The sequence below is a fragment of the Planococcus citri genome, chromosome 3 (assembly GCF_950023065.1).
Source record: "Planococcus citri chromosome 3, ihPlaCitr1.1, whole genome shotgun sequence".
Taxonomy (NCBI): Eukaryota; Metazoa; Arthropoda; class Insecta; order Hemiptera; family Pseudococcidae; genus Planococcus; species Planococcus citri.
Genome location: NC_088679.1, coordinates 70,388,131 through 70,460,219, shown reverse-complemented (window position 1 = coordinate 70,460,219; position 72,089 = coordinate 70,388,131). Strand labels below are relative to the sequence as shown.

General features: G+C 34.0%; 5 protein-coding genes across 5 annotated transcripts; 4 read left to right on the top strand and 1 right to left on the bottom strand.

Annotated features, from left to right (window-relative positions):
- The first annotated feature begins 3,487 nt into the window (after positions 1-3,487).
- On the top strand, positions 3,488-4,765 carry LOC135840653 (uncharacterized). Its single transcript, XM_065357278.1, has one exon. The coding sequence runs from the start codon at positions 3,488-3,490 to the stop codon at positions 4,763-4,765; it is 1,278 nt and encodes a 425-aa protein (XP_065213350.1).
- A 62-nt stretch (positions 4,766-4,827) lies between these two features.
- Positions 4,828-11,992, bottom strand: LOC135838751 (uncharacterized). The gene is made up of 3 exons (XM_065354506.1): positions 10,284-11,992; positions 10,013-10,198; positions 4,828-9,891 (listed from the first exon to the last, which is right to left on the bottom strand). The coding sequence occupies exons 1-3, from the start codon at positions 10,497-10,499 to the stop codon at positions 9,160-9,162; spliced, it is 1,134 nt and encodes a 377-aa protein (XP_065210578.1). The 5' UTR covers positions 10,500-11,992; the 3' UTR covers positions 4,828-9,159.
- A 17,991-nt stretch (positions 11,993-29,983) lies between these two features.
- Positions 29,984-34,856, top strand: LOC135838738 (uncharacterized MFS-type transporter C09D4.1-like). Its single transcript, XM_065354487.1, has 7 exons — positions 29,984-30,447; positions 32,867-33,091; positions 33,188-33,326; positions 33,435-33,637; positions 33,760-33,863; positions 33,947-34,057; positions 34,125-34,856. Exons 1-7 carry the CDS (start codon positions 30,208-30,210, stop codon positions 34,441-34,443), a joined length of 1,341 nt encoding a protein of 446 aa, XP_065210559.1. The 5' UTR covers positions 29,984-30,207; the 3' UTR covers positions 34,444-34,856.
- A 52-nt stretch (positions 34,857-34,908) lies between these two features.
- Positions 34,909-42,568, top strand: LOC135838737 (uncharacterized MFS-type transporter C09D4.1-like). Its single transcript, XM_065354486.1, has 7 exons — positions 34,909-35,282; positions 40,893-41,117; positions 41,199-41,337; positions 41,426-41,628; positions 41,704-41,813; positions 41,897-42,007; positions 42,086-42,568. Exons 1-7 carry the CDS (start codon positions 35,043-35,045, stop codon positions 42,420-42,422), a joined length of 1,365 nt encoding a protein of 454 aa, XP_065210558.1. The 5' UTR covers positions 34,909-35,042; the 3' UTR covers positions 42,423-42,568.
- Positions 42,569-43,710: 1,142 nt separating this feature from the next.
- LOC135838736 (heme transporter FLVCR2-like) lies at positions 43,711-49,753 on the top strand. Its single transcript, XM_065354485.1, has 7 exons — positions 43,711-44,180; positions 48,033-48,257; positions 48,346-48,484; positions 48,568-48,770; positions 48,847-48,956; positions 49,039-49,149; positions 49,233-49,753. Exons 1-7 carry the CDS (start codon positions 43,941-43,943, stop codon positions 49,570-49,572), a joined length of 1,368 nt encoding a protein of 455 aa, XP_065210557.1. The 5' UTR covers positions 43,711-43,940; the 3' UTR covers positions 49,573-49,753.
- The last annotated feature ends 22,336 nt before the right edge of the window (positions 49,754-72,089 follow it).

The following is a 72,089-nucleotide window of genomic DNA, read 5'->3' as shown; positions in this document are numbered from 1 at the left end:
CATAGCAAAGTGTATACATAGATTCGTGTTGAATAAGTTGCGTAATGTGGAGAAAAGAAGACAGAGATGTGGAAGTGTGATAAATTTTGAATGAATAAAAACACACACACAAATAATATTTAACAAGATTTATTGAGTTGAAACAAAAAAAAAAAAAAAATTGAAAAAAGTACAACAGTTGAAATGATTAGGTGAATTGCTTAATGATTTGAGATAGTTCACCCTTGTTAGTAGTGAGCTTGATTAAAAACTTCAAACACATATGTCCACAGTTCACTGAGTTGATCTTTTGAGTTGGATTGTGATTATAGACCACTTTATTGTTTCGAAAATAATGCAATACTTCCATGGGAGGAGGAACATTTCCAATTGGATCATGCCATATAATTACATTTCTTTGTTTGTAGTAAGCACACCAATGAGTACCTTCATTATCATAATCATCCAAGTTAACGATAGCACATTCGATTATATTTGATTTTTTAGGTAATTGATTGCGAGAAAAAATACCTCGGAAATGTTTGATTTTATATTTTTTTATAAAGTACAGTAATTGCTTAGAATTCAATGGTCCTGTGTCCATGTACAGTAATTGTGGGAATGGAAGGTCAGGATAAATTTGAGGTATTTTTTCATAATAAAATTCGTACATATAATTTCTAGATAATTCTAAAGTTGTAATTCCCAAATAAATTGGTTTATTCAGTGTAATGACATTTTTATGGAAATGTACACCAACAAGATTTTCAGAAAAAATTGTTGAGCTTTTGAATGTAGCTCTAGCAATTGATCTTGACAACTTTGTTTCATCACAAATCAATTTAAAATTCAAATAATTTCTCTGATTCTCAATAGTTTTCCCAAAAGTTGAATTTGAAATTAACTTGAACAAAGATTTTTGAAATTTGTTTTTTGATTGTTTTCTTAACTCAGTATTGATCTTGATGAAGGGTTCAAAAAAATTTTCTTGTTTAAATGTCAAAATCTTATGCACTTTTTTCAATTCAAGACCATGTTTCAAAGCTAATTTCAAATTTCTATAATGACAAACATAATGTTGTTTATTTTCAAGGGTACACAATAGTTTAGCCACTTTTGATTTAGGAGTAGTCGTATTCACTGAAATGGTAAATCATTTCCTGAAGAAAAATCTGAAAAATTTCACAGTGTCCTCACCTACAGCAATTACTGAAGAAGACTTACCCAACCTTCAACCAGAGAATACCAGTCTGTTTAAAAATTTAGACAGTATTGTTTGTAAAATGATTTTCAAAGAAATCAAAACATCTGTTAATGAATGAGTATATAAAGAAGTGAATTTGGTGAAAAATTTCTATTCTAACAGTTGGTGCAGTGGTGACTACTTCATTACATTTACATAGTTTGCTTACAACAGTTGGTGTTACATCATGAAGCCTTCAAATAGTGATCGTATTCTTTTCATTGATGTCAGCTATTATTATGGACTCAACAGATCGTTGGTATGCAAAGAAATTGCCTGCATAAGCCTAGATGGACAATTCAGTTTGCATGAAATTCTGTTACCTCCATATAGTCATGAACTTGTTGAGCCGAAAAATCATACAGCCAATGAATGGTGTGCAAAAAATTTGGGAAACATTCCATGGAATTGTGGATTGAAACCATATGATGTAACCATCAAGGACGTAGCCAAGAAAATCAACCAGTATGATGCAACACTCATCTACACCAAAGGAACAGAAAAATCTAAATTTATTCGGAATTTATTACGTAATGATGATAATGCTGATACGCATCTGAATTATTGTTTGACTCATGACAAAATTTCAATAATTAGAGAAATTCAAGCAGATTTCCCAGATGTTCCCACTCTTAAAGATTTAAAACGAAAATATCCTGCGGTGAATCATCTGTGTGGACCTTGTTATTTCCATACAGACGTGTGTGCTTTGTTAAATCTAAAATTATTACTTTTTTGGTTCTTGTTAAATGTACAGTATCATAATTATAAATAAGAAGGCCATTTAAAAATTCATTTTTCATTTTTTTTTTGTGAATTTTGACAGGTATCAAGGTTTTAAAATGTAAATTTAAGATTAGTATAAATATCCTTGTAACTGTTATGAATTTTTATTATTCAATTACATAACTTGATAGCTACAACGTGTGTTTTTTTATTATGCTCTGGTTGTAAAGTTGAAAAGAACAAAGAAAAATATTGTAATATGAAAGCATCACATCGGTTTGTACTCAATTACCAGTCACCTTCAATTGAAACTCGTATTGATCCACCCATTCATTTACATCCTCAAAAGTTGTACGAAATTGCTCTCATTTCATTCACATTTGTTGATAATTTTGGAAATCAAAACAGTACAGAGACAATTTTTCCTACACCTCCCTCATCACCGCGACAACGACAAAATAATGATACCAGCAATGATGGAAACAATAATACCAGAACTGGTGGAAATAATGATACTGGTATTAACAATCGTGGGTCTATCCTTAATCCGCAAGCAAACGATCCTGCTGCTTTACCACCTAATACCACTACTACAAATACAACTACTACATCTAATACGGCACCCACTTACACCAGTACTTCAAGTAGTAATTCTGCTTCTGGCAATTCTGCAAATCTACCTGAAACGGCAAATCGGATACCTCCGCCGCCGCCACCACCGCCGCCACAATCACCAGCACTAGTACCAGAACCTGCATCATTTAAAAAAATCATCACGGGTTCAGAGCACAAGGAGGAAACATTTTATCCAAGTCTGGAAGCATTGAAAGCAGCTGAAGCAGCTGAGGCAGCCAAGAAGAAAGATGCTGCTAAAAAAGGCACTGGTAAGGAAGATGAGGAGGAGGAGGAGGAAGAAGAAGAGGATGAACACAAAAACCCTAAAAGACGTAAAAAAAGACAAGCTGGTACAATACTGCCTCCTCCTGCAACAACAAGGTCAGTGATAAAAGCTATAAATATAACCTGCGACCTAATTTCTCCCAATTGCTATGTTAACAGCAAGCCATCACGTATACTGTATTCACTTGTGGCTGAGAGCAGAAATTCCAACAGATTGATTAAAGAAGAACCTAAACATCCTGTCTATCTACCCCTAGCATCAAATAATCAAAGATCTGACAGAGATATCATCATATCTGAAATAAATCTAACAATTAGAGACGAACAGAGACATCTGATCAATTTCAATCAACACAATTTCATCATTGTTTTGCATTTACGTGAAATTTAATTAAATGAATGATTATCCATAACGGTGGTAGTGTTGTAAATTTTTCTTCAACTCCTCCAAATTTTCCTTCTACAACTAAAATATCTGAAATACTTCCAGCTGCAATTAAACCAGTGAAAAAAAAGAAGAAAAAACGTCCAGCTGCATCCTCCTCCTCCACAAATAATAGTATTAAAATCACAAAATCTAACTTGGAATTTTTAAAATCCATCGGATTAAAAGTAAGACGATAAAAATAACGCCACAACATGATTGACGAAAACAATTTAGATATTTTGCAGCCAGTGGCTTTTGATAATTCGATTGAAAGTTTCAATTTTCTCACTTTTAAACCATACAATAATGCTGGATTGGGATACAGCGATGAAATCCGGATACCTGTACACAATCGAGACCTTATCACCGCACCTTATGCTTCATACATATACATTGCTGGCACTGTCACTCGCAACAGCACCATTCATGTTCATCGAATGACATATAATGCTCTCATGCATTTATTTACGAACATAACATTGGAAGTGAATGGAACCCCTGTGGATAAGGTGGTCAATGCAGGAATGACTACTACCATTAAATCATACTTATCAAAAACAATGGCTGAAAGCAAATGCTACGAATCATGTGGATTTCATCATGCAACAAATCCCTATTCAACCACTTACAAACTAACTAGTGCTGGTACTTTTCAAGTATACATCCCAGCTCGTTATGTGATGGGTATTTTTGAGGACTATCGCCATCCATTTTTCAACTGTTCACTAGAACTGATTTTATCAAGAGCTGCAGATGATAGAAACATTTTCATTTACCCAGGAAGGGAACCAGCAACTGCTGCAGATGATCATGTTACTGCAGCCAATCCTGTCATCACACTTAGTGAAGTATCCTGGAAATTACCTGTACTAAAATTGGCAGATGCGTCTAGACTTAACTTGTTGAAAATAATAAAAGATAACCGATCCATACCGGTTGCATATAGATCATGGGAATTGTTGGAAAATCCAACTTTACAACAAACTACCATTCATACGTGGAATATTAGACAAAGTCACGCATTAATTAAACCAAGGTATGTGATTGTTGCCTTTCAAACAAATAGGAGAAATGTATACTCTTCAGATGTATCACTCTTCGATGAGATCAATTTGCAATCGTTTCAATTGTGTTTGAATGATGAAAGGCATCCATATGAATTACCCAACTTGGATAGAACCAATAGTCAACGAGAATTGCTGTATAATTTATTCTCGAGATTTCAACCATCCTATTATCGAAAACCATACACTGAAACAAGCATTTCAGCTACAGACTTTTTCAGTAACAATTCTCCCATGCCTATGATTGTGATTGATTGTAGTAAACAAAAAGAACAAGAAACTAATAACCCTGGTCCATTAAATGTACGTTTAGACTTTACTACTTCTTCAAATGTCCCTGCAAACACCACTGCTTATTGTTTGATTATATATGATAGACTATTCACTTACTCATCCTTTGATGGTACAATTAAGCAATTATTGTAATAATAAATGTACAAATAAATAAATAATACACCTTTTTTTTCAAATTTGTGCAATTTTTTATTTCATTAAAATACAATACAGATTTAAAATAGGTACATATCAATGATAAGCTATTGATCTTTACTTGTGGAAATACCTCCAATTATTTTATCAACAATTTTATTTAACCAAACCAAAAATTCTCCCACTTTACGCTCTTCATCGTCACTCCGTGAGAGATCCGTTAAAATTTGTTCTGCTTTCTTCAAGTTGACAAACTTGTACTTGGTGTACAAGCATTTTTTGAGTGTAGGAACAACTTCATATTCAATGTAATCCCAACTGTATACACCTGATACATATATATCTTCAATGGCACATCGGCAAAATGGCAGCAAATGACCAATAATATTTGTTTTCAAGTATATTACATTACGTTTAGAATCATGAAAAATATTCACTCGAAATTGTTTAGATGAATTATGACATGAAACATCTTCTTGATTAGTAAATTTATATGTTTTCACGATATGCATACTGATAGTTTTTTTTAAAAACAACAAACTGACTGTTACAACCAGTGATGTATACTTATTCGAGTCAACTAAAAATAATTTCAACAATTGCGGGTATTTATTTCATTCCTTCAAGGTGATCAAACACATACCAATGAATAAACACAGTGTTGCTTTTATGAATGCTTTTATTTATTGAAGTTACAAATTGTGTAATATTATGAAATATGTGCAAATAGTTATTGAATTAATTTTAATATCTAACCTAGTCAAGGTATTTTTTTTTCTTGTAGTAACCTTTTAGTGATGGAGTTTTATTAACATAAGTACCATCATTAATTTTTTTCACAATTTCATGCAACCATGTTAAAAATTCCTTCACTTTACGTTTTTCCTCATCGGTCTCGGCTAACTCCTCCAAGATTGAGTCAACATGATTCAAGGTTGCAAATTTGTACTTGGTATACTTGCGTATATCAATTGTTGGAGTGCTGACGTCCTTCTTAATGTCTTTCCAAGTGTGTAATGTAAACAGCTCTTCCAGGTAACAACGACATATTGACACCAAATGTGTAATAATGTTCACTTTGAAATACATTTCATTGCTACTATTGCTACAAAAAATATTTACGTTAAATTTTTTAGCATAATTATGACACGAAACATCTTTTGGATTCGGAAAATGATATGTTTCCATAACATACATCGCGATTATTTTTTTTGACCACAATTTTTTCAAACAAACTTGACTGATACAACCAGCAAATTACAATCGTTGAAATCAACTGAATTTTGTGAGAACTGTTACCAGTATTTATATGTTTTGTTCCATCAAGATACTAACACTCACACACATAAATAATTGAACACAGTGTTGCGTTTATGAATGCTTTTATTTATGGAAATTACAAAATAAAATTTTATCAAATAGGTGCAAATAAACAATTAATTTTATTTTACATTCTTATCATTAAGGTTAGTATTCAAACATTATAAATAATTTTTTTATTCAAGAACATCTTCATCATCTTCAACAATATCATTTTCATTTTCCCTTAAATTATAATCAGACATTTTATAATGACCATAAGCTATACTATTAATATTATCGTAAAAATAACGCTTATCAGAAAAATTAACCAAAGCTTTTTTAGGTTGTTTCACTGTGAAAATTTGGTGATTGACAGATCTAAAAAGTATTTGTTCTTTTGCACATTCAACATTTTCGAAAAGACATTTATAAAAATCCTCAAATTTAAGCTCCTTTTTTATTATTGTTCTTTTAAGACCTTTTACTTTTTTAATGTCTGCTTTATCTTGTAAATCTAAACTGTACACTTTTGGACAAAGTGAAATGAATCGTTTGCACTGATGAGGGTACAGCTCATCTTTGAAATATCCCAAAGCCGTATCATTCACATTTGAGTAACAAGGATGGTCTGTTGGATAAGTGCTGGTGTCAAAATAATCTAAACCCTTTCTAGCAATGTATGGATACACATCATCAGTAGCAACAGACAAAATAAATGAATCTGTGTCCATGTACAGTAATTGTGGGAATGGAAGGTCAGGAAAAATTTGAGGTATTTTTTCATAATAAAATTCGTACATATAATTTCTAGATAATTCTAAAGTTGTAATTCCCAAATAAATTGGTTTATTCAGTGTAATGACATTTTTATGGAAATGTACACCAACAAGATTTTCAGAAAAAATTGTTGAGCTTTTGAATGTAGCTCTAGCAATTGATCTTGACAACTTTGTTTCATCACAAATCAATTTAAAATTCAAATAATTTCTCTGATTCTCAATAGTTTTCCCAAAAGTTGAATTTGAAATTAACTTGAACAAAGATTTTTGAAATTTGTTTTTTGATTGTTTTCTTAACTCAGTATTGATCTTGATGAAGGGTTCAAAAAAATTTTCTTGTTTAAATGTCAAAATCTTATGCACTTTTTTCAATTCAAGACCATGTTTCAAAGCTAATTTCAAATTTCTATAATGACAAACATAATGTTGTTTATTTTCAAGGGTACACAATAGTTTAGCCACTTTTGATTTAGGAGTAGGTTTCTTTATCGGAAGAAATGGAAAACTGTTGTGAGAATCATGCAACCTTTCTGGATAGTTGATGTCAACTTCCAAATAATACCCTATATCAGCTTCATTATCCAAATTCAAAATAAAATTAGTATCAAACTTTTCAATGTCTGTTCGACTCACCCATGAAAAATCACAAACTGGAAATTTATTGTACCCCATTATGAATGCATAAAGACCATTCACATCCCAGTAGACTATTGAATTTAGTTTTTGATTAATTGGATCATATTGAGTAGGAACATACTTGTTATTGGCCTCAGAGTACCTAGTCACAGCTTCACTTATACCTCCCCTCATTGCTTTTTCTAAAAATAAATATTGATCTATATCCATTAATAAATCTAACTTAACATTAGTAATCTTAAGCATAGCCTCGAAGGCATAGCCTGGCAAAGAATAAAAATAACACGGATCTAGTTTATAGTTATCAATACATAATTTCCTAAAAGATAAGAATACATCGGCTAGTAATAAGACGTCTGAGATCACATAAATCACTAAATAATCCTCTAAATTTCGGCATTTGAATGTTTTCCAAACTTTTTGTACAAATTTATAGTCATCTTCACTAATTTCCTCATCATTTAATTGATTATAAAAATCTTCCCTCGATGGAAGTTCCCTTACTTGTAATTTTTCAATTTTGTCTAAATAATCATAACAAAAGAATCCTTTTTTAGTGATTAAATCAAAATAATTGGGATCAGAAAAGTATTTTTGTGTATGTATAAGTTCAGTCACTGGTAAGGATTCAACCAAAGTACGTAAGCTTGATGATAGAAAACGGTATGAGTCTACAAAACGGATCCAAAAATGTTTATTTATTTTTTTAGAAAAACTTATATAATTTTCTTCAGTAGATGGTATCACCTCCATATCCAATGCTCCCTTTTTATAACCATGCAAAATTAAATGGCTATCATATTTGGATAAATTGTGAAAATAAACCGGAAGAAATGTTGGAGTACGAGCTACCAAATTGCATTTTGAATGAGCCGGTCCAAGAAATAAATTTGTGATGTGGGAATGATGACGTACTCGTTTATCACCAACTTTAAAATCATCCCTACAAATTACACATTTTGGTGCAGTATGAAATCTGTCACACTCTTGGTCAGTCAAATTACTACAATATTCTACCTTCATGTATTTTTTATATCGTTTTTCAACATAAAGCCCCACTTTTTTGATCATTTTAAAAAATATGGTAGCTGCATTAGGACCAGTATAGCAAACAGGATCTCGAATTTTTCCTTTCTCTGCATGTACCAAATAAAAGGAAAAGGCTATTGGCTCATGTTTTTGGAATTTTTTTAAACGTGATTTAGTAAGATTTGTATCTTTGCATGGTACAAGGAGAGCTTCAAAGTCAGCAAAAACACAAAAAGTAACAGGGGTTTCATGATGATAATTTTTAAAGTACAGATACCTTTTATCTTCAGTAGGCATTTTGTAACATGATGGAGATACCGATTTTTCTTTACAGTACAGTTTATGTTCAGTTAATTTCTGTATTCTATCCCTACCTATAAAATGTGCTAAACATCTTTTACATACTTCAATAGCATGTCCGTCTTTACCAACTTGTGATGAAAGGAGCCTATTCAAATTTTTTATAAAAACATAGTGAAAGTCACCATTTTTATTTTTTAACATCAATAAATCATAATGAAATTTTTTTTCTTGATCTGTAATTTTTAATGGCGAAATTTTATTTCGTTCGTATACAAAGACATTGACTGAAACTGAGGTGTTTATTTTTTCAAATTTTTTAATGTCCTCGATGGTTGTAGGGTATTAAATGCAGCTAAAATTAAACTTTATTTTTTGAGTTTCGAATAATTTCTTTTCGAAATCACGAAAAACACTTGGACGTTGAACATTTTTCTTTTTCCCTATGAATTTCAACAATATACAGAAGTAAAAGCACCTATCATCTGTGTTTTGGACATTTATTAATGCCTTTTTATTTTTTAAAGCTTTGGGTAGTTCTATAAAGGCTCCAGCTTTGATTATATCATTTTTATTGATTCTAACTTCTAGCTCAGAAACTGAATTAAACATCCAACCTGATCCTCGTTTTGTAAATTCATCATTTTGTACATCAATTTGTGAAATCAATTGAGATTCAAGTTTTTCTAAAATATTATCATTTGGAAAAAATGGAATATTTGAAGTATTCAAATTGAAAATTTGTTCTTCATCATCAATTTTTTTGTACCAACAAAAAAGATTAAAGTTACATTTTAAACTTGGATCAATACTCAAACGAGTTTCCAAATAATTCACTAAAGACAATTTGATTTTTTCGAAAAAGTGATTTATAGTGATCTCAGGTTCCTTATTTACAAAAATTAGGGTTGATATACGATTTTTAAATGCAGAATCGCCAGTGAGACAAATGTATTCCAAATTTTCATCATAAAATTTTTCTATTACTTGTAATAAATGGTTTCTAGTTTTCTGATGGTTTTTCAATTCCTTTTCTGTATTAAATCTTTGGTAATTGCAAATGGAACAAGTTATACCCTACAGAATAAATGTAAAGCATTAATATTAATTAATTAAGTGTTAATGAACTGTAAGGTGCTCAAAAGAAATTATTAATTAAAAAAATGTGTTAGAAAAAAATGTTTTAAACATAACTAACCTTTCGTATGTACTTTGACCGCAAGAATTCCATGTGATTTCGATTTTCCTGTGTCAAATAATCCACCTTTGATATTGTAATGTAGTGTCTCATGTCTATTTGAGACACTTGCTCCATATTCTCCATAATTGTTTCACCCTTAATTTGAAATGGAAAACTTAAGATGATTACACCCTCATGTGGTCTCTGTAAGAAATAAAAAATAAAAAAATTACTATCACTGTATAAAAATAGGTACAAAATTTAATTTTTAAAGTGAGCTGACACTTACTTTTTCTTCTATCTTTGCATTCCATTTGATCAAAGTAGTTATTTCAACTATTTTTAATAAGTGTAAGAATGACATCTCCTTATTGAGTAGCCTGATGGAAAAGAAAGCTACCATCTGCCTTTTGGTTTCACTCTGGTTGGAACCTACTCCTATTTCCATTGGATCATTACCAGAAACACCAGGACGAGATGCAACATTATCGATTGAAGAATTCATATTGAATAGGTACGTATTTTAAATGAAAAAATTGAATGAAACGAAAAATTTCCACGAACCACAAATACTACTAGGTATCAGACCAATAAAATACTGTTAACAACAGTGTAGTATTTAAAATGAAAAAAATAAATGAAACGAAAAATTACACGAACCACAAATAAGTACTATTATTAGAGCAAGATAATACTGTTAACAACAGTGCACAAACAATTAATGAAATATCCTGAAAAATTCATCCTTTATATACAAATTTGACCAGGAAAAAATTTCCATGTACAATAGGTACTCCTTGTTGAATAATTACTTGAATCATTAAATTTGACATGCATCCACTCACTTTTTTGGTGGAAATTATTACACAACTGCATTTAATTCAACCTTGATATATTTTATGAAAAATGGTACTAATCTCAAATCATCTTAACATCCTTCATTTCCTCATTCTTCATACATAGGTACGTACTTACATTTATTGGAATAGGGACATCATTCATGTTTCAATTTTAGGTGCAATAAAAAAATTTAATCTAACCTTCATGTCTAATGATCAAAAAAAAACCCAATGCAATTCTCTAAATATTGTTACATTTGAAAATTCTAGAAGGTACCTATAATTATTTAAACAGATACTTGCATTTTTTTATTCAAGGAAAGTGATAACTGTTTAATATTATATAACTTTGTAGGTACCTGTATAGAAAAAAATTTACGTAACAATTCATCAACAAAAAAAATGACCATGTAGTATAGCTGCACACATATCACCTTGGTAATAAAATTTATTTGATTAGAGGAGTGCAGGCATACATTGTCTTTCAACTACCTAAAATTATTTCATAATGTTTCGTAAACAAATCAAGCATCTACAACAATTATTTTTATTTCACGAATGTACGTACTTGTCCCAGCCCAACAGTTAATAATAAAAATATGTACGTATAAGATAAGAATCTAAATGGGTATGGTACACTCATTCATCATAACTCTGCTGTTAGAATACAACTCCACGTGCAATTTAGTTCCGCACCATCATCTATGCCTGTAGGTATATAATCCAGTCGTGTTATAATTGCTGTATTTGTGTTTGAATACAAAGCAGCAGATGATAGAAAGAGAGAGGCAGTAGGTATGACTGAGAAAAAAACTAGTTTGATACAGATACAGATGCTCCGCGTTGAACAACTTCTCATGCTGCCATGGTCACGATATAACTACTCTTGATGCGTTAGCTATAGAAAGAGAAAGGTAGTATGTGTGAGAGAGACAACAACTGTCTGGTTTATCATTCTTCCACGCCTCTGCCTTCGTACGCTCCGCATTAGGCAACTTATTCAACACCAATCTATGTATACACTTTGCTATGATATTTTGGGTTGGATTTCTGGCCCAGGTAGGTCGATTCTAGCACAGTTAGTGGGCCAAAAGTGTGAAAATGGGCCAGGATTGGGGTTTTACATCTACTCTCCACAAATCATAGTTGCTTTGTAAGTGGAAATTTTCACCTTTTTCCATCATTCACAAAATGCCGTACTCAACTCATACAGCCATTTTGATATTTCTTGAAAATCACTGACCAAGTCTCCACAAATCATAGGTGCTTGGTAAGTGGAAATTTTCACCTTTTTCCATCATTCACAAAATGCCGTACTCAACTCATACGGCCATATTGATATTTCTTGAAAATCACTGACCAAGTCTCCACAAATCATAGGTGCTTGGTAAGTGGAAATTTTCACCTTTTTCCATCATTCACAAAATGCCGTACTCAACTCATACGGCCATTTTGATATTTCTTGAAAATCACTGACCAAGTCTCCACAAATCATAGGTGCTTGGTAAGTGGAAATTCTCACCTTTTTCCATCATTCACAAAATGCCCTACTCAACTCATACGGCCATTTTGATATTTCTTGAAAATCACTGACCAAGTCTCCACTAATCATAGGTGCTTGGTAAGTGGAAATTTTCACCTTTTTCCATCATTCACAAAATGCCCTACTCAACTCATACGGCCATTTTGATATTTCTTGAAAATCAATGACCAAGTCTCCACAAATCATAGGTGCTTGGTAAGTGGAAATTTTCACCTTTTTCCATCATTCACAAAATGCCCTACTCAACTCATACGGCCATTTTGATATTACTTGAAAATCACTGACCAAGTCTCCACAAATCATAGGTGCTTGGTAAGTGGAAATTTTCCCTTTTTTCCATCATTCACAAAATGCCGTACTCAACTCATATGGCCATTTTGATATTTCTTGAAAATCACTGACCAAGTCTCCACAAATCATAGGTGCTTGGTGAGTGGAAATTTTCACCTTTTTCCATCATTCACAAAATGCCGTACTCAACTCATACGGCCATTTTGATATTTCTTGAAAATCGTCACTGACCAAGTCTCCACAAATCATAGTTGCTTTGTAAGTGGAAATTTTCACCTTTTTCCATCATTCACAAAATGCCGTACTCAACTTATACGGCCATTTTGATATTTTATGAAAATCACTGACCAAGTCTCCACAAATCATAGGTGCTTGGTAAGTGGAAATTTTCACCTTTTTCCATCATTCACAAAATGCCGTACTCAACTTATACGGCCATTTTGATATTTCTTGAAAATCTCTGACCAAGTCTCCACTAATCATAGGTGCTTGGTAAGTGGAAATTTTCACCTTTTTCCATCATTCACAAAATGCCGTACTCATCTCATACGGCCATTTTGATATTTCTTGAAAAAGTTGAAAATCACTGACCAAGTCTCCACAAATCATAGGTGCTTGGTAAGTGGAAATTTTCACCTTTTTCCATCATTCACAAAATGCCATACTCAACTCATACGGCCGTTTTGATATTTCTTGAAAATCACTGACCAAGTCTCCACAAATCATAGTTGCTTTGTAAGTGAAAATTTTCACCTTTTTCCATCATTCACAAAATGCCGTACTCAACTTATACTGCCATTTTGATATTTCTTGAAAATCACTGACCAAGTCTCCACAAATCATAGGTGCTTGGTAAGTGGAAATTTTCACCTTTTTCCATCATTCACAAAATGCCGTACTCAACTCATACGGCCATTTTGATATTTCTTGAAAATCACTGACCAAGTCTCCACAAATCATAGGTGCTTGGTAAGTGGAAATTTTCACCTTTTTCCATCATTCACAAAATGCCCTACTCAACTCATACGGCCATTTTGATATTTCTTGAAAATCACTGACCAAGTCTCCACAAATCATAGGTGCTTGGTAAGTGGAAATTTTCACCTTTTTCCATCATTCACAAAATGCCCTACTCAACTCATACGGCCATTTTGATATTACTTGAAAATCACTGACCAAGTCTCCACAAATCATAGGTGCTTCGTAAGTGGAAATTTTCACCTTTTTCCATCATTCACAAAATGCCGTACTCAACTCATACGGCCATTCTGATATTTCTTGAAAATCACTGACCAAGTCTCCACAAATCATAGTTGCTTTGTAAGTGGAAATTTTCACCTTTTTCCATCATTCACAAAATGCCGTACTCAACTTATACTGCCATTTTGATATTTCTTGAAAATCACTGACCAAGTCTCCACAAATCATAGGTGCTTGGTAAGTGGAAATTTTCACCTTTTTCCATCATTCACAAAATGCCGTACTCAACTTATACGGCCATTTTGATATTTCTTGAAAATCTCTGACCAAGTCTCCACTAATCATAGGTGCTTGGTAAGTGGAAATTTTCACCTTTTTCCATCATTCACAAAATGCCGTACTCATCTCATACGGCCATTTTGATATTTCTTGAAAAAGTTGAAAATCACTGACCAAGTCTCCACAAATCATAGGTGCTTGGTAAGTGGAAATTTTCACCTTTTTCCATCATTCACAAAATGCCATACTCAACTCATACGGCCGTTTTGATATTTCTTGAAAATCACTGACCAAGTCTCCACAAATCATAGTTGCTTTGTAAGTGAAAATTTTCACCTTTTTCCATCATTCACAAAATGCCGTACTCAACTTATACTGCCATTTTGATATTTCTTGAAAATCACTGACCAAGTCTCAACAGATCATAGGTGCTTGGTAAGTGGAAATTTTCACCTTTTTCCATCATTCACAAAATGCCGTACTCAACTCATACGGCCATTTTGATATTTCTTGAAAATCACTGACCAAGTCTCCACAAATCATAGGTGCTTGGTAAGTGGAAATTTTCACCTTTTTCCATCATTCACAAAATGCCCTACTCAACTCATACGGCCATTTTGATATTTCTTGAAAATCACTGACCAAGTCTCCACAAATCATAGGTGCTTGGTAAGTGGAAATTTTCACCTTTTTCCATCATTCACAAAATGCCCTACTCAACTCATACGGCCATTTTGATATTACTTGAAAATCACTGACCAAGTCTCCACAAATCATAGTTGCTTTGTAAGTGGAAATTTTCACCTTTTTCCATCATTCACAAAATGCCGTACTCAACTTATACTGCCATTTTGATATTTCTTGAAAATCACTGACCAAGTCTCCACAAATCATAGGTGCTTGGTAAGTGGAAATTTTCACCTTTTTCCATCATTCACAAAATGCCGTACTCAACTCAAACGGCCATATTGATATTTCTTGAAAATCACTGACCAAGTCTCCACAAATCATAGGTGCTTGGTAAGTGGAAATTTTCACCTTTTTCCATCATTCACAAAATGCCGTACTCAACTCATACGGCCATATTGATATTTCTGGAAAATCACTGACCAAGTCTCCACAAATCATAGGTGCTTGGTAAGTGGAAATTTTCACCTTTTTCCATCATTCACAAAATGCCGTACACAACTTATACGGCCATTTTGATATTTCTTGAAAATCACTGACCAAGTCTCCACAAATCATAGGTGCTTTGTAAGTGGAAATTTTCACCTTTTTCCATCATTCACAAAATGCCGTACTCACCTTATACTGCCATTTTGATATTTCTTGAAAAAGTTGAAAATCACTGACCAAGTCTCCACAAATCATAGGTGCTTGGTAAGTGGAAATTTTCACCTTTTTCCATCATTCACAAAATGCCGTACTCAACTTATACGGCCGTTTTGATATTTCTTAAAAATCACTGACCAAGTCTCCACAAATCATAGGTGCTTGGTAAGTGGAAATTTTCACCTTTTTCCATCATTCACAAAATGCCGTACTCAACTTATACGGCCATTTTGATATTTTATGAAAATCACTGACCAAGTCTTCACAAATCATAGGTGCTTGGTAAGTGGAAATTTTCACCTATTTCCATCATTCACAAAATGCCGTACTCAACTCATACAGCCATTTTGATATTTCTTGAAAATCACTGACCAAGTCTCCACAAATCATAGGTGCTTGGTAAGTGGAAATTTTCACCTTTTTCCATCATTCACAAAATGCCGTACTCAACTCATACGGCCATTTTGATATTTCTTGAAAATCACTGACCAAGTCTCCACAAATCATAGGTGCTTGGTAAGTGGAAATTTTCACCTTTTTCCATCATTCACAAAATGCCGTACTCAACTTATACGGCCATTTTGATATTTCTTGAAAATCACTGACCAAGTCTCCACAAATCATAGGTGCTTGGTAAGTGGAAATTTTCACCTTTTTCCATCATTCACAAAATGCCGTACTCAACTCATACGGCCATTTTGATATTTCTTGAAAATCACTGACCAAGTCTCCACAAATCATAGGTGCTTGGTAAGTGGAAATTTTAACCTTTTTCCATCATTCACAAAATGCCGTACTCAACTCATACGGCCATTTTGATATTTCTTGAAAAAGTTGAAAATCACTGACCAAGTCTCCACAAATCATAGGTGCTTGGTAAGTGGAAATTTTCACCTTTTTCCATCATTCACAAAATGCCCTACTCAACTTATACGGCCATTTTGATATTTCTTGAAAATCTCTGACCAAGTCTCCACTAATCATAGGTGCTTGGTAAGTGGAAATTTTCACCTTTTTCCATCATTCACAAAATGCCGTACTCAACTCATACGGCCATTTTGATATTTCTTGAAAAAGTTGAAAATCACTGACCAAGTCTCCACAAATCATAGGTGCTTGGTAAGTGGAAATTTTCACCTTTTTCCCTCATTCACAAAATGCCGTACTCAACTTATACGGCCATTTTGATATTTCTTGAAAATCACTGACCAAGTCTCCACAAATCATAGGTGCTTGGTAAGTGGAAATTTTCACCTTTTTCCATCATTCACAAAATGCCGTACTCAACTCATACGGCCATATTGATATTTCTGGAAAATCACTGACCAAGTCTCCACAAATCATAGGTGCTTGGTAAGTGGAAATTTTCACCTTTTTCCATCATTCACAAAATGCCGTACACAACTTATACGGCCATTTTGATATTTCTTGAAAATCACTGACCAAGTCTCCACAAATCATAGGTGCTTTGTAAGTGGAAATTTTCACCTTTTTCCATCATTCACAAAATGCCGTACTCACCTTATACTGCCATTTTGATATTTCTTGAAAAAGTTGAAAATCACTGACCAAGTCTCCACAAATCATAGGTGCTTGGTAAGTGGAAATTTTCACCTTTTTCCATCATTCACAAAATGCCCTACTCAACTCATACGGCAATTTTGATATTACTTGAAAATCACTGACCAAGTCTCCACAAATCATAGGTGCTTGGTAAGTGGAAATTTTCACTTTTTTCCATCATTCACAAAATGCCGTACTCAACTCATATGGCCATTTTGATATTTCTTGAAAATCACTGACCAAGTCTCCACAAATCATAGGTGCTTGGTGAGTGGAAATTTTCACCTTTTTCCATCATTCACAAAATGCCGTACTCAACTCATACGGCCATTTTGATATTTCTTGAAAATCGTCACTGACCAAGTCTCCACAAATCATAGTTGCTTTGTAAGTGGAAATTTTCACCTTTTTCCATCATTCACAAAATGCCGTACTCAACTTATACGGCCATTTTGATATTTTATGAAAATCACTGACCAAGTCTCCACAAATCATAGGTGCTTGGTAAGTGGAAATTTTCACCTTTTTCCATCATTCACAAAATGCCCTACTCAACTCATACGGCCATTTTGATATTACTTGAAAATCACTGACCAAGTCTCCACAAATCATAGGTGCTTCGTAAGTGGAAATTTTCACCTTTTTCCATCATTCACAAAATGCCGTACTCAACTCATACGGCCATTCTGATATTTCTTGAAAATCACTGACCAAGTCTCCACAAATCATAGTTGCTTTGTAAGTGGAAATTTTCACCTTTTTCCATCATTCACAAAATGCCGTACTCAACTTATACTGCCATTTTGATATTTCTTGAAAATCACTGACCAAGTCTCCACAAATCATAGGTGCTTGGTAAGTGGAAATTTTCACCTTTTTCCATCATTCACAAAATGCCGTACTCACCTTATACTGCCATTTTGATATTTCTTGAAAAAGTTGAAAATCACTGACCAAGTCTCCACAAATCATAGGTGCTTGGTAAGTGGAAATTTTCACCTTTTTCCATCATTCACAAAATGCCGTACACAACTTATACGGCCATTTTGATATTTCTTGAAAATCACTGACCAAGTCTCCACAAATCTTAGGTGCTTGGTAAGTGAGAATTTTTACCTTTTTCCATCATTCACAAAATGCCGTACTCAACTCATACGGCCATTTTGATATTTCTTGAAAAAGTTGAAAATCACTGACCAAGTCTCCACAAATCATAGGTGCTTGGTAAGTGGAAATTTTCACCTTTTTCCATCATTCACAAAATGCCGTACTCAACTTATATGGCCATTTTGATATTTCTTGAAAATCACTGACCAAGTCTCCACAAATCATAGGTGCTTGGTAAGTGGAAATTTTCACCTTTTTCCATCATTCACAAAATGCCGTACTCAACTCATACGGCCATTTTGATATTTCTTGAAAATCACTGACCAAGTCTCCACAAATCATAGGTGCTTGGTAAGTGGAAATTTTCACCTTTTTCCATCATTCACAAAATGCCGTACTCAACTCATACGGCCATTTTGATATTTCTTGAAAAAGTTGAAAATCACTGACCAAGTCTCCACAAATCATAGGTGCTTGGTAAGTGGAAATTTTCACCTTTTTCCATCATTCACAAAATGCCGTACTCAACTCATACGGCCATTTTGATATTTCTTGAAAAAGTTGAAAATCACTGACCAAGTCTCCACAAATCATAGGTGCTTGGTAAGTGGAAATTTTCACCTTTTTCCATCATTCACAAAATGCCCTACTCAACTTATACGGCCATTTTGATATTTCTTGAAAATCTCTGACCAAGTCTCCACTAATCATAGGTGCTTGGTAAGTGGAAATTTTCACCTTTTTCCATCATTCACAAAATGCCGTACTCAACTCATACGGCCATATTGATATTTCTGGAAAATCACTGACCAAGTCTCCACAAATCATAGGTGCTTGGTAAGTGGAAATTTTCACCTTTTTCCATCATTCACAAAATGCCGTACACAACTTATACGGCCATTTTGATATTTCTTGAAAATCACTGACCAAGTCTCCACAAATCATAGGTGCTTTGTAAGTGGAAATTTTCACCTTTTTCCATCATTCACAAAATGCCGTACTCACCTTATACTGCCATTTTGATATTTCTTGAAAAAGTTGAAAATCACTGACCAAGTCTCCACAAATCATAGGTGCTTGGTAAGTGGAAATTTTCACCTTTTTCCATCATTCACAAAATGCCCTACTCAACTCATACGGCCATTTTGATATTACTTGAAAATCACTGACCAAGTCTCCACAAATCATAGGTGCTTGGTAAGTGGAAATTTTCACTTTTTTCCATCATTCACAAAATGCCGTACACAACTTATACGGCCATTTTGATATTTCTTGAAAATCACTGACCAAGTCTCCACAAATCATAGGTGCTTGGTGAGTGGAAATTTTCACCTTTTTCCATCATTCACAAAATGCCGTACTCAACTCATACGGCCATTTTGATATTTCTTGAAAATCGTCACTGACCAAGTCTCCACAAATCATAGTTGCTTTGTAAGTGGAAATTTTCACCTTTTTCCATCATTCACAAAATGCCGTACTCAACTTATACGGCCATTTTGATATTTTATGAAAATCACTGACCAAGTCTCCACAAATCATAGGTGCTTGGTAAGTGGAAATTTTCACCTTTTTCCATCATTCACAAAATGCCGTACTCAACTTATACGGCCATTTTGATATTTCTTGAAAATCTCTGACCAAGTCTCCACTAATCATAGGTGCTTGGTAAGTGGAAATTTTCACCTTTTTCCATCATTCACAAAATGCCGTACTCATCTCATACGGCCATTTTGATATTTCTTGAAAAAGTTGAAAATCACTGACCAAGTCTCCACAAATCATAGGTGCTTGGTAAGTGGAAATTTTCACCTTTTTCCATCATTCACAAAATGCCCTACTCAACTCATACGGCCATTTTGATATTACTTGAAAATCACTGACCAAGTCTCCACAAATCATAGGTGCTTGGTAAGTGGAAATTTTCACCTTTTTCCATCATTCACAAAATGCCGTACACAACTTATACGGCCATTTTGATATTTCTTGAAAATCACTGACCAAGTCTCCACAAATCATAGGTGCTTGGTGAGTGGAAATTTTCACCTTTTTCCATCATTCACAAAATGCCGTACTCAACTCATACGGCCATTTTGATATTTCTTGAAAATCGTCACTGACCAAGTCTCCACAAATCATAGTTGCTTTGTAAGTGGAAATTTTCACCTTTTTCCATCATTCACAAAATGCCGTACTCAACTTATACGGCCATTTTGATATTTTATGAAAATCACTGACCAAGTCTCCACAAATCATAGGTGCTTGGTAAGTGGAAATTTTCACCTTTTTCCATCATTCACAAAATGCCGTACTCAACTTATACGGCCATTTTGATATTTCTTGAAAATCTCTGACCAAGTCTCCACTAATCATAGGTGCTTGGTAAGTGGAAATTTTCACCTTTTTCCATCATTCACAAAATGCCGTACTCATCTCATACGGCCATTTTGATATTTCTTGAAAAAGTTGAAAATCACTGACCAAGTCTCCACAAATCATAGGTGCTTGGTAAGTGGAAATTTTCACCTTTTTCCATCATTCACAAAATGCCCTACTCAACTCATACGGCCATTTTGATATTACTTGAAAATCACTGACCAAGTCTCCACAAATCATAGGTGCTTGGTAAGTGGAAATTTTCACCTTTTTCCATCATTCACAAAATGCCGTACTCAACTCATACGGCCATTTTGATATTTCTTGAAAATCACTGACCAAGTCTCCACAAATCATAGGTGCTTGGTAAGTGGAAATTTTCACCTTTTTCCATCATTCACAAAATGCCGTACTCAACTCATACGGCCATTTTGATATTTCTTGAAAATCACTGACCAAGTCTCCACAAATCATAGGTGCTTGGTAAGTGGAAATTTTCACCTTTTTCCATCATTCACAAAATGCCGTACTCAACTTATACGGCCGTTATGATATTTCTTGAAAATCTCTGACCAAGTCTCCACAAATCATAGGTGCTTGGTAAGTGGAAATTTTCACTTTTTTCCATCATTCACAAAATGCCGTACTCAACTCATACAGCCATTTTGATATTTCTTGAAAAAGTTGAAAATCACTGACCAAGTCTCCACAAATCATAGGTGCTTGGTAAGTGGAAATTTTCACCTTTTTCCATCATTCACAAAATGCCGTACTCAACTCATACGGCCATTTTGATATTTCTTGAAAAAGTTGAAAATCACTGACCAAGTCTCCACAAATCATAGGTGCTTGGTAAGTGGAAATTTTCACCTTTTTCCATCATTCACAAAATGCCGTACTCAACTCATACGGCCATTTTGATATTTCTAGAAAATCACTGACCAAGTCTCCACAAATCATAGGTGCTTGGTAAGTGGAAATTTTCACCTTTTTCCATCATTCACAAAATGCCGTACTCAACTCATACGGCCATTTTGATATTTCTTGAAAAAGTTGAAAATCACTGACCAAGTCTCCACAAATCATAGGTGCTTGGTAAGTGGAAATTTTCACCTTTTTCCATCATTCACAAAATGCCGTACTCAACTCATACGGCCATTTTGATATTTCTTGAAAATCACTGACCAAGTCTCCACAAATCATAGGTGCTTGGTAAGTGGAAATTTTCACCTTTTTCCATCATTCACAAAATGCCGTACTCAACTTATACAGCCATTTTGATATTTCTTGAAAATCACTGACCAAGTCTCCACAAATCATAGGTGCTTGGTAAGTGGAAATTTTCACCTTTTTCCATCATTCACAAAATGCCGTACTCAACTCATACGGCCATTTTGATATTTCTTGAAAAAGTTGAAAATCACTGACCAAGTCTCCACAAATCATAGGTGCTTGGTAAGTGGAAATTTTCACCTTTTTCCATCATTCACAAAATGCCGTACTCAACTTATACGGCCATTTTGACATTTCTTGAAAAAGTTGAAAATCACTGACCAAGTCTCCACAAATCATAGGTGCTTGGTAAGTTGAAATTTTCACCTTTTTCCATCATTCACAAAATGCCGTACTCAACTTATACGGCCATTTTGATATTTCTTGAAAATCACTGACCAAGTCTCCACAAATCATAGGTGCTTGGTAAGTGGAAATTTTCACCTTTTTCCATCATTCACAAAATGCCCTACTCAACTTATACGGCCATTTTGATATTTCTTGAAAATCTCTGACCAAGTCTCCACTAATCATAGGTGCTTGGTAAGTGGAAATTTTCACCTTTTTCCATCATTCACAAAATGCCGTACTCAACTCATACGGCCATTTTGATATTTCTTGAAAAAGTTGAAAATCACTGACCAAGTCTCCACAAATCATAGGTGCTTGGTAAGTGGAAATTTTCACCTTTTTCCCTCATTCACAAAATGCCGTACTCAACTTATACGGCCATTTTGATATTTCTTGAAAATCACTGACCAAGTCTCCACAAATCATAGGTGCTTGGTAAGTGGAAATTTTCACCTATTTCCATCATTCACAAAATGCCGTACTCAACTCATACTGCCATTTTGATATTTCTTGAAAATCACTGACCAAGTCTCCACAAATCATAGGTGCTTGGTAAGTGGAAATTTTCACCTTTTTCCATCATTCACAAAATGCCCTACTCAACTCATACGGCCATTTTTATATTACTTGAAAATCACTGACCAAGTCTCCACAAATCATAGGTGCTTCATAAGTGGAAATTTTCACCTTTTTCCATCATTCACAAAATGCCGTACTCAACTCATACGGCCATTTTGATATTTCTTGAAAATCACAGACCAAGTCTCCACAAATCATAGGTGCTTGGTAAGTGGAAATTTTCACTTTTTCCCATCATTCACAAAATGCCGTACTCAACTCATATGGCCATTTTGATATTTCTTGAAAATCACTGACCAAGTCTCCACAAATCATAGGTGCTTGGTGAGTGGAAATTTTCACCTTTTTCCATCATTCACAAAATGCCGTACTCAACTCATACGGCCATTTTGATATTTCTTGAAAATCGTCACTGACCAAGTCTCCACAAATCATAGTTGCTTTGTAAGTGGAAATTTTCACCTTTTTCCATCATTCACAAAATGCCGTACTCAACTTATACGGCCATTTTGATATTTTATGAAAATCACTGACCAAGTCTCCACAAATCATAGGTGCTTGGTAAGTGGAAATTTTCACCTTTTTCCATCATTCACAAAATGCCGTACTCACCTTATACGGCCATTTTGATATTTCTTGAAAAAGTTGAAAATCACTGACCAAGTCTCCACAAATCATAGGTGCTTGGTAAGTGGAAATTTTCACCTTTTTCCATCATTCACAAAATGCCGTACTCAACTCATACGGCCATTTTGATATTTCTTGAAAATCACTGACCAAGTCTCCACAAATCATAGGTGCTTGGTAAGTGGAAATTTTCACCTTTTTCCATCATTCACAAAATGCCGTACTCAACTCATACGGCCATTTTGATATTTCTAGAAAATCACTGACCAAGTCTCCACAAATCATAGGTGCTTGGTAAGTGGAAATTTTCACCTTTTTCCATCATTCACAAAATGCCCTACTCAACTCATACGGCCATTTTGATATTACTTGAAAATCACTGACCAAGTCTCCACAAATCATAGGTGCTTGGTAAGTGGAAATTTTCACCTTTTTCCATCATTCACAAAATGCCGTACTCAACTCATACGGCCATTTTGATATTTCTTGAAAAAGTTGAAAATCACTGACCAAGTCTCCACAAATCATAGGTGCTTGGTAAGTGGAAATTTTCACCTTTTTCCATCATTCACAAAATGCCGTACTCAACTCATACGGCCATTTTGATATTTCTTGAAAATCACTGACCAAGTCTCCACAAATCATAGGTGCTTGGTAAGTGGAAATTTTCACCTTTTTCCATCATTCACAAAATGCCGTACTCAACTTATACAGCCATTTTGATATTTCTTGAAAATCACTGACCAAGTCTCCACAAATCATAGGTGCTTGGTAAGTGGAAATTTTCACCTTTTTCCATCATTCACAAAATGCCGTACTCAACTCATACGGCCATTTTGATATTTCTTGAAAAAGTTGAAAATCACTGACCAAGTCTCCACAAATCATAGGTGCTTGGTAAGTGGAAATTTTCACCTTTTTCCATCATTCACAAAATGCCGTACTCAACTCATACGGCCATTTTGATATTTCTAGAAAATCACTGACCAAGTCTCCACAAATCATAGGTGCTTGGTAAGTTGAAATTTTCACCTTTTTCCATCATTCACAAAATGCCGTACTCAACTTATACGGCCATTTTGATATTTCTTGAAAATCACTGACCAAGTCTCCACAAATCATAGGTGCTTGGTAAGTGGAAATTTTCACCTTTTTCCATCATTCACAAAATGCCCTACTCAACTTATACGGCCATTTTGATATTTCTTGAAAATCTCTGACCAAGTCTCCACTAATCATAGGTGCTTGGTAAGTGGAAATTTTCACCTTTTTCCATCATTCACAAAATGCCGTACTCAACTCATACGGCCATTTTGATATTTCTTGAAAAAGTTGAAAATCACTGACCAAGTCTCCACAAATCATAGGTGCTTGGTAAGTGGAAATTTTCACCTTTTTCCCTCATTCACAAAATGCCGTACTCAACTTATACGGCCATTTTGATATTTCTTGAAAATCACTGACCAAGTCTCCACAAATCATAGGTGCTTGGTAAGTGGAAATTTTCACCTATTTCCATCATTCACAAAATGCCGTACTCAACTCATACTGCCATTTTGATATTTCTTGAAAATCACTGACCAAGTCTCCACAAATCATAGGTGCTTGGTAAGTGGAAATTTTCACCTTTTTCCATCATTCACAAAATGCCCTACTCAACTCATACGGCCATTTTTATATTACTTGAAAATCACTGACCAAGTCTCCACAAATCATAGGTGCTTCATAAGTGGAAATTTTCACCTTTTTCCATCATTCACAAAATGCCGTACTCAACTCATACGGCCACTTTGATATTTCTTGAAAATCACAGACCAAGTCTCCACAAATCATAGGTGCTTGGTAAGTGGAAATTTTCACTTTTTCCCATCATTCACAAAATGCCGTACTCAACTCATATGGCCATTTTGATATTTCTTGAAAATCACTGACCAAGTCTCCACAAATCATAGGTGCTTGGTGAGTGGAAATTTTCACCTTTTTCCATCATTCACAAAATGCCGTACTCAACTCATACGGCCATTTTGATATTTCTTGAAAATCGTCACTGACCAAGTCTCCACAAATCATAGTTGCTTTGTAAGTGGAAATTTTCACCTTTTTCCATCATTCACAAAATGCCGTACTCAACTTATACGGCCATTTTGATATTTTATGAAAATCACTGACCAAGTCTCCACAAATCATAGGTGCTTGGTAAGTGGAAATTTTCACCTTTTTCCATCATTCACAAAATGCCGTACTCACCTTATACAGCCATTTTGATATTTCTTGAAAAAGTTGAAAATCACTGACCAAGTCTCCACAAATCATAGGTGCTTGGTAAGTGGAAATTTTCACCTTTTTCCATCATTCACAAAATGCCGTACTCAACTCATACGGCCATTTTGATATTTCTTGAAAATCACTGACCAAGTCTCCACAAATCATAGGTGCTTGGTAAGTGGAAATTTTCACCTTTTTCCATCATTCACAAAATGCCGTACTCAACTCATACGGCCATTTTGATATTTCTAGAAAATCACTGACCAAGTCTCCACAAATCATAGGTGCTTGGTAAGTGGAAATTTTCACCTTTTTCCATCATTCACAAAATGCCCTACTCAACTCATACGGCCATTTTGATATTACTTGAAAATCACTGACCAAGTCTCCACAAATCATAGGTGCTTGGTAAGTGGAAATTTTCACCTTTTTCCATCATTCACAAAATGCCGTACTCAACTCATACGGCCATTTTGATATTTCTTGAAAATCACTGACCAAGTCTCCACAAATCATAGGTGCTTGGTAAGTGGAAATTTTCACCTTTTTCCATCATTCACAAAATGCCGTACTCAACTCATACGGCCATTTTGATATTTCTTGAAAATCACTGACCAAGTCTCCACAAATCATAGGTGCTTGGTAAGTGGAAATTTTCACCTTTTTCCATCATTCACAAAATGCCGTACTCAACTTATACGGCCGTTATGATATTTCTTGAAAATCTCTGACCAAGTCTCCACAAATCATAGGTGCTTGGTAAGTGGAAATTTTCACTTTTTTCCATCATTCACAAAATGCCGTACTCAACTCATACAGCCATTTTGATATTTCTTGAAAAAGTTGAAAATCACTGACCAAGTCTCCACAAATCATAGGTGCTTGGTAAGTGGAAATTTTCACCTTTTTCCATCATTCACAAAATGCCGTACTCAACTCATACGGCCATTTTGATATTTCTTGAAAAAGTTGAAAATCACTGACCAAGTCTCCACAAATCATAGGTGCTTGGTAAGTGGAAATTTTCACCTTTTTCCATCATTCACAAAATGCCGTACTCAACTCATACGGCCATTTTGATATTTCTAGAAAATCACTGACCAAGTCTCCACAAATCATAGGTGCTTGGTAAGTGGAAATTTTCACCTTTTTCCATCATTCACAAAATGCCGTACTCAACTTATACGGCCGTTATGATATTTCTTGAAAATCACTGACCAAGTCTCCACAAATCATAGGTGCTTGGTAAGTGGAAATTTTCACCTTTTTCCATCATTCACAAAATGCCGTACTCAACTCATACGGCCATTTTGATATTTCTTGAAAAAGTTGAAAATCACTGACCAAGTCTCCACAAATCATAGGTGCTTGGTAAGTGGAAATTTTCACCTTTTTCCATCATTCACAAAATGCCGTACTCACCTTATACGGCCATTTTGATATTTCTTGAAAATCACTGACCAAGTCTCCACAAATCATAGGTGCTTGGTAAGTGGAAATTTTCACCTTTTTCCATCATTCACAAAATGCCGTACTCAACTCATACGGCCATTTTGATATTTCTAGAAAATCACTGACCAAGTCTCCACAAATCATAGGTGCTTGGTAAGTGGAAATTTTCACCTTTTTCCATCATTCACAAAATGCCGTACTCAACTCATTTTGAAAGGTTGTATGACATTTTTTCAAAATCCCATAAATTATGACCTTATTTTTGGCTTTAAAATTCCTCAAAAACCATTTCCATTGAAATATTTGAATTTTTCGCGAAATTTCAAAGTATTTTGTTAATAGGTGCAAGGTGATTTTTAAAATTCGAAAGCAGTAACTTCAAATTAGTTTAAAATCAACATACGTCACATTTCAATTTTGTGTTTTTTGTTTTTTTCAAAATGGAGAGCGACAGGAGGTTCATGAAGGGTTATATTCGAAAAATAAGTAGATATTCAAGCTCAGCACTTTTAAAAAAAGGATGCATCATTCGTCATTTTGTTTTTTTTTTAAATTTTAACAACGTTGGGTGCATTGATGAGGAGAGATAGGGGAGGAGAAGGGTCAAAAAATTCGGATCGAAAAAATGAGTAAATCTATTCGATCGATATGCTATGTTACTTTACTTTTCGAGTTATTTAGAATTTAATTTCGAACAAAATAGCTGACCCTCGTACCCCTACGCCCGCCCCAGTACTGTTGAGGTCCCATTTTAAAAATTATTTTTACAAGGTAGTTTTTAATTTTTTTGTGTGGAGGGGCTCTGAGTGGTATTTTCTGAAAAATTTGTAGTTTTTTTTTGTCACTTGTGCTGCCAACTGTGTTGAGGTTATATTTCGAAAATTATTAACAAAAACAGCATCTAAAAAAGCCATCACAATGCTGGAATTGCTGGCAATGCCTTCGGCAATATACTTTCAAATGCTTCTTTAGTACCTAAACCTTCACAACGAAAATTTCAACCATTCTCACCAACAACAAAAAAAAATCCCTCAACTCGAAGGCGAAGGCAAGTTAATTATTCAACAAAGTTGGCGAAACAACACAACACCAACGCCGAGCCTTCTTTAACCTCAGCTTTTCGACGATTTTCCGCATCTTGTTCTTGTACCATACCACGAAACTGGAACTCATTCGAGTAAAAAATTAAGCTCGATATTTCGACTGCCTGGACAAAGGCTTACGTCATTGTTTGTCGTAATACACGCGAGTCGCTGAATGACGGACTAAGCGGTTTAACATTTTCGTAGTTCGCTATCGCGATGTTTTCCAGCAAATCTGCACTATACTGCGTGAAATTGCCGGTTGAAAATTTGAATAGATAGAGAAATGATGAAAGAAAACGAGCAACTATGAAATGAAAAGGACAAGAGTGTTATTTCGGCTGGTGCTGGAGAAGAATAAGTATAAAGAAGAAGGGTAAAGTAAAGTATAAGCGAGTAAGCAAGCATTCGAAGATCTATATCGTTTTCGGGCGCATCCTTTTGTGTTAAAGTTTTAGCTCTCGAGTTAAACGTATTAATTTATTGTCTCCGTGCGCCCGAAGTCGACGATAATAATGCACAAAAGCTTTTAAAGCTGTTCTTTTCAAATCGAGATACTTTCCAACAGAGAAATTCATTCGTTTAGAACTCTAAAGGGAATATGAAATATGAAACACACGGCACACGTGGCCTGGTGGGTAAATACAAATAGAGGTACCTCTACCAATACCACCAGGTACACTGGTTCTGGTCTGGGTCTTGGGGAGAATAGCGTTATTCTTATCTCATTGCAAACGTGTGAGGCCAGCCAATGCTATGCACCTTGAACTTTTAACACGTTACAATAGTCTATAGATCTATTCGCGTGTACGATTTTCTACGTAGGATAATTAATTTTACACACGCCCTATGAACATTTTCCAAATTCTTTATGCCTCACTAACGTGTGCAAGTGAACAAATAGTTTTCTTCTCGTCGTGCTAAAATTGGGGATTTTGAAAAAAATGACTTTGTTTAAAATTATTTTTACCCTTCTCATTTCTGCCTCTGGAAAATTTGAGCTTTGGTGATTATCGAGTCAAAATCAACCTCCCCCCCCCCCCCATTCTCCACGCAAGTAACTGAATCTGCAGCCAAACTGAAACCAAACTGGGTACCAAATTTGAAAAAACTTCGCTGATATATGGCTCCGACTGAGGTCTGTTCGACTCGCGGTGGTAGGTATGAATATGAAAGGAAAAATACCTACTAAGGACATGCCCTGAAAAATTGATAAAAGTCAACTTCAGAGACCATGAAACGAATTTTGAACATGGTAATTTCCGATAAGTTCACAGTGCGTTATAGGTTGTTATCAGAGTTGGATTGTAGAATGTAGAATGTAAAATATAATGTAGAATATAATGTAGAATATGTAAAGTAGAATATAATTGTAGAATATGTAGAATGTAGAATATGTAGAATATGTAGATAACGTTTCTGATTGGTTGTTTTTTTCTATTCATTCTCAATTTTTTGTATGAAAGTGAAAAAAGCAAAGAAATTCAATCTTCCTCGCCAATTTTTTTCCAGATCTAATGAGATGGCAACGTAGACCAAACTTGAAAATTATTTTAAAAATTTTCTGGTTGGCTTCAGAGTAGGTCTAGGTACCTATTTTTTAAAAAAATTAAATTTCAAGATAGGTAATAAAAAATTAAATCAAGTTTTCAATTTTTGATTCCGAACCCAATCCTCTTATCATTTTATTTTATCAAACACACAACATACTAATTATGACCATTTGCAGACAAAATATCTCAAAAATTCGCCATATTTGAAAACTAGCCAATCAAATGCTGTTATGCTAAAAACGAAAATAGGAAATCAACACATTCAAAAAATAATATGTCTGCATAAATAGATATGTATGTACTTATCTATATAACGTCACAATTCGATAAAACGCAATGCCAAAGAACTCGACTCGAAATGCTTGACAACACACAAAATTAATCGTGAAAAAATTTCGTCAAATGTTGACGTGTGTTTCAAGTGTAGAATGCGAGTAAATACATTACACGAATCACAGTGACAAAGTAGCCGTATTCAAAATAAAAACAAATCTTGGACAAAATGATAGAAAAACCGAAAATTGAATACAAATTATACACGAGGAGATGGTTCAATATGGCGCTATTCGTGATGTACACCATAAATGCGGGAGCCCAATGGTTACAATTTTCCATAATCGACAATTTAGTACAGAAATACTACGAAGGAATAACGCCTGAAAGTATCGAATGGACCACTATGAGCTCGATGTTGGCTTACGTTCCCTTTACGTTTCCTTCTCTTTATTTATTGGACAAACTGGTAAGTTGATGAATTTTTACAGTAAGTATATAAACTTGGCTTCGAATTGAAAATGAGCCCAAACTAAGCCAAGAAAAATAATTTCTCAAATGTGTTGCCGAACGACCCCTTCTTTTGAAAAATTTTGGGAATCATTCTTGAAAAATCTTGGGATTTTTTGCCATCATGGGTAACATAGGAAAGGAAATTTCGAGCTCTTTTTAATGAACTTGAAAAAAGTGCCTAATACCAACTTTTGAAGTTTTGGACTAAAATTTCAAAATAAACATAAATTTATTAATTTTTTTTTCAAAGTCAGGAATGAAACCTTTTTTAGAAATAACAAGCAAAATTAATTATTAGGTACATACCTATTGATCTTCAGATTTATCATTTGACAGTACTCGATACTCGCTCGATTGAAAACCATGACCTATATTTTTTTTAAAGAAATAATACCCAAAAAGCAAGGGAATTCACGAAGTTGTGTAGAATATTTTTCTAGGATTTTTTTTGGAAATGACCTACTAATGTTGTTCAAGTTGAATAATTTTTTTTAAATTTTGAAAAAAAAGAAGAAAATTTTCAAAAACAGAGAAAAATTCTTGAATTTTCCTGACATTAAATTTTTTTGGAGGAGGGGGAGAGATTTCTCAAGATCTTGGGGCAGTCTTGAGGATGCATGAAAAATCTTGCAATCCCAAGATGAATCTTGGCGGTTAAAATACCACCAAAAGCACTGAAAATGAAACCAGAAATTTTGAGTGCAAAATTTAAAAAACTGATGAACTATGACGTAAAATTGAAAACCGAAAAGGAAAATTTCGGATATTAAATTGACCCTTTAAAAAGAAAACATGAAACTTGAAAAATTAGATCAGAATAAACTAAAAATCAAAAACGCAATCAAAGGTTGAAATTTGAAATTAAAAACTGAAAATAAAGTCAAAAAATTCAATAAAAAAATCAAAAATCAAAAATTGAAACAAAAACTCTAGAATCAAAATCAAAACGTGAAAATGGAAGTGAAAATGATTTTCACCACTTAAGAAAAATTCTGAAAAAATAGACTAAAAATTCAATTTCTAAAAATGATAAAATCAATATTAAAAACTGAATTGAAATCCAAAATTGATGAATGGGTACTTAATTTTGAGAATATCTGATCGATTTTTGGTACAATTACGTTAATTTTTGGCCAAAATTGAAAGTACGTACCTAGAGCTGATAAATCAAAAAAAAATCAAAAACCAAAAACCAAGTTGAAAACTAAAAATAAAATCAAAAACTGAAAATAAAATAACTAAAAATTGTAAGGATTGAATTAAAAACTGAAAATTAAAAAATCAAACAGTTGGAGTAAAATTGCAAATTTTGAAAATTCAAGTACCAGGTACCCAGAATCAAAAATTAAAAATGAAATTCAAAACTGAAAATGAAATTGAAAATAGAAAGTAAAACTGGAAAATGAAAGTAAAATCAACTATTTTGAAAATGAAATGAAATTGAAAATTCTCAAAAACAGATTAAAAATTGAAAACGAAATTTAAAAAATGAAAGTAAAACCAAAATGAAATTAAAAACTAGAAATGAAATTGAAAATTCTAAAAATTAGATTAAAAACTAAAAATGAAAATGTACCTACTTAAAATTCTGAACGTTCGTTGTATCCAATAGGTACGGAAAATAACCCTGAAAACTAAAAGTTAACCTGACAAATCTAAAATCGAAATCAAAAACTGAAAATAAAATCGAAAAATGAAAGTAAACCCTAAAGTTCTGAAAATCATACCAAAAATTTCAAAAATTAAATAATAGACTGATAATCGAACTAAAAATTTGATTAAAAACTGAAAATAAAAATTCTGAAGATTGGATTAAAAACTAAAAATGAAATTGAAAAATGAAAATGGATTGAAAAATGAAAATGGATTGAAAAATGAAAATGGATTGAAAATTCTGAAAATAAACATGAGAAATTGAAGTAAACCTGACAATTCTGAAACCAAAATTGAAACCTGAAAATAAAATCGAAAAATGAAAGTAGGTAAATTCAAAAGTTTTGAAAATCAGCACCGCAAACTCTAAAAATAAAATTAAAAACTGAAAATCAAACTAAAAATTTGATTAAAAATTGAAAATAAAATCGAAAAATGGAAACAAACCTCGAAATCCTGAAAATCAGCTGCAATAAACCACGAAATATAGATTCCAAATTTCAAGTACGAGTACATATCAATTTTCAGTTATTTTATTTCCCAAATTTCTTTTTAAAACACATACAATTTTTTCAACCCAAGTGCCCGGCAAATTAACACCCATTACCATACAGAACCTAAAAATGATGAAATTTCGGCACCTTTTTTGTCCTTTACTCAGTTTAAGACAAAAAAACACGAGTATAAAGAGAAAAAAACTATTCAAACTGTTCACTGTTCAGGGAGTACGGACCACGATGATAATCGGCATAACTGGTTTCACCATTGGAACATGGATCAAAGTATTTTCCGTCCATCGTGAATCCTTCTATTTAGTACTAACAGGAACAGCTGTACAAGCTGGATTTCAAGTTCTGACATTCGCATTGTCAGCTCGTTTCACCGCTATTTGGTTCGGAGCTCATGAAATATCCACAGCCGGAGCTTTATGCTTATTTGGAGATCAGGTAGACAAAATACCTACAAGTCGTTCGAATTTTGAGTTACCTACTACTGCTGGCAGCCATTTCAGAATATCTTACCTAGCTATCGAATGTTTACAGTTGGGTGTAGCTATATCTAGTTTTATTCCGAAGATTTTGGTCAAAGATGATTCGATCGAAGTTATCCGAAATGGGTTACAAAAAATGCACTGGTTACATGCTGGTGTTTCTACAGCTGTTCTCGTTTTGATAGTTTCGTGTAAGCGTTCGAGATATACTTTGTATTACACATACATATTATATGTACTTAAAATAAGTTATTTTGATCAGCAGTGCTAATAGGTAAACCTTTACTAAACATTTCTAGTTTTCAAAGCACAGCCTAAATCTCCTCCTAGCGCAGCTCAAGCTAGTCAACGACAAACTGAAAGAAAGCACGTTTATCAAGCCGTCAAATCCATCGTGAAGAAGCCATCGTTCATCCTCATCTCTTTATCGTACGGATTAAACCTTGGATTAATCAATGCAGTAATTTCGCTTTTAAATCGAAATATATCAATTAATTTCCCGGTGAGTTCGCCATATAATGATCTAAAGAGATTTTAGAGAACAATTATCATTGATGCTCAGATAAGAACGAGTAATGTATAAAGTTCTTTTCTGCTAAACTCAAATATTAACTCGCTTTTCAGGAAAGAACTCTAGATGCTGGATACATAGGAACTTTAATACTATTCAGCGGAATGATTTCATCTTTGTTTTTTGGAAAAATTATAGATAAAACTCGTAAATTCAAGTAAGCTACTTCCATTACCTTCCTTATGATAATCTGCTCATTACACAGCTGAGTTATCCATGAACTTATATACTAAAATCTAGAGAATCCGCAGTGTTGCTAACTTCAGGATCAGCCATTGCATTTATGGCCTTTACATGGGCTCTAGAATCTGATAACATAATCTATGTTTACGTTGCATCTTTTTTCATCGGGTAAGAAACATCGATCTACCAGAAATTGTCACATTTTAATTTTAATAATCGATAAATTGTGACCTAGATCCTTCACCTTGAGTTACTACGGGACCGGGTTTCAAATGGCCATAGAGGTCACTTTTCCTATATCTGAAGAGATATCAGCGGCGACTTCATTTCTTATCACAGAATTCCTGAGTTTTGTCATAACCTCCTCTTACGGATACTTGATAGGGAAATATAGTAGCCTGCCATCGAACGTAGTTTTGATAGTATTATTTTTTCTCGCTGCATTGTGCGCCTATTTGGTGCCTTCTGACTTGAGAAGACAGCAAGTTGAAGAGTCGGCTCGAGAGAAGACCAGAGAAAAAGAAATGGCAGATCTGATATCGAATAAAATTTAGAATTAAGTACCTATACTTGCCTATACTTAAATATACTCTAGTTAATACTCGGGGAAAAATAAAAACTTGACATAAGATAGTTTCAGACATAGGTGACATATTCCAGATTATTTTAGGTACTTGCAAATTTTTAGAAAATAATGTCTACATTATATTTTTCGTCAAGAGTTGAACTTTGGTTCCGAACTAAACTGACCGCGAGATGTTCAAATTTAATGCACGAGTTGAGTCAACACAAACAATCAAATAAAAAAGTGTACTTCTTTACGATATGAAAATTCATTCACAAAAGATAGCTACGTCATTTATCTATTTGTTTGTTTAATTAATTACCTATTTACGCACTCGTGCTAGGTACGTAGTACGTACCAAGCACCTATTAATCTATTTAGATCCCAAATTATGAGATAAAATAATTATGTAAGTACATTCCAAGAATAATAAACTCAACTAGATTACGAGTAGGTACAATACATATTCTACAACTTGTAAAATCTGTATGCCAAAACTTTTTTTTAAAATGCCGTCGAGTGTTGACTTATCAAGTTCTCAAAGTGTTAGAATTCATAAACAGTGAAAAAGTGAGAGAAAAAATCAGCATGAACGAAGAACTACCAACGGAATATAAACTATACAAGAGAAGATGGTTCATCATGGCGCTGTTCATGATGTATACCATTAATGCAGGAGCTCAAATATTACAATTCTCCATAATTAACCATTTAGTCTCAAAATACTACGAAGGAATCACGCCTACGCAAATTGACTGGACAGTGACCAGCCCCATGCTGGCTTATATCATTTTCATTTTCCCTTCGCTTTATTTATTGGATAAAGTGGTAAGTAAGTCAATTAGATTATTCAATGTGAAAAACAGTACCTTTTGTTCTGCGATGAGCCAAGAAAGCAAACCGATGTACAATCTGAGTTATTATTGCATAAAAATTATCATCATTGTGTGTTCAAAACTCTTGGAATGGGATCAAAAAGTCAACGAGAGACCTTTATCCAAACATGAGTTTCCAAACTTCCATAATCGACTGATTGACCTCTCAAGAGGCACTAGAATAAGTCACTAACTACAGGCCAATATCATCAATTCCGATCCCTGCAAAACTATACTTGTATATCCTAAAATTTAAAATCTTATTTCGTCAAACCAGCATGGATTTGTTGAAAGTAGGTCAGCCAACACAACACAAATCTAATCAACTTTGTTGAGTTTTGTCTGAGCTCCCTTTATGGTGGTGGTCAAGTGGATGCATGTATACCAATTTTTAAAAAAGTGTTTGATAGTGTCAACCATAAAATCCTAATACAAAAACTAGGTAGACTTGGTTTGTTTCACAATTTCTGTAATTTGTGTTGGTCTTATCTTAATGGAAGGGTGCTATATGTGTCTTTTAAAAGCAAAATATCCAGGATATACCCCTGTCCATCTTGCGTCCCTCAGGGTTCAAACTTGGGTCCAGTGTTCTTTCTCTTAATTGTAAATGACCTCCCATCTGTGATGAAAAATTCAGTGATCCTGTATAGGAAAAGAAAAACTCACTCCTTATTTTTCAAGCTTTTATTGCAAAGATCTTTTCAAAAAGTACAACTTTTCATCATCAGGCAAGAGCACTTAATAAACTAATAAGGTGCACCGGGGGAAGTCAGAACGTTTTTTCACAATTTTAATTTTGATCAGCTGTTACTCTCGTACTAATGAACCAATGTAGCTGAAATTTGGTATGTAGGTTCCCATAAGGGTTCTTAACCTATGGTAAAAATTTCAGCGCGATTGTCACAGTAGCTTTTGCACAATCGAATAAAATGCAACTTGTTCTGACTTACCCCGCTTTGGGGTAAGTCAGAAAATCTACAAAATTAATTGGCGATATTAGGATTTGACCCTGATCAATGCGCAATATGTCGAATAATATGTTTTCGAGGTCGTAGAATCCGAATCTGGAGTTATTTTTTTGTAGGAGTGGGGGGTGAGGCGTGGGGAGAGGGAAAATTTCAAAATTTTCCTACATTATCATGTGATATGTCGAGTAATATGTTTTCGAGGTCGTAGAAACCGAATCTGGAGTTATTTTTTTTGTAGGGGTGGGAGGTGAGTCAAGAGGAGAGGAAAAATTTCAAATTTTGCCTATAATATTGTGTAACATGTTGATTGATATGTGTTTAAGGTCGCAGAATTCAAATCTTGAGCTAGTTTTTAGGGTTGAGTGCTATTCAAGTATCACCATTTGGGGAGAGGGGGGTTGTGGCCTACTGTGCCCCGTGGAAGTTGGAACAGTAATGAAATGAGCTAACTAATGATTATTTGAAATACCTTCCGCTCAAAAACACGGATGTGTATGAAAATGGCGATTTGTAGAAATCTCCCCCTCCTGCCTATTATGGCATTTTGGCTGTCATTGTGGCAACTTCAGAAAAACAATTCATCTGACAATTTATTGTAGAGTACAAAAATGTATTTGTAAAAAATTGAAAAACTCATGTAAGGAGAAAAAATAATCATCTTCTAAGAAAACAAAGAACACATGATATTGCCTGATTGTATAGCATTTTTTTTTCAAAACATGTTCTGAATTCTGATTTTACATAAAAAACTGTCAACTTTGAACATCAGTGGTATAAGAAAACATTGAGATAAATAAAAACCAAATTTGGAATTTTTTACTTTCCTCATTCTACCAAAAAACCAACTCCAGATTCGAACTCTACAACCTCAAAAACATCAATCGACGTATTACACCATATAAGCAAAATTTGAAATCCCCCACCCATACGAACCTACGACTCACCTTTCACCTTCACCACAAAAAATGACTCCGGATTCAAATTCTACGACCTCGGAAACATATATAGGTATGTATTATTCGACATATTACACAATAATGTAGGAAACATTTGAAATATTCCCTCTCCCCACGCCTCACCCCCCCACTCCTACAAAAAAGAACTCTAAATTCGGATTCTACGACCTTGAAAACATATTATTCGACATATTACACAATAATGTGTGAAAAATTTGAAATTTTCTCCTCCCCACGCCTCACCCCCCACTCCTACAAAAAAAATAACTGCAGATTCGGATTCTACGACCTCGAAAACATATCAATCGACATATTACACAATAATGTAGGAAAAATTTGGAATTGCCCCCTCCCCACACCTCACCCCCCCCCCACTCCTACAAAAAAAAATAACTCCAGATTCGGATTCTACGACCTCGAAAACATATCATTCTACGTATTACACATCGATGAAGTCCAATCCTAATTATCAATTTTCACTTTTCTGACTTACCCCATAGCACCTATTTAGGGGGTAAGTCAGAAAAAGCGATATAAATAATGAATAATTGAAAATTTAAAAAAATTGAATACTTGGGGTTTTACATTATTGTTTTAGGAATACTTTCACTTATAATACCACTTTTACTGATCATTTCTTCTGAGGTAAAAAGCAGTTTGAAAAACACTGGTTACAATTTGAAATCAAATTCAAAACAGCAACTAAAAAAGAACCAATCAAAAGCCTGTAAAATGAAACTGGGTCGCGAAATTTTTTATGCTGTGATGAAGTAGGGGTAGTACCCTCAAGTTACCCCTGGGTAGCGCTTCGGCAGATATAAGCCTCTAAGAGCTAGAGCAGTTTTTCTGACTTACCCCGAATTCGGACTTCCCCCGGTGGGAGTTGGTGAGTTGATTCCCAAAATGAAAAAACTGTCCGAATTGATTCCCACCTTTTCTTTTGACATGTCCGAATTGATTCCCACCTTTTCTTTACACATGTACGAGTTGATTCCCACCTTTTCTTTTCACATGTACGAATTGATTCCCACATTGCTGGGATGGGAGGAATAGAAATCGGAATTCAGTTTGGAATGGAAACTTTCACAGGAATTGGTCGTCCGATTGATGGTTGCTGCAAAGTGAGCCCAAAGTGCTGGCGGGAATTGAGATGATGCTGAGATGTAGTTGTCGTAAACATAAATGTCTCAAATTCAGACATCTTATCATCGTTCGTTTTCTGTTTATGAATCTCAGTTACGTTTTTGAAACATTCAGCCACATCTTCAGGTGGGAGAAATGCGAATACTGAATGGGAGAAATGCGAATACTGAATGAGAGAATGCTGAATGAAAAGTGAATGAGAAAACTGAATAAAAGTATTGCTGCGCCATTCGGAGATAAGAGTTATCTAGTTTGAAATTGATTCATACATTGTCGATGGATACGTATTTGTTCATGTAATAAAGTGCAATTGCACAGCAGATAAATAGGTATAAATACCTATATGCGTACTTCAGGACAAGCCCTGACATGAAATGTAATCAATTCATTCATACGCAATAAAAAAGTACATGGGAATTAATTCGTACACTCGGAAATAAAATGTGGGAATCAACTCGTACATGTGAAAAGAAAAGGTGGGAATCAATTCGTACATGTCAAAAGAAAAGATGGGAATCAATTCGGACACCTTCATTTCAAAAAAAATCAAACGGGAATCAACTCACCTACAGCCCCCCCGGTGCACCTTACAATAAAGTATACATCTTAAAGTAAAGGTTGGGTGTGGTTATTCCTTTTGAGTGTGTCAGTTTCCCTGTGTTGTGATTAGTCTTAAAACTTGGGTGTGGTCACTACCAGGATGGGTGTGTCTGTTTGTTGGAGTGTGTATGTGACTGGTTCCGTGTAGGCATTTGAGCAGGTCAATGTCCAAAAGTCCCAAGTCATCATTGAGGAGTTTTTCTCTATTGTTTTTGTGCATAGCTATTGCTTCCCTATATGGTAGTTCAGATATTCTAGTAACTGGTTTTTCTAGGGTCAAGTTGAGTTCAGTTATTGTGTGTCCAGTTGCTGTAATGTGGTCTCCTATTGCTGATTTTCCTTCAATACAATGCAAAGATATATAAGAAATTTCAAAATATAAAGGATAGCCAAGAACTTCAAACAGATTTGGATAGGTTTGTGGAATAGAGTATTGTAAACATCGACCTTTTATTCCCTATCTGGACAGCGATTCCAATCGGAATTCAAGCAAATATCTGATGCAAACCTCCCAAATCGAGTTTGTAAAGAATGCCTCTGCACATTGCGCGAACTCGTCTCTTACCTTACCCTACTTACCGCACGTATGATCCTAATCCATCATGATCGCGTGTGGAAGGAGATAACCACCTTCCACACGCAATTATGATCGTACGCTTGGTAAGTGGGGTAAGGTAAGAGACGAGTTCGCGCAATCTGCAGAGGCATTCTTTACAAACTCGATTTGGGAGGTTTGCATCAAAATGAACCCTTCGAATCGCGGTCCAGATGAGGAGAATAAAAGGTCGATGATTGTAAACAAACTGCCCCTGGACATTTCTAAATGTGCAACAGTTACATTTACTTGAAAAAAAAAGTTTTCCAGGATGTGCATACCATTACCATAAAGCTGAATCCGCGTATGTCCATCAAAAAAAGTACGATTTTACACATCACTGATAAGGTTCAGATTTGCTTGGAAGGGTTTGTTGAGTCCTGATTGAACATCGGTTACCTTCGTGCATCTTCTGTGGTGCACTTTCATTGCATCCAGATGCAAATTTTTCAATTTGGGGCAACCCAGAGTCTTATCAGTGAAGCAAAAAGATGTATTTTGTTTTGATGGACATACACAGATTCCACTTTGAGGTAATGATACACAGTCAGTGCGGAAGAACTTTGTCGCTTAACAACAGTTCAGGACCTGGGTGCAAATCTTGATGTGGGGTTTATCATCAAGTATCATGTCAATACTGTGTTAGTCAGGGCAAGAAGGATGGCGTATTTTGAGGTCAGAAATTCTGTGCACTTCAGGAGGATAAGTACACTAATAATTTTATATTTATCATTCATAACATCAATCCTTGAGTTTGGAATACTAGTCCAGCTCCCTCATACCAAAAAATTTATAAAAGAACTTGAAAATACTAGTATTCAAAGCAGATTTCTAAAATACTTATATTTGAAGACTTTTGAACATTATCCTCATGACTTAAGTAACACAAAAAGCACTTTTAGAAGGATTTAAAATCTACTTATTAGAGGAAAGAAGAGAAATAATTGCACTAATGTTCCTAGTATACATAATAATGTTATCCATTGTAATATAAAAATAATGAAAATGACAGTAACCTTATGGGAAAAAATTTCTAGGCCCCAAAAATCAATTCTAGACAAAAAAAAATATTCTCCCTGAGCAATAATTTCTATGTACCTACATCTAGGATGAAAGTGTCTCCTATGAATAACATCATGAGCATCTCCGATGATTTTCTCTGTAGATGTGCAGATGTCGATGTCAAGATTTTCAAAACTATTTTCATATTATGTATTATGTAATATAATATAGATTACCAACAATTTCTTATCTATCTTGCACACATTATTCGACTATTGTAAATCACTCGACTTGTTCAGGGAGTAAGAAACACGATGATAATTGGTGCAGCCGGCATCACAACTGGAACCTGGATCAAAGCATTCTCCGTACATCCTGATTCATTTTACCTGGCACTAACTGGACATTTCTGCCAAGCAATATTTCAAGTTATGACATTCTCATTGTCAGCTCGTTTCACGGCAATTTGGTTCGGAGCTCATGAAATATCCACAGCTGGAGCTTTAGGATTGTTTGGAGATCAGGTAAAGTGTGGAATTGTGGACTGTAGACGAAGCAATACGAATTACGAGCCACTGAAGTTGTATAGTTTTACGTTTTTTCAGTTAGGTTCAGCTTTATCGTGTATACTTCCAACAATTATAGTTAGAGATGGTTCCCCCGAAGAAATCGGAAACGGACTGCAGAGACTGCACTGGTACCATTGTGGTATTTCCACAGTTATCTTCTTATTGATGGTGTTATGTAAGCTTTAGATTCCTCATTCGTTCTCAAAGTATCAAGCACATCGCATGATTAATTCACGATCGTCTGCTGAACTAAACCTTTCCAGTTTTCAAATCAGCTCCTAAGTCTCCACCGAGTGCGGCTCAAGAAAAACAACGACAATCTAAAAGAGAGAACGTTTATCGAGCTGCTAAATACATCCTGAAGAAACGATCGTTTCTGCTCATATCTTTATCGTATGGATTATGCCTCGGATCATTTGGTGCAATTGTGTCTCTTTTGAACCAAACCGTACTGATGAATTTTCCGGTAAGCCAAAGCATGATTCATGAATTAGCAGGTGCTGGTTCTTCAATGTCAACTTGAATAGAATTGTTTTTCCAGGAAAGAAAGCAAAATGCAGATGCTGGTAGTATAGGATTTGTAATAATGCTCAGTGGAATGTTTTCTTCCCTGGTATTTGGAAAAATTATTGATAAAACGCGTAAATTCAAGTAGGTTTAACGACTCCAGTTTATGGTACTTTACTTAGCGTTTACATCAATTTACTCACACCATACTCATCTAACTCTTTTAGAGAATCTGCGGTATTGCTGACAATAGGATCGACAATTGCATTTACATTCTTTACATGGGCTCTAAAGTCTGGTAACATAATCTACGTTTACATTGCAGCATTTTTCATCGGGTAAAAAACATTATCCTTGCATTACCGCTTAGCTGTAGGTACGTAAGTATTTTCAACGCTCATTAAATTGTGACACAGGTCCTTCGTTCTGAGTTATTACGCGACTGGATTTCAAATGGTTATCGAGGTCACTTTTCCAGTATCCGAAGAGATATCCTCGGCGGTTTTATTTCTAATCGTACAAATTCCTGGTTATACATTAACTTCTTTATATGGACCAGCGATCAGAACATTTGGTGACTTGCCTTCGAATATAGCTTTAATAGCGACGTTTTCAACCAGTGCATTGTGCGCTATCTTGGTACCTTCGAATTTGAAAAGACAGCAAGTTGAAAAATCTGCGCAGGAGAAGATTCAAGGAAGAGAAATGACAGATTTGATATCGAATAATAAAAATTCCAACGAAGCGATCTAATAACTTGATGAGTAATTGTTTCAAATGACAACGAGTTTTAGAAAATCTCGAAGAAAATTCATAAAATATCGAGGGAAGTTTTTCACTCTATACTCTTATTCAATGCATTTATAATACTTACTCGAATAATACTTCGTATATTTCTACACGATTTCTATTGCCTGTTTTTTATCATTCCAACGCACTCTTCAATTGAATCGACTGTAAATGAGTATAGGATGCACATTTTGATAGAATTTTCACCAGGTTTTGGTAATTTTCCAAGATTTAAAATTTTTCAGTTTTTTTTTCAGATATATATTTTTATAAGTTTCAGCCCAACATTTCATCACTTGGAACCTATTCTATATGTAATTGATCAACTAAAGTTAAACTTGGGAAACGGGGTTTTCTCAAAAATCATATTTGACCCCTGAAGTGGGGAGGATCAAAGTTAAAAATTACAGAATGGTCACTTTTTTGGAGGGGGATATTTTGGCTCCCAATGGATAAAAAGTGTCCAAAATCATATAATATTAGTCACTACCGTCCCTGCGATCAACATATCGAAATTTCAGCTTCCTAGCATCTTAGGTTATCCCCACCCCATTTAAGGTGAAAAAATCTTTTTTTGTCCCTATTCTTGACTCCTCATTCCCCTAAAATATACCTAGGGGGCTCAAATTTTTATCACACAATAGGAGGGTGCCACTTGAGTGATTTTTGCAGGTTCACACCTTCCAATCCCATTTGATCACTTTCCAGGGTGAAAAAAGCGGATTTTTGGACTATTTTAGTGTTTTCCAATGTTTAAATAAGGCTGCAGCTTCTCAAAATTGACCTGGAGGGTCCCAATTTTTACAGTACAATAAGAGGATGTGCCTGAAGTGTATTTTAAGGGTCAAAAAGTGGATGAGAAGACCCGAGAAAAAGAAATGGCAAAAATAAAATTTAGAATCAAGTACATACCTACTTATTGGTACTCAAAAAACTTGAAAACTTGACATAAGTTAGTTTCAGGCATAAAATAATAAATATTCTAGATCATTTTATGATTTTAATACCGAAGTGAATATTGATTGGCCCAAAAAACTCTCTAGGTACCTGCATATTTTTTAAAACGATACCTACATTATATTTTTCGTCAAGAGTTCAACTTGGGTGAACCAAACAATCCGCGAAATGTTCAAATTTAATGCACGAGTCAAGTCAACACAACACAATCAAGCTATAAAAAAGTGTACTTCTTTACGATTATGAAAAATTTTTCAGAAAAGATAGCTATATCATTTATTTATTTATTCATTTGTTTAATTATTTACCGTACGCACTCGTGCAAAGTACCAGATATTCATTTTTATTTACACAGCAAATTATTAGATAAAATATTTTGTACCTAGTACAGAAACTCTGGTAGGAATACTTAATTATGTATGTATTCTCCAACTTGAAAAATCTGTACAAAAATATTTCGTCGAGTGTTGACTTCTCAAAGTGTTAGAATTCATAAACAGTGAAACAGTGAAAAAAAAAATCATCATGAACGAAAAACTGCCAACGGAATATAAACTATACAAGAGAAGATGGTTCATCATGGCGCTCTTCATGATGTATACCATTAATGGAGGAGCTCAATGGTTACAATTCTCCATAATCAACAATTTAGTCTCAAAATACTACGAAGGAATCACGCCTACGCAAATTGACTGGACAGCGACTTGCCCCATGCTGGCTTACATACTTTTGATTTTCCCTTCGCTTTATTTATTGGACAAAGTGGTAAGTGGATAGATTATGCAATGCGAAAAACCGCGGGTGCTTTTTATTCTGTAATGAGCCAAGCTATAATGCACAAACAATTATCATTGTGCGTTCAAAAATTTTGAAATGGGATCACAAAGTCAACAAGATGCCTTTTCCCAAACATTTTGAATCAAAAGAGATATCTCAAGAGAGGGAGCAAAATTACACATTTCAAATCCTATACCTGATTTAAAAACCTTCATTTTAGCCCATGATTTCAAAAAACTTTCCTAAAACACATACCTACGTTCAAATTTTGAAGGGGGAGGGGAGGCAAGAATTGAGCATTGTTTCAAAAAAAAGTCGAAATCGAATTCGATCAAAATGTGATCAGAAATTGTATACAAATACCTTCTAGGGGAAAGAGGGTAGAAGCCAGACTTTTTGTTATTTTTTTGACCTTGAAAAACTTTCGTCATGTTTCCAACTCCGCTTAGTCCGGCATATGACAATAGGAGTAAATGCACCCCCCCCCCCCGCCGATCTTCCAAGACAACTTTTTTCTTAAAGGGGACATCCTAAGGAACATTTTAAAGCAAAGTTGCCAAAAAAAAGATGGCCTTACTTACAAAATGGCGGCCATTTCGATTGACAGGTCAGCCGAAATCGCAGATTTTGCGTTTTAACATAAGACTTGCACGAACTTTTTCAAATTTTACAAAGGTAGATCGAAAGATCATGCAAAAATTTATCACCTGTCAAAATTTCAAGTGCTAAAGTGCGTTTTTCGATTTTTGGCGAATTTTTAAAAATCGAATTTAGGCCAAAAATGAGGGAAAAAATCAAAATTTTACCAAATTGACCAAGGAAGCTGAAATTTGGGATATACCCTATTTTCGACATGCCAAATCGATTGGAAACGGTTTTAACCCGTTTTGAGCAGTTCTGGAGCCTCCAGCAAACTTTTGATACTCGAAATTCCTACAAAATTCCATCAAATTGGAGTTGTAAAGCTAAAATTTATTCTAAAAACTAATTTCAATACGCTACGAAGTACTGCAGGTGAATTTCAAGTCGTTTTGGAGCCTCCAGCGACTTTGTGAAAATTCCTGAAACCTCCAGTAGATTTTTGAAACTTTAAATTCTCAAAAAATTTCATCAAATGGAGATGGAGAGCAGAAATTTACTCTACACTCCAATTTTAACACACTCTGAAATCGACTTCTGGTGGATTTCAAGTCATTTTAGAGCCTCCAACAACTTTTTTGAAAATTACTGGAGCCTCCAGTAGATTTTTGAAACTTGAAATTTCCCCAAAATTTTATCAAACTAAGACGGAGAGTCGAAATTCATTCTGCAAACTAATTTCAATACGCTACGAAGTTGACTGCTGGTGAATTTCAAGTCGTTTTGGAGCCTCCAGCAACTTTTTGAAAGGTTGTACGAAGTTTTTTTGGAAAATTGAAATTTCCTAAAAGTAGCTGGAAGCTTCAAAACCATTTGAAACCACCATGTACTACCATGTAGTCTGCGAAGTAAATTTCAGCTTGTCAACTCCATTTGATAAATTATAATGTTGGGGAAATTTCAAGTTTCAAAAATCTGCTGGAGGTTTCAGGAATTTTTAAAAAGTCGCTGGAGGCTCCAAAACGACTTTAAATTCACCGGCAGTACTTCTTAGCGTATTTAAATTAGTTTGTAGAATAAATTTCGACTCTCCATCTTGGTTTGATAAAATTATGGGGAAATTTCAAGTTTCAAAAATCTACTGGAGGCTCCAGTAATTTTCAAAAAAGTTGTTGGAGGCTCTAAAATGACTTGAAATCCACCAGAAGTCGATTTCAGAGTGTGTTAAAATTGGAGTGTAGAGTAAATTTCTGCTCTCCATCTCCATTTGATGAAATTTTTTGAGAATTTAAAGTTTCAAAAATCTACTGGAGGTTTCAGGAATTTTCACAAAGTCGCTGGAGGCTCCAAAACGACTTGAAATTCACCTGCAGTACTTCGTAGCGTATTGAAATTAGTTTTTAGAATAAATTTTAGCTTTATACAACTCCAATTTGATGGAATTTTGTGGGAATTTCGAGTTTCAAAAATTTGCTGGAGGCTCCAGAACTGCTCAAAACGGGTTGAAACCGTTTCCAATCGATTTGGCATGTCGAAAATAGGGTATATCCCAAATTTCAGCTTTCTTGGTCAATTTGGTAAAATTTTGATTTTTTCCCTCATTTTTGGCCTAAATTCGATTTTCAAAAATTCGCCAAAAATCGAAAAACGCACTTTAGCACTTGAAATTTTGACAGGTGATAAATTTTTGTATGATCTTTCGATCTACCTTTGTAAAATTTGAAAAAGTTCGTGCAAGTCCTATGTTAAAACGCAAAATCTGCGATTCCGGCTGACCTGTCAATTAAAATGACCGCCATTTTGTAAGTAAGGCCAACTTTTTTTTTGGCAACTTTGCTTTAAAATGTTCCTTAGGAGTCCCCTTTAAGAAAAAAGTTGTCCCGGAGGATCGGCGGGGGAGGGGGGGTGCAATTACTCCTATTGTCATATGCCGGACTATCTTGATTGGCTAATCGACTGGCTAAAGAGGCTGAATAAGTTAAAAGGGGGAAAGGGTGAATAGTCTGGACACTTTTTTTTTCATCGCCGGACTGTGCTCTGAAAATAAACGAATTTTTTTTCAGGGAAGTCTGTCAAAATACTTCCTAAACCCTACATTTTGGCAGGAAAAATAGGTACTAAAAAAAAAAACCGTAGGTCCCTCACGGAAATTTTTTTTCAATTTTTCATTTTTGTCCAGACTATCCCACGTTAATGACCTCAGGAGCCCAGACAAGACTCCAGACTGCCTCCTCTCAATTAAAGTGGGTCATTTTTCAGCCTGACTGCCTGAGCCAGAGAAGTTTTTAAATTTTTCATTTTTAACGACGATTTCTGACTATTTTGGGGATGCTGAGCACGAGAATGACGTAAACTCAAAATCTTTACTAAAACGGACTCAAAAAATAAGCTTTTTTGAACATCGATAATATTTATAAATTATAACATCCCTCGGAAATTTCAGATATCGAGAAATCCAAGCAAAACTAATTCATCAATTCCTTAGTTAAATTATTTTAATAGTTCAATTTGCTTATAGAGGCATCGGTGGATTTTCACCCGAAAATAATCACCCACTTAAACTCGAAACTCTTCAAAATATTTTGAAAAATGTTCGTTATTTAAATTTCTTTCAAAACTAACCTATTTTGATAAGTCGCATGAAAATTTTCAAAATTCCTAAAAATCGGAGAAGGGTAGGTACCTAAGCGTCCAATTTTGAGCTCAAAATTCAAGTTGACCAAGTTTCAAAATGAAAAAGCAAGACTACGGCCGCGGCAGGTTTTTTTAGCAGGGAATTTTTCAACATTTTTACGACTTCCATACTGAGGAGGAGGAGAGTTCAACATTCTACATGTCAATTTTTTTTATTTTTAAATTTCTTTGAATATCCTAAGGCTTTCTCGGGGGGGGGGGCAGATCAAAAATACCTACCACTTGCACCATACTTTTTGAACTTTTTTTTTCCAAAAAATCCACAAACATTTTTTGGAAAACTTTTGTACTTTTTTATTTGCCCAAAAATTAGGTATTTCAAGTTCAACACAAAATGTTTTCAAAAAAAAGAAAAAAAAATTGAAAATTAAAAAATTGATTGAAAAAAAAATCAGGCTGTTTTGATAAAAAGCATCAGTACAATTGCAGGATTAACGGGACACATCGAAAAAAAATATACCATTTGATATTCGATACCACTTTGAGTCTTCTACCAACACTTTTAGAAAAGATTACAATAATTTCTTTTCAATCTCACAGCACATTGAAATCACTTGATTTGTTCAGGGAGTAAGAAACATGATGATAATTGGTGCAGCCGGCATCACAGTTGGAACCTGGATCAAAGTATTCTCCGTACACCCTGATACATTTTATCTGGCACTAACTGGGCATTTCTGCCAAGCTGTATTTCAAGTTATGACATTCTCATTATCAGCTCGTTTCACGGCAATTTGGTTCGGAGCTCATGAAATATCCACAGCCGGAGCCTTAGGATTGTTTGGAGATCAGGTAAAGTGTGGACTGTACTGTAGACGAAGAATAATACGAATTACGAGCCACCAAAGTTGTAGTTTTACTTTTACGTATGTTTTTCCAGTTAGGTTCAGCTTTATCGTGTATCCTTCCAACAATAATAGTCAAAGATGGTTCTCGTGAAGAAATCGGAAACGGTCTGCAGAGAATGCACTGGTACTTTTCTGGTATTTCCACCGTTATCCTCTTATTCATGGTGTTATGTAAGCTTCAGATTCCACATTTGCTCAAAATATCGAGCACATCGCATGATTAATTCACATGATCGTCTGCTAAACCTTTCCAGTTTTCAAATCAGCTCCTAAATCTCCACCGAGTGCGGCTCAAGAAAAACAACGACAATCTAAAAGAGAGAACGTTTATCGAGCTGCTAAATACATCCTGAAGAAACGATCGTTTCTGCTCATAGCTTTATCGTATGGATTATGCCTCGGATCATTTGGTGCAATTGTGGCTCATTTGAACGCACCTGTATTGCTGAATTTTCCGGTAAGCCAATAAATGAGTATGGAATTATCAGGTAGCTGGTTCTTATGGGGCAACTTGAATAGAATTGTTTTTTTAGGAAAGAGAGCAAAATGCGGATGCTGGAAGTATAGGATTTGTAATAATGCTCAGCGGAATGTTCTCTTCTCTGGTATTTGGGAAAATTATTGATAAAACACGTAAATTCAAGTAGGTTTAATTACTCGAGTTGACTTATGCACTTATAGCATTTACACCAATTTACTCACACCTACTCATCTAACTCTTTCAGAGAATCTGCGGTATTGCTGACAATAGGATCGACAATCGCATTTACATTCTTTACATGGGCTCTGAGGTCCGGTAACATAATCTACGTTTACGTTGCAGCATTTTTCATCGGGTAAGGAACATTTTTCTAGTCAATGTAGACAATAATCAGCAAAAAATATTCATTTTTTCAACTCTCGATAAATTGTGACACAGATCTTTCGCCCAGAGTTATTACGCGACCGGATTTCAAATGGTTATCGAGGTGACTTTTCCAGTATCCGAAGAGATCTCCTCGGCGGTTTTATTTCTAATCGTACAAGTTCTAAGTTACACATTCACTTCTTTATATGGACCAGCGATCAGAACATTTGGTGACTTGCCATCGAATATAGCTTTAATAGCGACGTTTTCAACCAGTGTATTGTGCGCCATCATGGTACCTTCGAATTTAAAAAGACAGCAAGTTGAAAAATCTGCGCAGGAGAAAATGATTCAAGGAAAAGAAATGACAGATTTAATATCGAATAATAAAAATTCCAACGAAGTGGTCTGATAACATGATGAGTAATTGTTTTCAAATGACAACGAGTTTTAGAAAATCTCGCGAGGAAAATTCATAAATCTGCACAGATTCATTGTGATACTCGTAGATAGAGGAGGAGAGTAGTTTTCTATTCTATACTCTTATTCAATGTTGTATATAATACTCAAATAATATTTTGTATATTTCTGTTGTCTGTTTTTAATAATTCCAATGCACTCTTAAGCTTAAATTAAATCAATTGCAAACGAGTAGGGTGCAAATTTTGATGAAATAATTTCATCAGGTTTCGGTGATTTTCCAAAAATTTTCATTTTTCTTTGTTTTCTCCGTATTTTTTTCAAATATTTTAAAGACGTTTGAAGCAGTATCATTGGATTTTGGCTTAATTTTGTGATTTTGCAGTTTCATCAGTTTTTAGTACCTAATTTTTAATGATTTTAAAGCTTTTCAAGTATTTTTATGATGCATTATTCACGATTTTCAAGTCACTTTCACAATGTTTTATACGTACATTTTTTGAGTAAGTTATTTTGTAAATTTTTGCAATTTTTACCAAAGACAGAAACAGTGAATTTGGAGCTCATATTTCTGGTTGCTTTAATACTTATCGTTTTAATACGTTTTCACAACTCTCTTTCGCGCAATTTATTTGGCAAACTTTACTGAAATAATAATTTCATCATTTTTTGAATTTTTTTTAGCGATGTGAGTGATTTTTTAAATATTTTCATTTCATTTTATCGTGTTTTTAAAAATTTTATTAGGCAATTTTGGCAAAATTTTACTGAAATTCCATCGGTTTTGAGAAATTTTTAGTGCCTGATTTTTGCTGTTTTAAAAATATGTATCTAATATAAATATTTAAAGCCGAAAAAGTATGTCGAGGGTCCAATTTTCGATTTTATAAGCGCCAAATTCAAGAGATGAGATCCAAAAAATTTTCAAAAAAGTGTTTTTTTAGAATTCTGTTTCAACTTTAAATCCAAAATTTAAACCAATTTGGTCACCAAAGTTGAGAAATTTTTGGGCCTCTCTCTCCAACAATTTGAAAACCCTGAAGACTTATCATGCAATTTTTGTCCAACTCTCTCAACTCTATAAAGTGTTCATAACTTTTTTGGAAATTTTCGGAGATTTTACTGCTGTGTTTTTTGTGTTTTTATATCATTTCTATTCATTTTAAACCCTTTCTTGGCAAATTTAGACAAATTTCATCATTTTTTAAGAGGTTTACGTTAAGTTATTTGTAATACTCTATACGCACGTTTTTCAGTCATTTTAACAGTGTTCTTTGCAACTTTTGAAGCAATTTGACAAATTTATTTGAAATTTCGACAGTTTTTGTTCTTTTAAATCAGTTATACGCGTTTTGATGGATTTTGAAAAACTTTACTAAACTTGGATCATTTATTGTTGATTTACGACAATTTAAAAAATTAAAAGTAGGTAATTTCTATGTTTAATTAATAATTACTAGCAAACCCGTTAATCGCGCATACTGCGCGATTCTTCAAAACGTGAATGTATACTGTAAAAATTCACTAACTAATACTTAAAATGATCACAAAGTGTATACATATAAAATTTTTTAACGCTTCCTCAACTTTGAAATCAGCTTTGGAACCTCTTGTAATCAAAGAATTATCTTCTCTCAAAATACATATAGCATAGGTATGTACTTGAAAAAATGAGCTTAACTTTTTCAAAAAGAATTGCGAAAAGGTATTTTTTTGACAATTATCATCAAAAAGCTTTTTTTTCAATTGTCAAAATTTTGTTTTTTGGCAAAAATTGATAAAAAATCTTGCTTTTATTAAAATTTGTAAAAAATCTTCAGCTTACTTTTTTCCCCCAAAAAATTGTTCAAAAATCTACCTGTTTTGCCAGAAATTGTTGATTGATAATCACTAAAAAGTTTTACTTTTTTCTCAATACATAATTATTGAAAAGTCATGAAATGGTGTTTCTTTGCTTATATCCAATTCTCAAAAAACTCTCTTGGCTAACATTGTGATTCTTGCTTTTCACCAAAAATTGTGAAAGATAATGTGCCTTTTTCAAAAATTAAAAGAAAAAGTTTGTTTTATTGCAAAAAATGCCAATAGGTACTTAATTTCAACTTTTCTCACCAAAAATTACCCTGAAGCATCGTTTTTTCTCCAAATACATATTCTAAAAACTCTCAATCATTCTCATCAAAAATCAAAATAATGTCCCATTTTCCAATAAAAATTGCGAAAAAGTATTACCTTTCTTTCCAACAATTGGCAAAAAGTCCTGGTTTCATTTCTTAACTTTTTCAAAAATGTTCACTTCTTGGCAACATTGCAAACTCTTACCAAAAATACCAAAAAAAGACTCGTTTTTTACCCTATAATAAAAGTGACAAAAATAAGTACAAAAAAAGTACATAATTTTTTTTGTAGATAACTACCAAAATTTTGACAATCTTTCTTGTTTTTCACCAAATCAACAATCTCGTTTTTTTTAATTTACAAAAAATGATTGTTTTTAGTAAAAAAAAAAATCATTTTTTTTTATTAGAAATCACTAAAAATCTCAGTAATTCTTTTGCTGTTTGCTAAGATTGTTAAAGCCTCAACTAAAATGATTCAATCTGCTGCACATCTACATTCTACATAAATTGGTAAAAACTTCCAACCTTGTATAATGACTCAATCTGCGCGCTCCCTGCCCCTACACAAATGACTCGTTCATGTGCGCAAATTATGAAAATCTTTAACCTCAATCTATTTTATTTATTGAATAATCACTTACTAAGTATCCATGATACATGGGTACTTTGTAAGTTTTAATTTTCAATGCCTGCATGATCCTTTTTTTTGTGGATGGATGATTACTTATGAAGTCTCCATGATTCATGTGAATTTTATAAATCACCATTCGACCTATCACAAAATTTTGAGCTTTCACTTATCTTTTACAGTCAACTTTCAAAATTGTTTTTTTGTCAAAAATTGTTTTTGATCTTTCAAGGTACAATATAGGTACCTAAGTAATTTTATGTACACATTGAGGATGCATAAGATCAATTATTGAACTTTTTTCAGCTCACAATGCAACCATTTGTACTTTCAACATAAACCTGCACACCTACACTTTAAAGCTTTCTATTGATACATCGTTCATGAAAATCAGTTCAGCAGTTTATATATTTAATAAGCTTATATCCAGCTTTTTCAAGTTCTGTGTTAAACCTTTGCAAATTTTCTCTAAAGCCTGCCAAGATTTATCTTTTTGTAAAGCTCTTTCAAAGTACATACATACATAATATATAGTTACTTCTGTGTATTCATCAAATACGCAGAGTATAGGTCAAATATTGCATGTCACAAAATTTTGAACTTTACCTTAACTTTTACCATCAACATTTGAAAATTTCTAAAAAAAAGTTAAGCAAAACCTCAAAACTTAGTGACATGTGGTATTTCACCTAAAATAACAACCTCTTGATAAAAAGGCTTCAAAGTGTAGATGTGCAAGTTCATGTTGAAAGTATGAAGAATTGTGTAGTAAGCTTAAAAAAGTTCAATAATTAATTAGGCCATATTTTTAATGGGTAGACAAAAATACTCATGTTGTACCCTGAAAGATCCAAGTTAAAATCAATTTTTTGTTGTAATTTCACTTCACATTTTAAAATTTAGTAAATGGTGTTTTGAGCTTTTTTAGCTCATGGTGAAAATTGTTGAACTTTCAACATAAACCTGCATATCTACTATTTAAAACCTTTCTATCAAGTGGCTATTTATCAAAATCAGTTCAGCCGTTGCAGAGATCTTGCTGTGACAAAAAACTGTTATAATGAACTTTCAAACATTCCCTGAACTTTTGCTGGCAATTTTCGAAAGTTTTTTACTGTCTAGAATGGTTTTTTTGTGATGATCTATCAAAGTACAATCTGTATATTTTTTTTACACATCAAATAAGATCAAATACTACATGGCTAAAACTTTCAAGCTTTCACATAGCTTTGACCACAGACTTTTGTAAGCTTTTTTTCTTCAAGATTTTGTCTTTTTGTGATGCTCTTTTAAGGTATATAATATACATACTTTTTTGTATATGTTGAAACCATTGAGTATAGGGTTAACATCGATTATTGAGCTTTTTTGAGCTTATGGCACAACTTTTTTTGTAAAATTTTTCTTTGACATTGGACTTCTTTGAGGCTCTTTCAAGGTATAATATACGTATGTACTTCTCTGTATATGTCGAGTGCACCACGTATAGGCTAAAATCAATTATTGAGCTTTTTTGAGCTTTAAGGCACAACTTTTTTGTGAACTTTTTTCTCCAATATTTGACTTCTTTCGATGCTCTTTCAAGGTATAATGTACATACTACTGTGTATTATATAGAATGCGCTACGTACATATAGGATAAAATCAATTGTTGAGCTTTTTTGAGCTTTACGGCGAAACTTTTCGAACTTTTGATTAAAACCTGCACATATACTGGTCAAAAGCTTTTTTTTGAGACATTGTCGAGCAAAATTGGTTCAGCCGTTGCTGAGATCTTACAGTCAAAAGAATCCAGTCATAATTGAGCTTTTTACAGCACAGCTTTTTTTGTAAACATTTTTCTTCAACATTAGACTTCGTTTGATGCTCTTTCAAGGTATAATATACGTACTTCTCTAAATATATCGAATACACTACGTATAGGCTAAAATCAATTATTGAGCTTTTTTGAGCTTTAAGGCACAGCTTTTTTGTGAACTTTTTTCTTCAACATTTGACTTCTTTCGATGCTCTTTCAAGGTATAATATGCATTCTACTGTGTATACATCGAATGCGCTACGTATAGGCTAAAATCAATTATTGAGCTTTTTTGAGCTTTAAGGCGCAACTTTTTTGTAAACTTTTTTTTTCAACATGTAACTTCTTTTGATGCTCTTTCAAGGTATAATATACGTACTTCTCTGTATACCTCAAGTTGGCTACGTATAGACAAAAATCAATTATTGAGCTTTTTTGAGCTTTAAGGCACAACTTTTTTGTGAACTTTTTTCTTCAACATTTGACTTTTTTAGATGCTCTTTCAAGGTATAATATACGTACTACTGTGTATACGTCGAATGCGCTACGTATGGACAAAAATCAATTATTGAGCTTTTTTGAGCTTTACGGCGCAACTTTTTGAACTTTTGATTAAAACCTGCACATCTACGGGTCAAAAGCTTTTTTTTGAGACTTCGTCGATCAAAATCGGTTCAGCCGTTCCTGAGATCTCGCTGTCACAAGAATCCGGTCATAATTTTAATATATAGATTGATTTTTATGTAGAAATAGATTTTGAAATTTTAAGGGTATTCTCTACCCGTTCGAAATATCAAGCCGATTTGTTCGTTATTTTCATCGTTCGTTCATAAGATTGCGTGTAATCGAATGAACGAATTTAGTCGTACTTATGTCCCGCGACCCGCTCACATCAGAACTTTGGACGGGGATTTCTCCGTGAATTTTCAAAATTCTTTCAATTTTTTTTTCACCAATACTAATACTTTATTATTGAAAGCGAGGGTATGTAGCCATATTTTCTAATTTAGCTTTCCCAACGGAGATCTGAGCATCAATAGTACCTCCATTCAATTCTCAATGACGGCCACAAAATGACATAAATCAAAAATATCTCGACATACCCTCGCTTTTGAATGTTTTCTGAGTAAAATAAACCAAACTCCACGAAAATCCGTCCAATAGTTTTTGCACAATCCCCGGCCAAAGTTCGTAGGGGGGGGATAGAGAATAACCTTAAATGGAATTTTGGTTTTGAAAAAATTTTCAAGTAAGTAAGTAATTAATTTTTTTTATAATTAATTTCATGTTTGTTTTTTTTCAAAAAAAGGCAATGTTTTATTCTGGTTTTTAAATCATTTTAACAATTATTTACACAATTTTCGCCAAATGTAGTCAAGTTTCCGGGAATCCAAAACAAGTTTTAACGTAATTTTTTGGAATGTAAAAATGTACCAACATCGAAGCACCGATATCCGAAAAAATCGTCGAAAATGCCGTATGAACCATTTGCCAAAACCAAGTCGAAGAAATTTTGTTTTACGTCATTCCAGTACGAAATGTTATGCCGCCAACGAAAAATCAACCGTAAACAAAAACGAATCACCGTACGATATCCACGTTGCAATTGTAGACCTCCGTTTGAGTATTTCTACTGATATAAACCGAATTTTTCCGAATTTAATCCCCCAGGAGTAATTCAAACCTCTGAAAACGTCAAAGTTCTACGAAAAACCGCACGAGAAAGTTTTGCCAAAAATTAGCGCAAGATGAAGACCATATTCCATCGAAAGCACGCAAGTGGAGATAAAATTCTCACCGCAGAAGTTATCGGATCCTGGAAAATCGATAAACATTCACCGGAAACTGAGGACAGTTTCAACATTCCAGGATGGCCGAATGTAGGAAATATTACGGTATTTCCTCCGTAATTACGAGTCCGTTGCTCCTCACTGTTGTTGTTTGCCTTTCCTTAGCTGAACGACCTTGTAACCAAACACATTATCACCATGTGTTGATCCGAGGACTCTTAGCTAGTATTCGATAGAGTTAAGATGTCTAATCGAAGTATCCGATTAATTATAAGTGTTAATTGTTTTATTGTTGAATAAAAACCATCGAAAAGTCCGTTTCCGTTGTTATTACGAGTCTATTTTACTTTTTTTACTTTAAAAAAAAAATAATTAATTAGTTTAGCTCCTTTAATCAAATTTTGCCAAATTTTGCTGCTGAAATTTCGTTAAATTATTACAATTTTTCGCAACTTCAATGTTTTTAATGTGTTTTAAGAAATGTCGACACTTTTGACAATGTTAAGGCCGAATTTCGCTGGAAAATTTCATCAGGTTTGTGTTATTTTAGCTAATTTTAAAGTTTGTATTCATTTCATGCCATGTTTATCATTTTCAAAATACATGTAGCCAAATTCTATACCTAATAATAATAATAATAATAATACCTAATAATAAGTTCATTGCTGTAAGGGACCGCAAGCGGCATTTACAAGTCATATTACCTACTTTCATCAGTTTTCAATGGATTTATAGATTAGATTTTCAACTATTTTAATGCTTTTGTAACATTTTAAACACATTTTAACGATGTCTTATGGAATTTTCATTCATTTTTGCTAAAACTTTGAAAAAAAATCATTATTTTGGTGATTTTTTAATTCTGATGAATTTGTACAAATTTTTTAGAAAATTCATCAGTTCTTGAGTAGTTTTTAATGACTTTAATGTGTTTTTTTTTTTTTTTATTATTTTGAAGTAATTTTCAACGTAGATATTATTTCAATGACATTTTATACATTTTTTTTTGAAAATTTTGCCAAATTTGTATACTTTTTCATTGGTGGAAGGGGGAGAAGAGGGGTCATTTTTACGATTTTAGTGATATTTTTATGTTTTGAAATTATTTCAGTAGGTTTTAAAGTTACTTAGTTTTAGGCAATTTTAGCCACGTTTTGCCAAATTTTACTGCAATTTCACCATTTTTGGAGATTGAAAGTGATTTTGAGGTACTTATTTTTTAAGTATTTCTACAGCGTTTTCAACTAATTTTACTAACGTTTTACACAATTTATCTGCCTGAATTTCAGACAATTTTGCATTATTTTTCGAAGTTTTCATCAAATTATTTCGAATGACTAAGAAATCAAAATTGTCGGCGACTCGTCCAATACATTTTACAAGGAGGCGAAAAATTTTCACGAAGCGCGATAATCCTCTCGACATTTTGATTCGTGTAATTTCACTAAGTTACTTCGGTAAATTTTAAAATTCGATATTCCGCACCTATTCGAACACTTTTCACACTTTCACGCTTCGCGATAAATTCCCCCCTCCGCTCGCCGCCATCATTAAAAGTCAAACACGTGTAAATTGAATGAGCTACTACGATGAAGACGACGCCGACGTTCTAATTCAATACACGAGTACCATAAGTAACAAAGGTCAACGAATTAAAGAATAGAGAAGAAGAAGAAAAATATAGGTACTTCTTGGCGAAGTGAAAATTCTTTCATAAAAGATAGGTATCTATTCGAGTCGTCCTCGCATATCTCCGACGATGTCGAGAAGGTACGGTACACGAGACTCGGGTTCGGGTTCGGGTTCGCTGAAAATTAGAAGTCATCATGTGGCAAATACGACGCACCTACACATACCATCAGTAAAAGAAGTATAAGAAAGAGAGAAGAGAAGAAAATTACGACAAAATACCAATATATTACGTGCCTGCAGCATCGCGATGAGACACCCGGCACTAACTATATTAAAGAATTCACCTTTTTAGACAAACCTTTTGGTTGGGTTTTAAATTATGTGGGAGCATGGTGGTGGATGTACCTACCTCAACCTCTACAATATACCTACATCCTACCAACGAGTAAGTATACAGATTACAGAATAGAATTTTTCTACATTTCTGCGAGCCAGCCTTTACGTCATATTCACGTTTAGGTTTAGCAGAAAATTTGCAATTTTCATGTTTAGAAAAAGTCTCGGGTATTAATAAAGTTTTACGTCTACTTATTATACACAGGCTCGAGCTTATAGTATAAAAATCTTGTGCTTTCGAGCTTTTCGAATGAAATACGATATTAACGTTTGGGGTTTTTTTCGTGGTTACGTTTTATATGTAGCATAGCAGACGACGACGTCGACCTTACCTAGCTCTCTGTGTATGGCTCGAAGCACACAAATACACACGCGTAAGTAAGCTTACGATAGGTGCATTATTCGATGCTATGCTATAATACGAGTAACGAAATTCTCTATCAGTACGTTTGACAGACGAATAGTAATCGGATTTTCGTTCGGAAATGAATAAATTGAATATCGTCTATAGCGTGTAACAGATGTCACGCCAAATAAAATACGTGACGTTGCCATAAATTGTCACAAATTCGGTCTAAACCGTATATAGGTACATATATGCATAATACGTCCTAGAATCCGGTACCTAGGTACACTTGTTCTGCCGAGGTAATACGTATATTTATAGAATAATTCGCAGTCTCAACAGCCTCATCAGCCTCAGAAGGTATCATATCCAACTTCGTATATAGAAAAACTTAATATGATCTCGCAGCAAATCAACAACATACTCAAAACCTAAACCGAAAAATACACCACTTTCATCGGTATTCTGTGCAGCAGATTTGAGATATGTGCCAATTCACACTTCACCTGTCAATTCACCCTGTAAGTGTAGGACTCGTAAATGGAACACCAAAACATTTGTCCAAATTACATCGAATGCTCAATTTGAAATTCAAAAATACTCATGGGTGGTTAATTTAACTCAATTTTTAACCCTGGCCCCCTGGGTATCCACTCATTTTACATTTTGGTGAAAATTCAACGAAAGAAGTACGTTTGGTAATATTTAAAGAACATAAACTTCAAATAAGTATTGGACATGCCAGTATCCTCATCCATATAGCATTTTTATCAATTTTTTGGTAGTTTTCAAGTTTCTGAGTATGGAGGGGAGAGTGTACTTTATTTATACAGGGTAGAAATTGTTTTTTCCAATTTTCCATTCAAGTTTATTCGAGTTACTGCGCCGTAATATCATCTGAACATGGACAAAATAATAACAAAAAAAAAAAAACGAATTTAACAAGGAAATCATTGACTACATCTCAACAAGTGCGTGTCATAAATAAAGTCATTCATTCAATGACGACTGAAATCGTGAAGCAGCCAGAAAATGAGAAGATTACAACTCAAAAAGGTCCTTACAATTGACTGGTGCTTTTCAAGAAGGTCCTATCGACCGATAGGACCTTTTTGAGGAGTTCATGAAATTTGAATCTCTGACGTTTTCTACACAAGATGGTGCAAACCGCAGCGCTCCATGTGGTGTTGTTCACAAACAGCAGCTATATGAAGTTGGCTAGGAAACGCAACTGGAAAATGCGCGCATTACCTTCTTCTCCGAAATGGTTGATCACAACTATACCAGAAGGCACTCTTGAGTAGTAATTTTCAACGCAGAATTCAAATTTTGAGTCAATTTTGCCCCTCGACCCCAAGGGGGGTGGTACCAAATGAAAATTTGGGGAAAATGTGAAAAAATCGAGTATAGTGTCGAAATCTTGATACTTTGGGTTAAAAACAACGATTTTTGAGCCAATTTACCTCGTAGCCCCCCAGGGGGGGTGGTATCAAATAAAAATGCGAAAAAATCGAGTATAGTGTCGAAATCTTGGTACATTTGGGCTGAAAACCCGATTTTCGAGCCAATTTTGTCCTTCGCACGCCAGGGAGGAAGGGGGTGGTACCAAATCGAAATTTGGAGAAAACAGTGAAAAAATCGAGTGCGCACTCACACATGCATGGCTAAAGTATGAGATGATACAGATTTTTGCAGGTTTCCGCAGGTAAATCGATCGCAGTTGTTTTACATACACTAAAATGCATAATTTTTCATATTCGTCGTTTTGGGGAATGCTGGCGGAAGAAACTTCTGCCCTACAGTATTAAAGATATTACATTAAAGTACTCAATTTTTTCACTTTTATCCTAAATTTTGATTAGGTACCACACCCCTCCCCCCGGAAGCCGAGGGACAAAATTGACTCGAAAATCGGGTTTTCAGCCCAAATGTACCAAGATTTCGACACTATACTCGATTTTTTCGCATTTTTATTTGGTACCACCCCCCCCCCTTGGGGGCTACGAGGGAAATTGACTCAAAAATCGTGGTTTTTAACCCAAAGTATCAAGATTTCGACACTATACTCGATTTTATCACATTTTCCCCAAATTTTCATTTGGTACCACCCCCCTGGGGGGCCACGAGGGAAATTGACTCAAAAATCGTGGTTTTCAACTCAAAGTATCAAAATTTTGACACTATACTCGATTTTTTCACATTTTCCCCAAATTTTCATTTGGTACCCCCCCCCCCCTGGGGGTCGAGGGGCAAAATTGACTCAAAATTTGAATTCTGCGTTGAAAATTACTTCTCAAGAGTGACTATTTCATGTTTTTGGTGGGTTTGAGAAGGAATAAAATCGATTTTTAGGTGAATAACCGCAAGAAGGTCCTGTCGTTTCAAGTAGGTCCTATCGAGGTCTCTTTTGTAAAGCGCTCCCATGGAAATGTTGGTGGTGGAAAAAAAATTACTACGCAGGAAATAAATAGTGGAAAGATGCTTCTATTCAACAAAAAAAACCGGAGCTCGCTATATCATTTTAAACCAAAATGGCAAAACACTGAAATACAAAAATGCGTTTTTCTCAAAACCAGTTTTTTGTCGATACGACCTTCTTGAAAAGCACCATTCAATTGATGAAAAAAAAAAACCATACAAAGAAAATGATAATTTTTTCCTTCATTTTTATCCATTCCCTCCCTCCCCCTCCTTCTGCCTTGTCTGGATCAGTGAATTTAAATTTATTCAAGCATGACTTTCTTTAGCCCAATGAGTCAAAATGTTTCCTAATTCAAAGAAAATGAAAAAAAAAAAAAAATTAATGAAAAATCACAGAGGTTGATTGAGAAATGAAGAAGAGCAAAAACTGGGGCAATTTTGAAAAACACCAGGATTTTGTAGACGCAGACAAAAAGTAGAACTTTTTATGGTAGTTCATGCAAAAAAAATTACTTTTTGATCATTTTGGCTTAAAAAATGGAATTATTTCGCAATTGAGGCAAAAACAGGACTTTTTTTGACAAAAATAAGGAATTTTTGGCAATTCTGACAAAAATGAGTTTTTCAACAATTCTGACAAAAATAAGGAATCTTTGACAATTCTGACGATGAATTTCTCAACAATTTTGACAAAAATGAGGAATTTTTGACTATTCTAACAAAAATAAGGAATTTTGACAATTCTGACAAAAATGCGGAATTTTTGACAATTCTGTCAAAAAAGAGAAATTTTTCAACAATTTTGACAAAAAAGAGGGATTTTTGACAATTTTAACAAAAATGAGTTTTTCAACAATTCTGACAAAAATAAAGAATTTTTGACAATTCTGATGAGGGATTTCTCAACAATTCTGACAAAATGAGGAATTTTTGACAATTCTGATAAGGAATTTCTCAACAATTCTGGCAGAAATGAGGAATTTTTTTACAATTCTGACAAAAATGAGGGATTTTTGACAATTTGAACAAAAATGAGAAATTTTGACAATTCTGACAAAAATGAGAAATTTTTGATAATTTTGGTCAAAACAGGACTTTTTATGAAAAAATGAGGACTTTTTAAAAATGTTGATAGATGAAAGTTTTGACAATTTTGGTTAAAAAATCAGTACATTTTCAGTCATTTTGTTCAAAACAGGACTTTTATGATGAAAATATGGACGTTTTGACAATTCTGACAAAAATTAGATGAAACTTTTAGAAATTTTGGCCAAAAATGGGACTTTTTTAAACTTACAGGTATTTTTATGTCAGTCAGAAAACTGGGCTTCTAATGGCATTTTATGCAAAAAAGAAACTTTTTAGCAATTTTGGCGAAAAATGTGATCTGTGGGGGAATTTTTGGCGAAAAGAGGTCTTTTATAATGCATTTTTTGGAAAAACAGAATTTTTCGACAAAAATGAAGACTTTTCCAAAATTTTTTGACAATTTTGAGGAAAAACAGTTAAATATAATATAGGTATTGGGCATTTGCGATAAAAACGGGACTCTTTGACTATTTTGCCAAAAATTAGGTGAAACTTTTTCACATGCAGCTTTTTTTAAAAATGGAATTTTTTGTAAATTTTGGCAATAACTGGGACTTCTTATGGCATTATTCAGACGAGAAATGGAACTTTCTGACAACCCGGGAAAAAATGGGACAGATCTAATTGTATCTGATCATATCTAATGTGATCAAATTAGATCTAAAAATTGATCAACATAGATCAGATTTGATAAAATTATATCTGAATGTTGAACATCTTAGATATAAATTTGTCCCATTATATCTGGTCAGATCTATGAAGATCCAGTTGGATCTAAAATGTTTGAATAGTATTTCTTACAAACATATCTATTCAGATCACATTTGATCAAATTATATCTGAATTGATCTCATTATATCTGGTCAGATCTATGAAGATTCAGTTGGATCTAAAATGTTTGAATCATATTTCTTGTGGACATATCTATTCAGATCAGATTTGATCAAATTATGTCTGAATAGATCTCATTATATCTGGTTAGATCTAATGAAGACCCAGTTGGATCTAAAATGTTTGAAACACATTTCTTGCAAACATGTCTGTTCAGATCAAATTTGATAAAATTATATCTGAATGGATCTCATTATATCTGGTTAGATCTATGAAGATCAAGTTTGATCTAAAATGCTCGAAAAGTGTGTCGTTTTGGCTACTCGCAGATAAAGTCTTGAGCAGAATCCTATATAGGGTTCAAGGCTCGAACTTCCTAATTAACTTTTCATGGTTCAAGTAAAATTGATCGAGTAAAACATTTCTGTTGAAAATTATAATTTTCATCATTATTATTCGATCTACCCATTTTTTGGAGACAAACTACATATTAAAGGGTGAGGATCCAAATTGGACAAAAACACTTCTATGTAAATGAATAAAACTGAAAATTGACCAATAACATGGTTAGATCTAACTAGATATAGAAAATGTCTCTATCTAGATAGATCTAACTGGATATAATTAGATCAAATTATATACAGTTAGATCTATCTAGATAGAGACATTTTCTTTATCTAGTTAGATCTAACCCTTTCATATATAATTAGATCTAATCCATTTTTTCCTGGGAATTTTCATGAGAAAACTGGATTTGAAACCATTTGACAATCTTCACAAAAAACATGACCTTTTACGACAATTTTGAAAAAAACATGTATTTCAATAGGCAATCTTGGAAAAAACAGAGCTTTTTGACAAAAATGAAGAATTTTGGAAATTTTTGCAAAAAATTGGAACTTTTTGACATTTTTGTCCAAACAAATCCGGAGATTTTTAGAAATTTTCTGACAAAAATCGATACTTTTTTTAAAACAATTTTGACAAAATATTGAACTTTTTGGCCATTTACAAAAATCGAGACCTTTCTTAGCAATTTTATTAAGTAACAGGATTTATTTGGCAGCTGAAGCAAAAATCTGGCAAAAATGGCATTTTTTGATAATTTTGGCAGTTAACTAGACTTATGGCATAGGCAAAAAATGAAACTTTTTGACCATTTTCAAAAAAAATGTATTTTATAATGCGATTTTCTGAACTTTTTTGACAATTTTAATAAAATATTGATCTTTCTGATAATTTCCACAAAAACCGAGACTTTTTTCAGCAATTTCGTCAAATAACAGGACTTTTTTTTGCAGCTAAGGCAGGCGAAAATCAATACCTAGTTTTGGATAAATTTATGCAAAAAAATCAGGAATTTCTCAGCAATTTTGGCAAAATTTAGGGCTTCTTGGTAATTTTGAAAAAATGTTATTTTTTCAGAATACTGGACAGAAGTAGGAAAAACAAGATGGGCATAACCGTAAAAATATCCTGTGTTATGAATCGATCCACGAGTTTTTTGCCAGGTATAAATGAAGCTACACGCAGTGGGGGGTGGGGTTGGGGGATACATTTTTTTTACAGCTTTCCTGAATTATGAAAATCTTCCGAGTGAAGTGAGGTTTTTTTTTAAACGAGGCAAAAGCCAAAGATTTACACAATTCTTGATTGAAAAGTCAATTTTATCACAAAATTCCTCGATTTCGGAGTGAAAATTCCAAATTCTCCTGACATTTCAATGTCTTTTTTAGCAGAGTGAAATACCCTAACCCCATTCCATCCTTATTTTTTTCAAGCATATCAAAATCTCTCACATTTTCTTAAAAATGAAATTTTTTTCGAAACATGTTTTATTGAAGTCAAATAGCCTAAATATTTTGTATCCATAAAATCCCCAATGAGGATTTTCTCACCATTTCGGTTACATCTCTTTTTAATGGTTCCCAAAATACGCCAAAAATTATTTTTCTGAACCACGTTGGAAAAAAGGTGAAAGCTGCCTTGAAAAATACATCTCATTCCACCTCAAACATGGCGATAATCCATAATCGCGTCTAATGATTCGCAAACTTCGAACTCAACAAGCCTTAAATTTTCATCTTTATAAAATTGGATCAATTTTTCAAACCATTACAACACATTCTCGTCTCCTACTTTCCCAGCAACACAAAAGAATATTACGACTATACATAAAACATATGAAAAAACTCACTGTAACGGAACTCGCTCCTTCGTGCAGCAGAATGAACTCAAAACGCGAATACTCGTACACGAGAAAAATAGCGTACATTCTTTTCGTCTTCTTTTTTCCTTCTGCTTCTGCCTCCCTTTCTCCGTCGTCGATTCAAAAGTCATCTTTGCGTATTTTAAAAACTTGCACATTTTATCGTTTATTTCTTTTCATACGAGCCGAGCCTTATGAATTTTTTATTTTCACATATTTTTTTCCTCCCATACCGTGGAATGTCTCGCATATTTATACTAAGGGGTTTTTCCAACGCATTCGACGTCCATTTATGAAATAAACGCTCGTTGGCCCGTACGAATACGTAGCCGAAAAACATACTCGGAATACGAGCAAGAGCACATATACGAGTACGAGATCGGCGGCGTAAAATTTACATAAACTAGATTCGATTCTTAACGTAGCTCGAAAAAATTCAACGCCAAGTACCAAGCGTTGAGAATTTTGCCCATATAATTGCGTCCTGCTGCGAAATGTTGAGAACATTATACGAGACCGAAAGCGTATACGTATGTCGAACATTGTACGACGAAAAATATTCCAGTCATTTTTACCAGCCGAGACGAAGTAATCGAGAGGAACGGATGAGAGACATACGTCGACGGGGGATGATACGAACCGAAAAATAAGTTCAAGGAAAACATCTATTATAATGTATGCAAAAACGTTATACTGAGATGCAAAAAAAAGAAAAGGGCACACTATTTGAAAAATCCTATTCCCATTAAATTTTCGGAATGACCGAAAAAATTTCGTAAAATATGGATACTCGTACATATTTAAATAATGTAATATCAGAGTAACGATGAGTGTTATTTTTTACTCACTTTTTCACGACGAATTCATATTGCAAGATGAAATGACCGCCGGATCCAACGAAGAGAGTAGACAAATTTTCCATTTCAGTCGCAGCGTGTTGGCGAAATCTGGACCTGTATAAAACTGAAGAAAAATTGGATTAAAAAACAGCTTTGAATAAAGTATTTTCTCAAAAATCAATTTTTGATACATACGATGGCTCCATTTGAAGACTGTACAGACTATAATTTTGGATCTTACAATGAGCTTTTTTTGAGTAGACCTTTGCGAAGTTGATGGGCGAAGATTAAGCTATGGGCTCTCCGATCTGATTTGGAGCAGAGTGGAAGCGAACGGGGGGTTGGTGGAGGGGTATTTTACCCATACCCGTTCTCTCAAACGGGAAAAGGTTGATAAAAAGTTATGTATTTTTGGGAAAATTGGGCGAATTAGAAAAAGTTGGGAAACTTTGGAATAGTTCAGAAGAACTTTTTTTTTTTTTTTTTTTGGGGTGTTTGTAATTACTTGATTATTACACCCGTCGTATGGGATTTAAATCGAGTTGGTAAGGTCAAGTTTTTTAATTAGATCTAAGAATTTTTTAATTTCGGAAGGGTCGTCTGGTATGAATGGGGATCTTTCGTCTATTTGTAGGGATAGTCTGTGTTGATGTAAGGAGGGACAGTGAAATAGTAAGTGTTGGACAGATATAAGTTCTGACAGGCAGAACTGACATGTGGGTTTTGGGGCCTTTTCATAGAGGTGATTGTGTGTGATTTTTGTGTGGCCAATTCTCAGTCTGGTTATAATGATTTCTTCAAGCCTGTTTAAGTGGGAGAGGTTTTTCCAAGGATGGACTAATTTTTTATGTTGAAAGAGGTTGTTTGTGGTTTGGAGGGACCAAAAGTTTTGCCATTTTTTAAGTGTGCTTTGGGTGAAGATAGATTTGAGGTCGTCAGCTGTGATAAGTGTAAGGGGAGAAAGGGTGGTGGCAGATTTTGCATTAATATCTACAATTTCATTTCCTAAGATTCCAACGTGACTGGGTACATACATAAACTGTATAAAGAAGTTTGAATTTTGTAAGTCAAATAGAGTTTTATGAATATTTTGAATTAGAAGGTGATCGGAAAAAAGATTTTGGATAGCAGTTAGTGAGCTGAGGGAATCACTTTGAATTAAGAAGGACTTATTTTCTGATTCATAAGTGAGTATATCACAGAGACAATGGAGAATAGCTGTGAGTTCGGCAGTGTAGATTGAAGAACAGTTATGGATTTTAAAATTTGAAATTCTATCATTTATAGAATAGGCATATCCTGTATGAAGCGTTGGTATTTTTGATCCATCTGTAAAGCAAAGATTGAATTTTTTGTACTCTGATAAGAGTTCAAGATAGTTTTGTTTTATTCCTAGTGGAGAGTGATTATTTTTTGAGTACTTATAAGTTGTGTATTGACTTGAGGAGGTTTGAGGAGCCAAGGGGGATGTAATATTGGTTTTTGGATGAGCGTTTTGGGATTGATTTGAAGATCATTCAACATTGTGATGAAATTAGAAATGGGTCCTTCTATATGATCAAAATGTTGGGGGTTGGGTGGGTTAATTGAGTTTTGGAGTGGATGGGAAGGGTTGGTGGATGCATTTGAGATGAGTTTGTTTGTTATAAGAGTTCTTCTAAAATCAGGGGGTAATTCTGCTGCTTCACAATAAATGCTATCTATTGGAGAGGAATAGAGGGCTCCTATATAGATCCTTAGGGCTGAATTTTGAATTGTTTTTAGAATATTTGAAGTCTTATTTGAGATATTTGCAAAACATGGGCTTCCATACTCAATTTTACTGCGAATTAGAGATTTATACAAGTGAAGTAGGAGTTTGCGAGATGGATTATACTTAGAATTTTTGATTATTTTCAACAGATTTAGGCGTTTCATGAGATCTGATTTTACTTTTAGGAAATGAGGAGTCCAATTTAGTTTTCTATCAAAAGTTAATCCAAGAAATTTAGTAGTGGTTTTGAATTCTAAAGAGTGTCCTTTGAAGTTGAGAATGAGATCTGGAGGAATCTTATTTTTTTGGTGAAAAGTATACAGTGGGTTTTTGACTCTGAGAAGGTTAGACCATTAGAATCTGCCCATGATTCAATTTTTTCAAGGGTTTCTTGGATTACATGAAGAGCTAGTTGAATATTATTTGAATGAAAGGAAATGTTTATATCATCAGCAAAGATTCTCAGAGAAATGGGTCTAGAAACAACATTGGAAATGTCATCAATCAAAAGTATAAATAAAACTGTGCTAAGAACTGAACTTTGGGGGACTCCGTTTTCAATTTCAAAAAATTCTGAGTATGTATTGTTAACTCTCACTCTAAAAGTACGGTTTGTTAAGAAATTTTGAATAAAGTAGGCTAAATGTCCTCTAATTCCAATGGAATGTAATTTTTGGAGAATTTTATAACGCCAGGCTTTATCAAATACCTTTTCAAGATCAAAAAAGACTGAAAGAACACTTTCTTTATTCTGGAAGGCTGAACTAATTTCTTTTTGGAGACTAAAGAGGTGGTCTAGGGTAGATCTTTTCTTTCTGAAACCACTCTGATAAATGCTAAGAGAGTTTGAGGAATCAATATACCAATTAAGACGTTTAATAACCATTTTTTCAAGTATTTTGCAAGGAACTGAAGTTAAGGAGATGGGGCGATAACTAGATGCAAGACTTGGGTTTTTATCAGGTTTTAATATTGGAATGATTGTTGCAGTTTTCCACATTTTTGGAAAGGAATCAGAAGTCCAAATTTTGTTATATAACTGAAGTAAGTCTTCTTTTCCAGTGTCTGAAAGGTACTTTAACTTTAACATATGAGGGTGAATTTCATCAGGTCCAGGGGATGAGTCTTTAATGTTGTAGTTTAGACAATGATTTAGCTCTTCAAGAGAAAAAAGAGAGTTGTATGGTTCTAGATTTTCAGATGAAAAGTCTAATGGAGTGGATTCAATTTGTGTTTTTAGTGTTTGGAAAGCAGAGCTATAAGAAACAGTTGTTGTTGTTAAAAATCAAAGAATTACCAAAAAATATGGGTTTTCATGTAGGTACCTACTTCTTAAATTATAAATTTTCAAAAGCATTCGCCTTCGCTTCGCTCATTCCGAATCATTTTCCTTCTAATTCTATGACCAAAGTTAAAGAGTAGAAAAACTGACTTCTCATCTCACATTAAAAATGATGCTGTTCTAGTTCAAATTTCCCAAAATAAGGTCTCTCCATTCCAGTCAAAACTGCCAGGAAGTCCCAACTTTATTCGCTAGAATACATACTAAAAAAACGATCTATTTTTCAACAATTTCCAATTTTTGCCAAAACAGAATGTCTAACAAATCTCATAGAGAAAAAATCATGACTTTTATGAATTTTTCACGACTTATTTGTCACATTTTTACCGCCCCCCTCCCCCTCCAAAAATTGAATAACTTGAAATGCCAGAACATTTCCATTCATCGATGCAAACTTTCTATTTTTCGTTAAATTGTCGCGTCTCTAGGAACCCAGTAAATCAAATGAACTTTGGGAAGGACATTTTCAAAATTGAAAATGTACTGATACCCCCTCCCTATTTATTTTCACAAAATTGTCAAAAAAAAGCTTCAAAAGTTTATAATTTTTAAATACATCACACAATGGTAATAATTAATCGGTTTTCATTAACAAAATATTTGATTTTTTGTTACTATATTTACTTATTTTGACTTGACCTATAAAAAAAAAATTCTGAAAAATTGAGTTTTCATTTTTTGCTCGATTTTGATTGAGTGACAGAATTATTTAAAAATTCGGAAAAAAGAAAGACCTTCGAGCAAAAGGAAGAACTTTTTCCAGACTTTTTTGAAAAGAAAACCCCATAGGTAGATACAGACAAAAAGACAAACTTTTCCTGACTGTCTGGATTGGAAGGACCTGATAGGTTTAGGTATGTACATACAGTATGACACAAAAGTAGTGCTCAGTGGGTTTTATTTTCAAGTTGAAAGAGCTAGAGAGATGAATGAACCGGCGTTGAGTAGGGAAAAATAAGAACGTTCAAAAGCGACTGGGTCAAAAAATTCAAACAGGTTTTTATTGACGCAATGTATTCTACACACTAAGGCGACAAAAACGTGATATGAATTTTTTGAAACCGGTTCAATAATTTGCAACTAGTTGACAAAAAATACCCAAAAGTTAAAGATATAGAAAAAAGCTATAAACAAAAGTTGCAGAGCGTGAAAAATTAAACCATTTTCGCTGATTGGATTTTGAAACCGGTTCATTATTTGCAACCAGTTATCAAAAATTATCCAAAAATTGAAGATAGAGAAAAAAGCTTGAAACAAAAGTTGTAGAGTGTGAAAAATTAAACCATTTTTGCTGATCGGATTTTGAAACCGGTTCATTATTTTCAACCAGTTATCAAAAATTATTTAAAAATTGTAGATAGAGAAAAAAGCTTGAATCAAAAGTTGTAGAGCGTGAAAAATTACACAATTCTGCCTAATCACATTTTGAAACCAGTTCATTGGTTCTCATTTAGAAACCAGTTTTTGACAATCTCCTAAAAATTGGAGATATAGAGAGAAAAGTTTGAAACATAAAGTTCTAGAGTGTGAAAAATTGAATTATTTTCGCTAAATCAGATTTTGAAACCAGTTCATTAATTCGCTGCAAGCCATCGAAAGTTACCTGGTTGCGAATTAATTTCCCATTTTCAAAATCCGATCAGCAAAAATTGTTCAGTTTTTCTCGCTCTACAACTTTTGTTTCAATTTTTTTCTCTCTACATATCTTTAGTTTTTAGGCGATTTTCAAAAACTGGTTGCTATATGTGAACCAATGAACCGGTTTCAGAATGGAACTGAATAGAATTGTGTAATTTTTTACGCCCTACATTCAATTTTTATGTAGTTTTTGATAACTGGTTGGTGGTTGCAAATTAATGCCCTGGTTTCAAAATCTGATCAGCGAAAATGGTTCAATTTTTCACGCTCTACAACTTTTGTTTTGAGCTTTTTTCTCTATCTCCAATTTTTAGGTGATTGTCAAAAACTGGTTGCTAAATTCAAACCAATCAACCGATTCAAAATATTGTCATTAGACAGAATTGTGTAATTTTTCACGCTCTACAACAAACTTTGGTTTCAAGCTTTTTTCTCTATCTACAATTTTTGGGTATTTTTTGTCAACTGGTTGCAAATTAATGAACCGGTTTCAAAAAGTTCATATCACATTTTTGTCGACTTAGTGTGTAGAGTAAATTGCGCCAATAAAAACCAGTTTGAATTTTTGGACCAAACCGGTTTTTCAATTTGTGGACACCCTGTGCATGGGCCTGAAATTTTCAAAGTCACTTTTGAAAGCCCTTATTTTTCTCTACTCAACGCCGCTTCATTTATCTCGCTAGCTCTTTCCACTTGAAAATAAAACCCACTGAGCACTACTTTTGTGTCATACACCTATTTGCTTCTCGAACAGGGTTGCCATTTTTTACAGAATCAAAAATTAGGAATTTCTGCTTTTTCATTTTTCTGATTTTTTGAATAAATTTCTCATTTATTTTTTTGATTTTTTTTTCATTTCATCCGGGCTTTTTAAAAAATTATTAAATGTGTTCCGAGCAAAATCCATGACCTTTTCATGACTTTCATGACCATCAGACGCCCTGTAAAATTGGATCTTTTTGAAAAAGTAAAAATCTGTCCTGAAAAATAGAATAATTGTGAATTTTTTAGAGATAGCTAGATGTTGCCCTCGCTTCTCTCGAGCCTTATTCCTGTTTTTAAAAATACATTATTATAACTTCCTGAAAACAAAAAATGTTGAAGCCATGAATATCAACTATTTGCATCCATAATGAATGATATTATTTTACGCTTCGAATAAAGGCTTTTTTGATATGATTTTAATCTATTTTTCACAGCTTAAAAAAAAATGACTACTTTTTTCAACCAAATTTCCAGAATGCTCTACACTCGACCCCCCCCCCCTCACACAAAAACTTCACAAAGTTGATTTTTCACAAAAAAAAAATTCATGAAGTCGATTTTGTCACCTATTTTTCCCTTAACCTCGAAATGGGCCGTTGAGAGAAGGGGAGGGAGGGGGGTTCAAAACATGAACATTCGAATAAATTTGACATTGGTATCGAAATAGAGGGGGGGGGTTAGGGTCACTGAAGTCCCTTTTAGCATTCGTATGTCCCTTGACCAACGACCACTGAGCCCTCAAAAAGGAACCTAAAAATGAGCTCTCAACAGGAGAGGGGGATGCAAAACGTGAAATTTTGAAAAATTCAACATTGGTATGTATCAATGTGTGGGTATTTTAGGATGCTGAATTGGATTTTCTGGACGTTTGGATCCCTATAGCCTTGCATACAATTCTGAAAAGCGAGTTAT

What these genes read in the sequence shown, in the direction of transcription:
- LOC135838751 (XM_065354506.1), bottom strand. Translation starts at nt 10,499, where the DNA reads ATGAATTCTTCAATCGATAATGTTGCATCTCGTCCTGGTGTTTCTGGT. An exon ending in ATGCAAAGATAGAAGAAAAA is followed by an intron (nt 10,199 to 10,283) that starts GTAAGTGTCAGC and finishes TATTTCTTACAG; the next exon opens with AGACCACATGAGGGTGTAAT. An exon ending in GGTCAAAGTACATACGAAAG is followed by an intron (nt 9,892 to 10,012) that starts GTTAGTTATGTT and finishes TTTATTCTGTAG; the next exon opens with GGTATAACTTGTTCCATTTG.
- LOC135838736 (XM_065354485.1), top strand. Translation starts at nt 43,941, where the DNA reads ATGAACGAAAAACTGCCAACGGAATATAAACTATACAAGAGAAGATGG. An exon ending in TTTATTTATTGGACAAAGTG is followed by an intron (nt 44,181 to 48,032) that starts GTAAGTGGATAG and finishes TGATTTGTTCAG; the next exon opens with GGAGTAAGAAACATGATGAT. An exon ending in GATAAAACACGTAAATTCAA is followed by an intron (nt 48,957 to 49,038) that starts GTAGGTTTAATT and finishes TAACTCTTTCAG; the next exon opens with AGAATCTGCGGTATTGCTGA.
- LOC135838738 (XM_065354487.1), top strand. Translation starts at nt 30,208, where the DNA reads ATGATAGAAAAACCGAAAATTGAATACAAATTATACACGAGGAGATGG. An exon ending in TTTATTTATTGGACAAACTG is followed by an intron (nt 30,448 to 32,866) that starts GTAAGTTGATGA and finishes TTCACTGTTCAG; the next exon opens with GGAGTACGGACCACGATGAT. An exon ending in TATGCTTATTTGGAGATCAG is followed by an intron (nt 33,092 to 33,187) that starts GTAGACAAAATA and finishes GAATGTTTACAG; the next exon opens with TTGGGTGTAGCTATATCTAG.
- LOC135840653 (XM_065357278.1), top strand. Translation starts at nt 3,488, where the DNA reads ATGATTGACGAAAACAATTTAGATATTTTGCAGCCAGTGGCTTTTGAT.
- LOC135838737 (XM_065354486.1), top strand. Translation starts at nt 35,043, where the DNA reads ATGAACGAAGAACTACCAACGGAATATAAACTATACAAGAGAAGATGG. An exon ending in TAGGATTGTTTGGAGATCAG is followed by an intron (nt 41,118 to 41,198) that starts GTAAAGTGTGGA and finishes ACGTTTTTTCAG; the next exon opens with TTAGGTTCAGCTTTATCGTG. An exon ending in CCGTACTGATGAATTTTCCG is followed by an intron (nt 41,629 to 41,703) that starts GTAAGCCAAAGC and finishes TTGTTTTTCCAG; the next exon opens with GAAAGAAAGCAAAATGCAGA.